This window comes from Nicotiana tabacum, chromosome 22, assembly GCF_000715075.1.
Source record: "Nicotiana tabacum cultivar K326 chromosome 22, ASM71507v2, whole genome shotgun sequence".
Taxonomy (NCBI): domain Eukaryota; kingdom Viridiplantae; phylum Streptophyta; class Magnoliopsida; order Solanales; family Solanaceae; genus Nicotiana; species Nicotiana tabacum.
Genome location: NC_134101.1, coordinates 52,376,279 through 52,448,367, shown reverse-complemented (window position 1 = coordinate 52,448,367; position 72,089 = coordinate 52,376,279). Strand labels below are relative to the sequence as shown.

General features: G+C 38.1%; 2 protein-coding genes across 3 annotated transcripts; one reads left to right on the top strand and one right to left on the bottom strand.

The window, feature by feature from the left end:
* Positions 1-29,472: 29,472 nt before the first annotated feature.
* On the bottom strand, positions 29,473-55,069 carry LOC107773751 (uncharacterized). Its single transcript, XM_016593177.2, has 8 exons — positions 54,606-55,069; positions 54,350-54,445; positions 53,726-53,809; positions 52,306-52,466; positions 33,990-34,107; positions 33,422-33,557; positions 30,649-30,827; positions 29,473-30,020 (listed from the first exon to the last, which is right to left on the bottom strand). Exons 1-8 carry the CDS (start codon positions 54,837-54,839, stop codon positions 29,781-29,783), a joined length of 1,248 nt encoding a protein of 415 aa, XP_016448663.1. The 5' UTR covers positions 54,840-55,069; the 3' UTR covers positions 29,473-29,780.
* A 177-nt stretch (positions 55,070-55,246) lies between these two features.
* Positions 55,247-60,765, top strand: LOC107773752 (malate dehydrogenase-like). 2 transcript variants are annotated; one of them, XM_016593178.2, is made up of 7 exons: positions 55,247-55,501; positions 58,129-58,287; positions 58,422-58,597; positions 58,799-59,076; positions 59,183-59,318; positions 59,410-59,521; positions 60,381-60,765. In XM_016593178.2, the coding sequence occupies exons 1-7, from the start codon at positions 55,459-55,461 to the stop codon at positions 60,473-60,475; spliced, it is 999 nt and encodes a 332-aa protein (XP_016448664.1). In that variant the 5' UTR covers positions 55,247-55,458; the 3' UTR covers positions 60,476-60,765. The 2 variants fall into 2 exon arrangements, with proteins under 2 accessions (XP_016448664.1, XP_016448665.1); XM_016593179.2 differs by having other exon boundaries at positions 55,338-55,509.
* The last annotated feature ends 11,324 nt before the right edge of the window (positions 60,766-72,089 follow it).

Here is a 72,089-nt window from a genome sequence, read left to right as displayed (position 1 = left end):
TTCATGGCACTGTATAGTGACTCTATTATGTTGATATCCGTGTTTTTATCTTGTGATAAAGTAATTGGGTTGTCAATCATGCTAGATATCATGTTTAGGCTTTATGCCGGTACTGTTGGGACCCCTAGTGGTCGTTTCTTGCTATCATCTCACTGATTTCATTGATATTATGTACTCAGTCATGTTCATGCATTTCATATCATATCTCTGTCTCACTTGTTATTTATTGATACATCATATCATTGTTTCGGGCTAGTTATCATGAAATTGTGAGTGAGTGAGACTGAAGAGATTGATGACTGAATGAGGATGAGAGCCTGATTATGAGTGACAGTTATGAAATCAGGTTGTACCCCGCAGCGGGTATACTGATTTTATGATAGCACTTGGACTGTAGGAGCCCCTCAGGAGTCTGTAACACACCCCCAGTGAGCGCGGTAGATATTATTTGAGGAATGGATTTTCCCTAGACATGGATCTTGTCCGAAGTACTTGATACCTAGAGATGGATCTTCTTCACGGGGCTGGATTGGCCTTCCTCAGTACTGGGTGACTTATAGTCAGTGATATATATGTTCCGGGATGGATCTTCCCTGGGCCGTATGGGCCATATACAGTACCGAGTGGTTGAGCATTCGAGAGTGTGAGCACATGAGGCTGACAACATGATGTATCACATACCGCATGTGCATTGATATGTAGAGATAGCAGAGTTATATTCTTTACACTGTTCGGATGTGCTTCACATTATTCTTTTGAGTTGCCTATTTAATTTGAAAGCATGCCTATATTTTTGTTCAGTTATTTCTATTTTATCTGTACCGGCTGAGTTCTTCACTACCTTTCAGTCCAAAATTTGGACTTGTTACTTACTGAGTTGGATGTACTCACATTACTCCCTGCACCTCGTGTGCAGATCCAGGCGTTTTTGATCACGGCGGCGGTTGCTGATTGTGGCTTTAGAGTTCAGAGACTACCAAGGTAGCTGCACGATGTTCACAGGCCTTGACTCTTCTTCTTTATCACTAGTTGTATTTTTTGTTTATTTCTCTAGACACTGTAGCGGACTGTATTCTGATTTAGACGCTCATGTACTCTGTGACACCCTGGTTTTGGGATGGATTGTATCGTATTTTGGATATTTATATTTTCAAAAAGGCTTTCCTAAATTATTAAATTGCTTACGTTTTTATGCTTAAAGATTTTTTCTGGGTTGAGATGTTGAGTTGTGGCTTGCCTAGTTCCACGATAGGCGCCATCACGACGGTTAGATTTTGGGTCGTGACATTCATTGAGGGGCTCAGTCATGGTATTCGATTCATCATAGCTCTGGAGTTTGATACGGTTGTTCCATTCTAACAAATGGTAGATATTGCTCACAAATTAGAGGGAATGTGAGATTATGAGGGATAGGTTAGGAGGCTAAGAGGCCTCGTAGGCCAGGAGGACCTACTGGTCCCTATTTTAGAGGCAGGGTACAGCATGGTCGAGGTTTTGTGGGTCAGCTAGTTTAGTTTGCACTTCAGGCTTCGCACGGTGTTTCAGATTCCCATGGGTCTCATAGTACCCGCACCAGACAACATCCACAGCCACACTAGCAGAGGGGTTGTTTTGAGTGTGGAGATACCAGCCACATGGTGAGAGATTGTCCACACTCCGTACATATGTGTCACATCGGGGTATTCAGGATATGGGTTCCGCTCTAGTTGCTGCTATCCCTGCACTGCCAGCTAGGGGTATAGGTCAGGCGGTTAGAGGGTGCTTAAGAGGGGGAGGCCCGATCCATTGACATGCTTTTTATAGTAGGGCCGAGACCACTGCACCAGATGATGTTGTTACAGGTATGGTTTTGATTTGTTATAGAGGAACATCATTCTTATTTTGATTTGGTTCTGCTTATCAGGGCGAGTCCTCTTATCTTGCTTCACATATGGGTGATTTTCGTGATTTTGTACTCCGCTTATGTGTTTACTCCTGCTGGGGGATTCTATAGTGGTAGCCCGTGTCTATCATTTCATTTTGTTCGTTATTGAGAGCTATGAGACTAGAAGCGACTTTCCGTTAATCATTACGATAGGTAATTTTGATGTGATTTGTGGATGGTTTGGTTACAATTTGTGATTTTGATGCTCTACCTTTATGGGGGCTTCGTTACGTGTTGTGATTTTGTTTTGCGCATTTGAATTAGTGGAAGGTTTCGAATGGTATGAGGTGTATTCTACTTGTGATTCAGAGCTGAGGATAGGATCCTCACATTTTCATGTGGGTTGATATGATTGAACCGGGCTATGTGCCACGATGGAGTTATATTAGAATGAGATCCTTATGATTAGTTCATATGTTTTGATTCTCCCTTGTGGAATTGATTCGTAGTATGGTACTGATAGGGAGTTGTGCCTGTCGGGCTTGTATGATAGTTCTCTCATGTGTTTTTCTTTGCATATTCAGTCATATTCGCGTCGCACTTGTTGGGTTTAGGTTGCGTGGTATGTGTCCAGTTGGCGTTGGGTGTGACTTGTTTATTTAAGTGAATAGTTATGAGGTATTCTTGTTTTTTGTGTTGTTATCAGCGCTGTAAAGGTTTGGGACAAGGTTTTAGTTGTTATGAGGTTATTTACCGGTGCTGGATTTGATTATGGACAGCTGTGGTGGTCAAAGATGTTATTATGGGCATATGTGTGATGTGTTACGTCGTGTGGTTGTACCTTGTGGATGTAGGCATGAGTTGTTGCAGCTGGTTGAGGCTGATACCGTGTGATGATATGGGAATCAGATCTTTGGGAAATGATTGGATAGTGAAACTTTGGTTCTAAGGCTTACTAGTGTGGGTTGGAGGAGTAATTTTCCATTGAGATGGTGTTGTGAGGCCTATATGGATTGGGGTGATGTGAGATCACCCACAAATATATGTATGGTAAGTTCATTCGGTGATTTGATGATTTTGGAACAGTTCTTGGCACGTTCGAGGACGAATATTTGTTTTAGAGGGGAAGGATGTAACGACCCGACCGTTCGTTTTGAGAATTAGCATTACGTTCTGTGGCGTAAGGTCTCAAGAAGCTTCGTATTGTGTATCATGACTTGCGTGTGTGGCCGGGTTCGGTTTTCGGATAATTCAGAATTGATTTGGAAGAATGATTCTTGTTTTAGAAGCTTAAGTGACAAGAGTTGATCGGAGTTTGACTTTGTGTAGATGACTTCAGAATGGTTTTTTGATAGTTCCAATAGCTTCGTATGGTATTTTGGACCTAGGCGTATGTCCGGATTTAGATTTGGAGGTCCGTAGGTTGATTTGATACATTTTGGCGAAAGTTGGAAAATTGAAGGTTTGAAAGATTCAGGAGGTTTGACCGGGAGTTCACTTTGTTGATATCGTGTTCGAATTTCGATTTCGGGAGTGGGTATAGCTCCGTTGAGTCATTTGGGACTTGCATGCAAAATTTGACGTCATTCCAAGTTGATTTGATATGATTCAACGCGAGTTGTAGAAGTTGAAAGTTCATAAGTTCATTAAGTTCGTGTTGAGGTGCAATTTGTAGTTTAAGTTGTTTGATATGATTTTAGGCCTCGAGTAGGTACGCGTTATGTTTTGGGACTTATTGGTATGTTCGGATGGGGTCCTGAGGGGCTCAGGTGAGTTTAGATAGGTTTGGGTTGTGTTGCGCTCGTTTTTTATGTTTCAACGTCGTTTCTTCAAGCATAAATGGTACCACATTAAGAAAATGAGTTCCAATTTCTATTTTTATTGAAGCATTAGATCTGTATCGTAATTACGGAGAAATAGAAAAAATAATCGTCGAATTTGGACATCGTATGAGGAAATTAAGCTCATTTTAGAGTCGGAGAAGAGAGCTGGTGCTGGTGCTTCGCAAATGCGAAGTTGGGTTCGCATCTGCGACCCCGCCGGTGCAAAAAATGGTCCGCAAATGCGGAAATTATAGCTGGCAGACTGCAGGTGCGGAGTTTTGGGCGCATAAGCGAAATTCCCTGTGAATTAAAAAAATCAGATTGTGTTTATTTAGTATTTTGACCATATCTTGTGTTCTATAGCTCAGATTGAGATGATATTCGTGGCGGTTTTCTCGTATTTCATGGGGATTTGAGCAGTTCGGAGGGTGTTTCACACAAGGAGGTTATTGTTGTTATGCCAATTCCCTTAATTATTGCCTCCACTCTAATTGCCTTGATTGTTGTTGTTATTCCAATTGCTTTGATTGTTTACACCACTCCAATTACCTTGATTGTGAGAATTCCAATTTCCTTGATTGTTTTGAGGTCTCCATTGTTATTGGCTTGGGCCTTGGAAGTTGTTTCTTTTCCCTTGTAAGTTGTTTACATATTGGACCTCTTCTTCTTGGTCATTGTAGGAATCCTCTTGCTCAAACCCACTATCTTCTTGCACAAACTTTTTCACTTTTTGTTGCACTTGCGGACCCTTTGTTCTTCATTTGTTCACCATCATGTTTACTCCCTCTATTGCACCGACTTGCCTCGGGTTTTGCACTTGTTGAAGTTGAGTGTCATCAACCCAAAATCTCACAAGTCGTGATGGCGCCTATCTCAATACCTAGGCAAGCCGACAATCTCAACAAACCACCATATCTTTTAAATTTGAAAACCTAATAATTAAATTCAACGAATGAAATCTCACAAATACAAATATAAACATTCCCAAAACCTGGTGTCACTGAGTTCATGAGCATCTAATATGAATATAAAGTTTGATTAATAAAACACTGTCTGAAAGCATAGAACAATACAATAACTGGAAGAAAGAGAGTCAAGGTCAGCGGACTCCAGGCAGCTACCTTGATAGTCTCCACCTGATAGCTCTCTGAGATTTAACGGTCGCCGTGTCCGAAAGCACCTGGATCTGCACACGAGGTGCAGAGTGTAGTATGAGTATAACCAACTCAATAAGTAACAAGACTAACTACTAGGCTGGAAGTAGTGATGAGCTCTGCAGGTACAGTCCAGTACATAAATAATGGTACAGAAATGTAGACATGATTTCAAGTTTAACAGTTAAACTCAGTACAAGCAAAAAGTAGATCTATACTGCATGGTATGAGGAATATGACATCTCAGAGGAAAGACCTCATGTACTACTGTCACAAATCATTCGGTTACTCGGTACTGTTTATGGCCAATCCAGCCCAGGAATATTCCATCCCGTATATATATACACATTGACTGATAGTCAGTCACTCAGTACCGTATAAGGCCAATCCAGCCCTAGGAAATTTATCCCCAAATGCAAATGATACGGACAAGATCCATGTCTAGGGAAATGCATCACAATATAAATAAGTAAGGCCAGTCCATGCCCTGGGAAGTCTATCCCGAATATATAATCATCTACGTTCACTTGGGGTGTGTACAAACTCCAGAGGGGCTCCATCAGCCCAAGCGTGATATAAAGCAGATATGGCATGCTGTAGGTGGGCAGCAACGATCTATATAATGATAAAACCTATAAGGCATGCTGTAGGCGGGCAACCCCGTTCCATCTAATCATGATCTTTAATCGAGTCTCAGCTCAATTTCCTAACATGTGGAGAATGTACGAATAATAACACGATTCTTAAATTTTACAACTTCACAGGATTTATTCAAGTCACAATTTCTATGGTGCATGTCCACACGCTCGTCACCTATCGTGTGCGTCACCTACAAACAATTTATATAATACCATATTTGGGGATTCATACCCTCAGAGCCAAGTTTAGAAGTGTTACTTACCTCGAACAAGACAAATCCAATGCCGAGCAAGCTAAACAATACTCCAAAAATTCCATTCCGTGCGTATCAACTTCTGAACGCCTTCATATCTCCTCAATTCCACGCCAAATGATTCGAAACTAGTCAACCAACGTGCAAATTAATCAAAATATACTCCAATGCTTGCAATTTAACAATTTATAAAAATTCCTAACTCCGCTCGAAAAATCGACAGTGGGGCCCATGTCTTGGAATCCGACAAAACTCACAAAATCCGACAACCCATCCAATTATGAGTTCAACCATACAAATTTCACTCAAATCCGACTCTGAATCGGTATTCAAAACTCAAAAATTCGTTTTATGAAATTATAGAAATTTCCTTCGATTTCTCTTGAAGATTCGATAATCATACACCAAAAATGAAGATTAATTCATGAAATATAATCACAAGGGAATCAAGAACACTTACCCCAAGTTGTGTGGAAAAATTTCTCTCCAAAGTCGCTCAAACCGAGCTCCAAAATCCGAAAATGGATAAAAATGTTCAACCCTCGAATATAAGGCATTCTGCCTAGCGTTTCCGCATTTGCGGACACTAGATCGCATCTGCGACCATCGCTTCTGTGTAACAAGCTCGCATATGTGAGACAGCCTTGGCTAGCAGTGATCGGTTCTTCGATGTCCAGGACCGCTTCTGCGGTCGCGCTTCTACGCAGGTTCCTTCGCATTTGCGGTTCCTTCCGTTTCTGCGATTAGTGTCACCGCTTCTGCGGTCGCGCTTCTACACATTAAATTTCGCATTTGCGGCTCCTGCCCAGCAGTGCCCAGTCCACTTCTGCAAAGGGCTGCTTGCTTCTGCGGGCCGCACCTGCGGTTCCTCATGCGCAGGTGCGAAGACACCAGCAACAGAAATATTCTAGCATTTTCTTAAGTCCGAGTTTGATCCATTAATCATCCGAAACTCACCCGAGACCCTCGGGACCTCAACCAATTTCACCACCAAGTCCTAAAACATCATACGGACTTAGTCAAAACCTCAATTCACATCAAACAACGCTAAAATCACCAATCACACCCCAATTCAAGCCTAATGAAACTAAGAACTTTCAACTTCTACATTCGATACCGAAACCTATCAATTCAATTCCGATTGACCTCAAATTTTGCACACAAGTCATAAATGACATAACGGAGCTATGAAAATTTTTAGAACTGGATTCCGGATACGCTCCTAAGTCCAAAATCACCATACGGAGCTATTGGAATCTTCAAAACTTTATTCCGGGGTCGTTTACCAATAAGTCGACATCCGATCACTATTTTAACTTAAGTTTTCAACCTTGGAACTAAGTCTTCCAATTCATTCCAAAACCTCACCAGACCCGAACCAATCACCCCGACGAGTCACATAACAACTGTAAAGCATAAATGGAGTAGCAAATAGGGAAACAAGGTTGTAATACTCAAAACAACCGGCTGGGTCGTTACATTCTCCTCCACTTAAACATACGTTCATCCTCGAACGTGCCAAGAGTTGTTTCCAAGCCATCACATCATTATTCCATCTTACCACGCACATACCCTGGGGTGATCCCATGCCACCCTATTCCATATAGGCCTGACAATACCATGTAATTGAAGATCATTACTTTAACCTTAGCCCATAAACCTTGGAATTCAATTTCCAACATTCAAAATTTCTTTTCAAGACCCGAATATCACATCTATACACTATATAAGTCTGAACAAACTGTATCAAGCCATAGCCATAACTACAGATATAATCGCATAACATTCTACATAACTCGCATACTCGCAGCACCATTCTCGATCACAGTAACTGCTCAAAACCAACCGGTACTGGTATTAAACCCCATATCAAACAAAAACCCATTCTAAAACCTTCGTACACTGCTGATAATGAAAGAAACACGCGGAATCTCATAACCCCTTATCATATCAACAAGTCAGGGAGCTTTCTCGCCCCAACCAGAATCATAATCACATTCTAAGTCAACTTTCAATATTATCCTCCTAATATACCGTAAAAAGAAATCTGATAGTACCCATTCTAGGTCCAACGACTATATATTATTAAACACAACTATCCCACTGACATGCCACACCAATACAACTCAAGCCATAACTGCGCATTCTTGTACCCAAAATGGCAGTTGTCTTAAAGTAGAGAACCGTATTGCAAGTTCAACAAGCACCACCACAGCTGAAATGCTATAAGCTCATTATATTTAGTAGAACCAAGACACGTGAATTTAATAACAGTAACTAACTCTTCTAGAGCTCACATTAACATCACTCGCACGGATAACTCACGTGCTATAGTATCATTATCTGGACCCACACAGACAACTCACGTGCCAATAATATCAGTATATGGATTCGCACGGACAACTCATATGCCAATAATATAATCCGCCTGGCATGGTCACAGGCCTCCAGTCCAAGCATATCATACCGGAGCAATCAAATAATTACACATGTATATGATAAATGAATTATGATTCTCATGCTACTGGACTGGTACAAATAACATGCCATAGAGTAGGTAGGTGCAAAGTGTGCTATCACTACTCAAATCAGCAAGTTAACCCAGAAATAGTAACTACCAAATTTATTCACGGAATTAGCCTCTTTGTAACCTCAAGTGTAGTCCAGATAGTTCTCGACAAAGGTACGAATACGAGAAACGTTATAACTTTACGCTTAACAGTCAACTCTGGGCATATATTTGCCTAAGCATTCTTCCGAGGATGAATACTTGCCCCGATGCCCGCACATGGCTCAAACCTCCCATATGTATGCACTCATGGCGCGCAACTATCACAAATAATTAATGCAATTAGTGCCTCCACTGAGTTTAAATAAAATACTCACCTCAACCAGGTCGCAACCCTGAAACAATTTGCTTCTAAGAACTCCTAGTCCCCCAAATTCATAGAACACATGAACCACCGTAACTAATCACAACTCGAGCACTCGAATGTCTATCACATCCTTCATGCACGATCATCCCATATGAATACTTCCATAATTCTTCTATGCCGCATAACAATAATTGGAATGTCAGCCGTCTATTACCAAGGTAAGTACCGCAATACCGATGAACATCCGTAAGTCAAAACACAATGCGCCTTTTGAAATACGCACCCTTCTCAGGGATTACCGATCAGTTATAACATTAATCTAAATATCTGAAACTGACCATTCTATCCAGAATTCGTGACCTTCCATTCAAGAATAAACTGCCACCTTGTACGTGTAAATCTTAATCACGCACATTACAACACATCTATCATGTTATCATGTGACAAGCACGAGAATCTCATTATCAACTCTGAGTCACTAGCAAATTATATACCCGGTCAGTTAGAAACCCCCCTCATGCTTTATTCCAGGAGGAAATCACAATACACAATACGTTCCCCACACCGGTAGAAAATATCTAGCTCAAACCATGGTAGAAACCATCAAGAACACTTTAAAATCCATTTGCACATAACCAAGCTATCGAAACTGAATTCCTCTAACTCGACCAAGCCACGCAGGTCACCAAACCTAAGAATATTGCCACCAAAACATCTGTAAAGTCTCACCACATCCTAATTACCCAAAAGAACCGAGCATACTATTACCATACCGGTCTAACCTACTACCCAGTTGTCCTATTTACTTCATGTTTCTTCTGAATTACCCTCAAGTTGACACTTTTCCTTGTTAGAACACTACGATCCTTACCTAAAGTTCACTACAAGACATCCTAACATATAACCATACCGCCTTAAGGCCCATAAGCCACTGTATTCTTCTTAAGCACCACAAAAGTACCATAACCGAAACCCCCACACTGAAAGACCTTATGTGGACTTAAAATTGTTCCTTTTACCTTTCTTGCACTGAAATGTAGAATCAATAGTCATACAGAATTACCGCAAGTCCCGGCATCATTCAGTGTAAATAACTGTTTCTAGCAATATACAAATTTCGAAAAATTTTCAATTGACACATATACATTTTGAATCCATTAGAACCCTTTTGAAAGTCACCCACTATGCTCAAATCTAAATTGCACCGCCCAAGCGGGCCGAAAGACACAAGCCCCATTAGCACAACAACCCCCAAAGAAGTAACCCCGCCTTAACACCACCAATCAAATTCATACGTCGTGCGCACTACATCCTTCAAAATAACAATTTAATCATTTCATGATTTTTTTCTTAAAGTGCAATATAACTCGCATTCAAGAAATTTCCTTACTCAAGTCATCCCCGATCTCAACCTCTGCAAGTCATAACTAATCAACAAGTATGCCTCGGACCAAAACCAATACCGCACATAATCGTGTAATCCAATCGTAGATAACAAACTCCCCCAATTAAATCAAAGCCATATAATAAAACATCTGATAACTCACCATACCCATACTCTACTATTGTCATAATCCCGCAGTCAATTCCACGAAAATTTGTCACAAGCTTAGGTAACACAAACCATAAAATACCTCAAATCATCTACTAAACTCGCCTTCATCCCCGTGACTATCAAGGCAATTTTCTCAACTAATACAAACTCAAATCTCAACACATATACCCCGCTGAGAGAAAAGAAACCCTCCACTCAACATTATAAGGAACACACATACATAGATTACTCCGCAGGAGATAACCCACCTGCTTAGCCTCAAATTGGCATCTTGCTATACCCTTTCGCAACCACAACTACTACGGAATCACTTAATATTTCTGAGTTTGAACTCATCAACACGACATGAAAATCTACTTCGCTCTATAACTAAACAGCATGACAGATCCCTCAACGCACTCACAACTCAAGAACGTACGTCACATCAAAATAGGAATCAAGCACCCAATAGCAAACTCTTGAGTCACAAGTAAATGTTATTTATCTTGTTCAACCCATCTGAACACATCATACTCATCATATAGTCATTCAACCACTCATCGAGCCACAAATTCCACTCATAGGGATACTACCGACTGCATAAGTCCAAACACACAAGTTCTCATAACTAAAACTACAGAGCTTAAGCTGCTCTCTAACCCCAGCCTCAAGTCCTCCAGATTGGCCCATCAACAAAACACAGAATACTCATCTCGAACCTCGTTCATGGAATCACAAGCCGGCGATGCACATACGATACCGATCGCTCACATGCGCATACAAAGGGATTCAAAGAGTTATGTTTCAAGCTGAATCAATGTCGCACGATAGAATACAATAAAGTGAAATTTCCTAAGGGTTCGACAGCCTGTCGAAGATAAGTACAGACGTCTCTGCACAGATCCGCAAGACTCTACTAAACCAGCTCATGACTCATGAGACCTATGTAACCTAGGCTCTGATACAAACTTGTCACGACCAAAAATCTCACCGGTCGTGATGGTGCCTATCTTAATACTAGGCAAGCCGACAATCTCAATAAACCACCATATCTTTTAAATTTGAAAACATAATAATTAAATTCAATGGAAGAAATCTCACAAATACAAATATAAACACTCCCAAAACCCGGTGTCACTGAGTACATGAGCATTTAATATGAATACAAAGTCTGACTGATAAAACACTGTCTGAAAGTATAGAACAATACAATAACTGGAAGAAAGAGAGTCAAGGTCAGCGGACTCCAGGCAACTACCTTGATAGTCTCCAACTGATAGCACTTTGAGATTTAACGGTCGCCGTGTCCGAAAGCACCTGATCTGCACACGAGGTGCAGAGTGTAGTATGAGTACAACCAACTCAATAAGTAACAAGACTAACCACTGGGCTGGAGGTAGTGATGAGCTCCGCAGGTACAGTCCAGTACATAAATAATGGTACAGAAATGTAGACATGCTTTAAAGTTTAACAGTTAAACTCAGTACAAGCAAAAGTAGATCAATACTACATGATATGAGGAATATGACATCTCAGATGATAGACCTCATGTACTACTGGTCACAAATCATTCGGTCACTCGGTACTGTTTATGGCCAATCGAGCCTAGGAATATTCCATCCCGTATATATATACACATCGACTGACAGTCTGTCACTCAGTACCATATAAGACCAATCCCGCCCTGGGTAATTTATCCTCAAATGTAAATGATACGGACAAGATCCATGTCTAGGGAAATTCATCACAATATAAATAAGTAAGGCACGTCCATGCCCTGGGAAGTCCATCCCGAATATGTAATCATCTACGCTCACTGGGGGTGTGTGTACAGACTCCGGAGGGGATCCGTCAGCCCAAGCGTGATATAAAGCCGATATGGCCTGCTGCAGGCGAGCAACCCCGATCCATATAATGATAAAGCCTATAAGGCCTGTTGCAGGCGGGCATCCCTATTCCATATAATAATAATATATATAAAGCCGATATGGCCTGCTGCAGTCAGGCAACCCCAATCTCATAAATATCCTCACAATGGATAAACATGACTCGTATGAAATATATATTTTTAAAATAATTAAATTTAATAGCAACACGACCTGGTGGGTCCTAAAATATCGGCACGTAGCCTAATCATGACTTTAATACGAGTCTCAGCTCAATTTCCTAACACGTGGAGAATATACTAATAATAACATGATTCTTAAATTTTACAACTTCACACGATTTATTCAAGTCACAATTTCTATGGTGCATGTCCACACGCTCGTCACCTATCATGTGCGTCACCTGCAAACAATTTATATAATACCATATTCGGGGATTCATACTCTTAGAGCCAAGTTGGGAAGTGTTACTTACCTCGAACAAGACGAATCCAATGCCGAGTAAGTTAAACAATACTCCGAAAATTCCATTCCATGCGTAGCAACCTCCGAACACCTTTATATCTCCTTAATTGCATGCCAAATGATTCGAAACTATTCAATCAACGTGCAAATTAATCAAAATATACTCCAATGCTTGCAATTTAACAATTTATAAAACTCCTAACTCTGCTCGAAAAATCGATAGTGGGGCCCACGTCTCGGAATCCGACGAAACTTACAAAATCTGATAGCCCATCCAATTAAGAGTTCAACCATACTAATTTCACTCAAATCTGACTCCGAATCGGTATTCAAAACTCGAAAAATCATTTTATGAAATTATAGAAATTTCCTTTGATTTCTCTTGAAGATTCGATAATCACACACCAAAAATGAAGATTAATTCATGAAATATAATCACAAGGGATTCAAGAACACTTTCCCCAAGTTGTGTGGAAACATTCCTCTCAAAAGTCGCCCAAACCGAGCTCCAAAATCGTAAAATGGATAAAAATGTTGAACCCTCGAATGTAAGGCATTCTGTCCAGCGTTTCCGTATTTGCGGACACTAGGTCACATCTGCGTCCATCGCTTCTGTGTAACAAGCTTGCATCTGCGAGATAGCCTTGGCCAGCAGTGATCTCTTCTTTGATGTCTAGGACCGCTTCTGTGGTCGCGCTTCTGCACAGGTTCCTTCGCATCTGCGGTTCCTTTTGCTTCAGCGATCAGTGTCACCGCTTCTGCGGTCGCGCTTCTGCGTGCAAAATTCCTCATCTACGGCTCCTACCCAGCAGTTCGCAGTCCGCTTCTGCGAAGGGCTGCTTGCTTCTGCGGGCCGCATCTGCGGTTCCTCATGCGCAGGTTCAAAGACACCAACAACAGAAAAATTCTAGCATTTCCTTAAGTCCGAATTTTATTCGTTAATCATCCGAAACTCACCCGAGGCCCTCGGGACCTCAACCAAATGCACCAACAAGTCCTAATGAAACCTCAATTCAGATCAAACAATGCTAAAATCACGAATCATACCCCAATTCAAGCCTAATGAAACTAAGAACTTTCAACTTTTACATTTGATGTCGAAACCTATCAATTCAATTCCGATTTACCTCAAATTTTGTACACAAGTCATAAATGACATAACGGAGCTATGAAAATTTTCAGAACTGGATTCCGACTCCGATATCAAAAAGTCAATGCCCCTGTCAAACTTCTAAACTTAGATTTCTATTTTAGCCATTTCAAGCCTAATTTAGCTACGGGCTTCCAAATAATTTTTCGTATATGCTCCTAAGTCCAAAATCACCATACGGAGCTATTGGAATCATGAAAACATTATTTCAAGGTTGTTTACACATAAGTCGACATCTGATCACTATTTTAACTTAAGTTTTAAACCTTGGAACTAAGTATTACAATTCATTCCAAAACCTAACCGGACCCGAACTAATCACCCCGGCGAGTCACATAACAATTGTAAAGCATAAATTGAGCAGTAAATGGGGAAACGGGGTTGTAATACTCAAAATGACTGGAGGGGTCGTTACATTGAGCCTTTGCCAATTGGTTCATAATGGTGGTCAATTTGGCTATGGCTTGCCCATGGTTATGCAATTCTTTGTTAAGGTGAATCACATTGGGATCCCCTTGTGGAATATTAGCCCGGGATTGCTATGCCGATGAAGTATCTGCCATCTCATCCAAGATATCACACGCCTCCGCATAAGGCGTGGTCATGAAGTTTCCACCGGCAAGTTGGTTCACTACACATTGGTTGGTTGTATTGATCCCCCGATAGAAAGTTTATTGAATCATGTTCTCCGTCATGTCGTTGATGGGGCACTCTTTTTCCATTGTTCTATATCGTTCCCATATCTCATGTAGTGATTCATTGGGCTCTTGCTTGAATGCTAGAATTTTATCCCGAAGTGTAGCCATGTGCCCGGGAGAGAAGTACTTAGAAATAAATTTCTCCGCTAATTCATCCCAAGTATGAATGGAATGATTTAGCAAATGTTCCAACCAATCTAAAGCTTTCCCCCGTAGAGAGAAGGGAAAAAGCCTAGCCTAAAGGCATCCTCGGAGACATTAGTTAGTTTACTCCCCCAACAAGTATCTTCGAACCCCTTCAAGTGTTTGTATGTATTTTGACCCGGTCCACAGGTGAAGAGCCCTCGTTGCTCGAGCAAAGTGAGCATCACGTTGGTTATTTGAAAGTGTCCCGCCCTAATACAGGGATGGACTATAGCACTTGCATACCCTTCATTCGGCAACACCCAGTGTGGAGCCGCTCTTGGTGGAGGTGGGGGTGGAACGGGTATATTGTCATGAGGCGCTCGGCCTCGTCTATTTGCTTGAGGTTCATGAGGGACCTCATCCATTTGATCATCCTCAACGTCCACATCCCCCAAAGCTATGTTTCCGAGCTCATTGTTTTCCATGATTGCACCTACAATTTCTCAACACGTTAGTAATATTTCAAAAATACACATAAATATATAGTTAACATCATTTTTTAACTCCCGGCAATGGCGCCAAAAATTGATCTCGTTCAATTTCACACCTCAATTTATGGTTATGAAATGGTTGATTGCAATAGTAGTACCCAACAAGAGTCATGGTCGATTTCCACAGGGTATGTATGGGAGTAGGCGTATATATTATAGTACGTGAGTTTGAACTACTTCAATTTACACTTCCACAAATTGGGATTGATTCTATGTATAATCTAAACTAAGATTGCAAAGTTAAGAAATGAAACTAAGAGAATTGTTTTTTTTCCCCATGTTTTGTAAAACGCCTAGGGCTATGACCATCGCCTAGGTGTTTGCCTAATGGGATATAAACCTTAATGCTTGTTTTATTGATCGGAGTGTATTATAGCTATCAACTCTCAATTACCACTCAATACCTCTCGGTCAGAGAGTGATTTTGCCCAATTTGGCTTTCTAAAGTCCAAATGGGTATTGCACGAAACGGTTGATAAAAGCTCAAGTCGGGTTATTACTATCTCTAGGTTGAACCCTTTAATTGGGATTATCAATCTATTGATTGATCCAATTTCTTGTTATCCAAGTTGTCCTAGACTAAGTCTCTCTTTCTCAAGTAGAGACTAAGTCAAATAGGCATGAACTAATGTTTGCAACCATTAATTCCACAAATTAAAGCATGAACAAGGCTAAATAATAAACATCCAACCATAAACAAACATCAAATTAAACACCCATAAGGTTTACACACTAGGGTTGGGTCACAATCCTAGTAAAAATCTAGCTACTCATGCTTGAAATAGAAGAAATAGAAGAAGAAATGATAAATAGACTCATATTGTGAAATCAAAATGATAAAATCTATGTTAAAATATTCCAAAATATGAAAAACTACTAAAAGAAGTAAAGAGAAACAACTACTTAGATGCTGATGTCAAACATTAACCTAATTTCGTGAAACTCTTCTATTTATATAAAGCTAACAATTTCGAACAAAAATGCACCTAAGGAGGTTCTGCGCCCATACAATTCCATGTGCGGTCCGCAGATTTCTTCAACTTGTCAGGAACTGGAGGTCTGTGGCCGCATAATTCTGATCTGTGGCCGCGAGGCATTCTTTATATGGTCCGTAGATTTGTAACTGCGGTCGCAACTTGGTTCTACGGTCCACACTTTTACTTCTGCGGCCGCAAGGCACTTCTTCGGCGGCCGCACAATTCTTGTGCTGTCCGCACTTCTGAGTTACTTGGAACTTGTGAATTTGAGCTGGTTACCTTTCTTTGATTACCCTCTTGGGAACCTGAAGATATTATTTAAAAATAAAAGAAACAAGGAAGAAAAAAAGAAAAGAAAAACAAAACAAAGAAGACAACAAAAAGAAGAAGGAAAAAAAAAAGAAAGAAGAGAAAAAGAAAACAAAACAAAAATCCAAACAAGTTCATTGAACTACGTTTGACTTGATTCCAAAAAGATACGTAGGCAGCCTCTCTGTGGGGTTCAGTCACACCAAAATAAAAATCAACATTCCCCCAAAAGTTGAAACTGGGACAGATGGTACAATGGTTCGGCGATGGTTTCGCCTGAAAGGTTCCAAAGTTGTAATTCAATCCAAATCTTTTTTACCCAAATCCTTTTCAAGTTCTTCCAATCAATCAACGAGAATGTTCGAAATCGGAGGATACAGTCACCTGGATTTGATGCAACTAAAATGAGAGAGTCTTATTGGTGAAAACCCTCACGGGCACCATAAGGCGAATGCGAGCACAGAAAATGAAAATGAGAAAGTCTTGTTAGTGAAAACCTGCAAAGGGCACTATAAGCGATGGTGATTAGAGAAATGAGAGAGGTCAGCTGGTGAAAACCCGCAAAGGACACTACTGATCAAAAAGAGGACCTTCATAGCCATTGTATTGATAGTCCTCGGTAAGGTTTCTCGATTTCGAGGCAAAAGTCGTGATGAATTTCTGAGAGTCGTACGTTTTACACAGATTAGGCATCCGGTCCAAAAGGCATGTCCAAAAGGCATGTCTTTTCCCTAAAAGGGACACCTCTTATTTAAACTCATTTTCCATTCTATTGTTTGGTTTTCTTCAAATCCCTTTCGGTCTAACTTTGTTCCAAAAACTAAGGCAAAGAAGGGATGTCAAGACTGATTTACAAGGCTCTCGTTTGATACAAGCTAATATGCAAAAAGAGGCACCCAGCCTCGGCAAGGGGCATCAAGTCGACCCCGACTGGCCATGACGGCCGATGCTTCGAAATCAAAAACCCTTGTAAGGAAGAAATCAAATTGAAAGTGCCTACAAGGGTAAAATAAAGTTGAAAAGGTTAAGTGTCATGACCCAAACTAACCCTGTCGTGATGGTGCCTATCGTAGAACTAGGCAAGCCGACTCATTTTCCAAAACAAATCGATATTTTCATTTCAAAGATAATTTCAAGGTTATTTAACATAAAAACCTTCGTAAAGGAGTTCAAATCAAAACAAAAGTGCGGAAAAGAAAAGCCCGACATCGGGGTGTCACTAGTCATGAGCATCTACTATAATTTGTCTGACAATATCGAGACTAACATAGTCTGGAAAATAGCTAAATACAACTAAAGGAAGATAAGAGGGAGAAGAGCAGGGCTGTGATCGCCATGCAGCTACCTTGCTATCCCCGAGAAAATCTACAACCGGAATAGTCAACAACCGATACCGTGTCTAGATACACCTGGATCTGCACACAAAGTGCAGGGAGTAACGTGAGTACGCCAACTCAGTAAGTAACAATAGTAAATAAAGACTAAGAATTAGTGACGAGCAATAATGCAAGTAAAGTTCATACCACAAAAATTCTGTAAAATACAACATGCTTTTAAAAAACCAGGGTTTGAATCAAATCAGCTCTTTTAAATCCAGTTCCAGTAAAATCATTTAAAGACATTTTTCAACAGTTTTCAAACAAAGGCTTAATGCAAAGGTGGTCAAAAATAATAAAATCATAATCAGCCCCTCGGGCAACATCACTCATATCAGCCCCTCGGGCAAACCTCACAATCACTCGTATACAGCCCCTCGGGCAGACCTCACCATCATTCATGCCTCCCAGTCACTGAGCACTCGGCACTCTCACTCAGTAGGTACCTACACTCACTGGGGGTGTGTATAGACTCTAGAGGGACTCCTTCAGCCCAAGCGCTATATAAAGCCAATTATGGCATAAATCAATGAGGTCCTCGTCCTCTATCAAACATGCTGCGGCGTACAGTCCGATCCCATAAATATCCTCACAAATCAGGTCCTCGGCCCCACTAAGTCATAAACCTCTCCAGCCTCTCGGGCTCTGAGAAAACAAAATATTCAGCCCAAACAACATTTACATGATGCATCAAAATAGAGCAATAAAGACTGAGTTATGCTGTAAATATGTATAAACATGACTGAGTATAGATTTTTAATCAAAAATAATGAGAGGATAGCAAGAAAGGACCTCTAAGGATCCAAACAACACTGGCATAAGGCCTAAACATGGCATCCAACCTGACTTACAGAAATTCTTTCTAAAACACATAAGAATCATATAGTTTCAACAAAATATTCAACTTTACAGTTGATACGGGATGGACCAAGTCACAATCCCCAATGGTGCACGCCCACACGCCCATAGGCCCGTCACCTAGCATGTGCGCCACCTCCAAATAGTAAAATGATACAAAATTCCGGGGTTTCATACCCTCAGGACCAGATTTACAATCGTTACTTACCTCTAACCGATCAAATCCCTACTCCGCGATGCTCTTGCCCCTCGATTCGGCCTCTAAATGCTCCGAATCTTTTCGCAATCCGTACAATACCATCAGTTTATGCTAAAGGGATGAATTCCACAAAAGAACTACCAATTTAGACCAAGAACCCGAAATTGGCTCAAATCCGGCCCCCGGGCCCATGTCTCAAAACCCGACAAAAGTTACAAAACTTGAAAGCCCATTCACTCACGAGTTCACACATACAAAATTTATCAAACTCCGACATCATTTGGTCCCTCAAATCCTTAAATTAAACTCTCCAAAATCCCATACCCTAACCCCTCATTTTCACCCTAATTTCCACTAATTAAATGATTAAACAACGGGAAATCACCATAGATAGGAGTATTAGAGCTCAAGCAACTTACCTCAATCAAAACCCTCTGCATCTCTCTTCAAAATCACTCCAAAAGCTCCAAAAGCCGACTTGAAAATGGTGGAAATGAACCAAAATTCGCGAAGTGATCTTTTTATACTTTCTACCTAGGGCTTTCGCACCTACGACCAAATATGTGCACATGCGGTGCCACATCTGTGCAAGAAACTCTGCACCTGCAGAAAATCATTAATTCCTCCAACTTCACACCTGCGCTCCATATCCGCATCTGCGACCAAGAAGGTGCGTAAAATATCTCGCACCTGCGGACGTTGTCTGGCCTCCTCACTTCCGCTTCTGCGGGCACCTATCTGCATCTGCGGACCCGCAGATGCGACCTCCCCTATGCACCTGCGGACCCAGCCTACTTCAACTCTGTCCGCACCTGCGAACTCCCGCGCGCACCTACTACCTAGCAGGTGCGGGAACTTCAGCGCACATGCGCCTTCTGTCCAGCTCCTCCAATCTCGCATCTACGATCTCCCACTCGCTTCTACTGGCTCGCACCTGCGATGAGACATCCGCAGGTGCGATTATGACAGGTGAGTTCAACTTCAGCAATTCCTTCAATTTCCAAACTTGTTCCGTTAATCACCCGGAATCACCCCGAGGCCCTCGGGATCTCAATCAACATACCAACATAACCCAGGACATCATACGAACTTAGTCGAACCTTCGGAATACTCAAAACTACATCAAAACACCAAATTACCCTAAAATTCAAGCCTAAGAACTTCTAAACTTCCAAATTCGACAACCGATACCGAAACCAACCAAACCACGTCCGAATGACCTCAAATTTTACAAACACATCACAAATGACACCACGAACCTACTCCAACTTCCGGAAATCCATTCTGACCCTGATATCAAATTTTTCACTGCCGACCAAAATTGCCAAATTTCCAACTTTAGCCAATTCAAGCCTAATTCTACTACGGACCTCCAAATCACATTCCGGACACACACCTAAGTCCAAAATTACCTAACGGAGCTAACGAAACCATAAAAATTCAAATTCAAGATCGTTTACACATAGGTCAACATCCGATTGACTTTTCCAACTTAAGCTTGTACTTTAGAGACTAAGTGTCTCAATCCACTCTGAAACCATTCCGGACCCGAACCAACTAACCTGCTCTATCATAACATAGCTGAAAAGCATAAAAGGAACCAGAAATAGGGGAAACAGGGCTATAACTCTCGAAACAACCGGTCGGGTCATTACATTAAGTCCCAAGTGGCTAACCGTTTTTGCAAAGTTTGAAAAACCAAAAGTTCCCCAATGCTCTGAAATTGAAGGTTTTGGAAGAAAGTAGTCGAAAGTGAAATGCCACAAAGGCAAAATAAAGTTGAAAAGATTAAGTCCCACGCAATCAACCGTCATGTAAAAGTTTGAAAAGTCAAAGGTTCTCTAGGGCCAAAAATGCAAGTGGTATTCAGGAAACAACTACTGGCAGGTTGAAATCATCATCAAAAGAAGATGGTCCAAGATCAGTGACTGAAACACTTAAGGCCGCAAAACAAACCACCAATTCAAACTAACAATTGTTCTTTGTTTGAAAAAAAAAACAGGAAACAAGTGTAATCGAGAAGCAATCTTGCAAGAAGCAGGTGCAGCCAAAAAGAAACCACGCAGAGACTAAAATATCTCCGCAATAGCAATAACTTCAAAAGGGAAGTCTTCTCCAATTTTGTTCCTCGCATTATCTCTTTAAAAAAAAAAAAGAAGAAGAAGAAAGAAAGTACAAAATCATGGTAGTATAGGGTCTCCAATCCCTAGCTGTGTTTTCCAACATAGGGTCTTCACTCCCTAGTTAACGTTATTTTAGACATAGGGTCTCCACTCCCTAGTTTGTTTTTTCAACATAGGGTCTCCTCTCCCTAGTTGATTTTATTTTAGACATAGGGTCTCCACTCCCTAGTTGAAGTTATTTTAGACATAAGGTCTCCACTCCCTAGTCTCTTTTCCAATATAGGGTCTCTACTCCGTAGTTGATTTTATTTTAGACATAGGGTCTCCACTCCCTAGTCTCTTTTCCAACATAAGGTCTCCACTCCCTAGTTGATGTTTCCAACATAGGATCTCCACTACCTAGTTGATTTTATTTTATACATAGGGTCTCCACTCCCTGGTCTCTTTTCCAACATAGGGTCTTCACTCCCTACTTGATTTTATTTTAGACATAGGGTCTCCACTCCCTAGTCTCCCTAATTGATTTTATTTTTAGACAAAGGGTCTCCACTCCCTAGTACCTTTTCCAATATAAGGTCTCCACTCGCTAGTTGAAGTTATTTTAGACATAGGGTCTCCACTCCCTAGTCTCTTTTCCAACATAGGGTCTTCACTCCCTAGTTGATTTTATTTTAGACATAGGGTCTCCACTCCCTAGTCTCTTTTCCAACATAGGGTCTCCACTCCCTAGCTGAACTCCCTAGTCTCTTTTCTAACATAGGATCTCCACTCCCTAGTTGAAGTTATTTTAGATATAGGGTTTTCACTCCCTAGTCTCTTTTCCAACGTAGGGTCTCCACTCCCTAGTTGAAGTTATTTTAGACCTAGGGTCTTCACTCCCTAGTTGGTGTTATGTTGGACATATGGTCTCCACTCTCTAGTCTCTTTTTTCCAACATAGGGTATCCACTCCCCAGTTGATTTTATCTTAGAAATAGGGTCTCCACTCCCTAGTCTCTTTTCCATCCACTCCCTAGTTGATTTTATTTTACACATAGGGTCTCCACTCCCTAATCTCCTTTTCCAACATAGGGTCTCCACTCCTTAGTTGATTTTATTTTAGACATAGGGTCTCCACTCCCTAGTCTCTTTTCCAACATAGGGTCTCCACTCCCTAGTTGATGTTATTTTAGACATATGGTCTCCACTCCCTAGTCTCCTTTTCCAGCATAGGGTCTCCACTCCCTAGTTGATTTTATTTTAGACATAGGGTCTCCACTCTCTAGTTGATTTTATTTTAGACATAGGGTCTCCACTTCCTAGTCTCTTTTCCAACATCGGGTCTCCACTCCCTGGTTGATTTTATTTTATACATAGGGTCTCCACTCCCTAGTCTCTTTTCCAACATAGGGTCTCCACTCCCTAATTGATTTGATCTTAAATTCAGGGTACACCACTCCTTGATATCCTTGCCTATATAAAGTATACCATTCCCTGGCCACATTTTTCCAACATAAGGTACATCAATCCTTAGTTGAGACATCTTTTTGATAATAAAGGAACACTATAAAATAAAATCATCATGATCTTTTAAGGGTACAACATTCTCGACCTTTCATTTGCTTTCAATAAAGAAGTAGTTTAGAATTTTATTACAATAACTCACAAAATTTTCCTAGTGAAAACTGGGGCAGAAATATTTCGTTCGTTTATTTGTTTTGGTGTCTGAGCAGGTCTTACCTCAAGGCAAAGGGTTTGAGATGACCAAAAGAAGAAGTCTCAATCCAAAATAAAGAAAATAAAAGAAGAGAAGTGAATCCAAATGCAGAAGCGGATGAAAAGTATATGGACTGCTCAAGACGACTGATGTTACGAGCTATACATTTTCCGTTTTGATTAGAAGAAGCCGTAGAAGAATGAACTAGCACCTGCAGCTAAATAGCATCAAGGTTCACATCAGAGTCTGCGTGAATAATCAGTCAAGACTCAAGATCAAGTTTTAGAAGACTTATAAATAGGAATCTTGTAACTGATAGCTGATAAGCTTGTTTAGTTTCTTTGATCTTGATGTAATAACAGGACCACAGACCGGAGCCTTGACGGAACCTCACACAACTCTGCAACTCATCATTCCACCATTTTTTTTGAATTACACGCGACCTGATTCCTCTATAACCCGTGATATGTAGGCTACCCAAAACCAGGACTCGGTTGCACCCTATCTTTTATTCATTTTCCGTCTGAATAACGGTTTGGTCAAAATTTAGTCACATGACTCACCTTGTCTTTGCCTGAAAACTCTTCATGTTTCCAAGCAAAGAGGGGCATGCTGTGAGCATCTAATTTTTTACCGTGCTTGAATTTTCACCTCTCATATCACTAATACCTCACTTTACCCCTTTTTTCCAACTCCCTCACGTCACTTTACACTAGCACTACTTTACCCCTTTTCCCTAAGCCCCCTCACGTCATTTTACACTAGCACCCACTCACTTTACCCCCTTTTCCCAAATTCCCTCACATGACTTTACACTAGCACACACTCACTTTCACTCTCCCTCACGTCTCCCTCATAAATCCTCCCCACTTCCCCACATCAGATATAGAGTGCATACACTGCACAAAAGGGACGAAAAACGGACAGCAAAAGAGGAGCTAAGAATTTACCACTCCCTCTCAAGGATCTTGTTCCCAAAAAAAAAAATAGAGCACAAAACAATGTAGCTCACTCCCATTCTTCCTTGAAAAAAAAGCATGAAACATCCCAACAATTCAACGACAAAAACACTACCCAAAGACCACCTTTCTTCCATTAAAACCACCTCATCTCCCTCCCTAAACCATGGTCCAAAACGTCCTTAAAATAGTCCCAAGTTCTATCCAAAACACACCAAATTTCAGCAATTAAACAGCCCCAAAACGAGCTTCAAATAACCACCAAACTTCACCAGCCTTTAACCCCATAAAAGCTGGCCACTTCCAGCCACAAAGCCCCGAAAACGAGCTGGAAATCCACCCCAACCCAGTCCTCTTCTCAGTCCAAAAATGACTCTGAAACGCCTCAAAACAGCCCCTTAAACTCCATCGAAACTCAGCCCCCAAAGCTTAGCAAAATCCAGCCAAAAAGTAGCAAAAAAACCAGCTGAAAAATAGCTCGAAAACAACTTCAAAACCAGTCCAAGATCAGTTCCGAAACCATCGTTAAAGTGAGGTAATGTTCGAGTTCGTCGGTTCGAGGTTCCGGCGATGTCGCCTTTACAAATCTCCAGCCGTTATTCATGTATTCTGGAAAAGATTCTGACTATGTGCTTGCTTCATTAATACAAAGGTTTATTTTTATATTATCTCGATATTTTCAGTTTTACTTCGTGATTGAAAGGCATGGTTTGAATTCGTTTAAATGATCTGAGTTTGTCGTTTCTGTCCAATATGAGTATTTGATTGTTGATGAGGAACTATTAGTCAAGCAAAGATATAAATTACTAAGTTATATGAAAAGGTCGAGAGGATTAAAAGGCCAATATTTGGTTATTTTTCTTTAATTGTCATTTTATTTTATTATATGTTAAATGGTTTATGTGGATTCCTTGATTGCTATAATTCGTTCTTTTGGTTAAATCAGCAGTTGTTATTAATCGTTTTTGTTGGTCTCCTTCATTAGAGTTAGAAGAAATAATGGGAGAAGAAGATCACAATTTGTTTAAGCAAAATGGGTCGTATTCATATGTAAAGTGTGGTTTGGGTTTGGGTGGATTTTGGGCCAGAAGAATTCTATTAGCCCACCTTTCCATAATTGATTCACTTTATTTCTTCTATGATATTATCCATATCTCATGACTTTACAGTAATCTCAAAGTAGTCTAGGAAAATAACTCTCAAACATCGTAACTTTCTTTAGGCGTGATTAATAATAAATCATCTTGACTATGGGTACGGTTCCAGTGGCATTGTCACGATATGTAAACCCTAATTCGAGTGTCTGTTTCACGCGACTTGACCATAACTTTAAATAATAATAATAATAAACATGTTGCAAATCGCGGGTGCGTTTCACGTAGGCGATTTGCAATGTGTACCAAACGACAAGTGTACGACATCGTAACTTGTTCAAAATAACTCCATAAATACGAAAAGCGGTTAAATATTTAATTAAAAGCGGTCAAAGGTAAAATGCACAATAGGTTTAAAACATGTAATAAATCAGATAATTAGGCCAAGTATTAATTGTTAAGCGACCGTGCTAAAATCACGGAATCCGGGAGTGCCTCACACCTTCTCCCGCGTTAACAGAATTTCTTACCCGGTCTTCTGTGTTCGCGAACCATAAAAATAGAGTCAATTTCTTCGATTTGGGATTTTAAAATAAATCAGTAACTTGGGACACCATCATAATTTTTTCAAGTGGCGACTCTGATTAAATAAATAATCTCATTTCGAATAATGTTAGTTTAATTGAAAAAACTTTCCTATTCCTCGAAAAAAGGAAGTGTGATAGTGATGACCAATTCTCAATTGACACACATCACACACAATGTGCGTGAGAGAGAGTGTGGCGCTTGTTTTCTTCTTTTGATAATTCATTGAATATTAGTAATATATAAATTCTTTTGCTATATAAAAAGAGAGTGACCCTCTTCTTCTTCTTTTTTCTCTAAGTAAATTAATTTCGTTATTTTGGTGGGGGAAAATGGTTCTGGATATATGTTTAAATTTGTGACTATAGGGTCTTATATATAGGTAGTGTGTGGGTTGTTTGGGGTTAAGGGCATCTTTGACTAATGTTGTGACCAGAGGCGGCCCGATGGTAAGGCAACTCAAGCAAAGCCCAAAATTTTCTAATATTAAATAGCTGTATATATTAGTTTGATTACTTTGTCTTTCTTTACAAGTCCATTATCTCATAAAATATTCCATCAAGTAAGATAGCAAAAGGCAATTGCAACCCTTTTTTGTCAAGCTTTTTCAGCATTGCACCAAAAATATTGAAGCAACAAAAGTAATATCAAGTTATCTATAACTGTTTGTTAAACCAGGTTCAATTGTTCCGTACTTTTTTATTACTTTGCATCTAGAATTTGTTATTTTTTGATATCTTTTGTTTGTAAGTATATGTATCATCTTTTTATTTATTTATTATGAATTTTAATATGTCAACAAGAAAATATGAATCCGCGTATTAAAAATGCCAAAAAAATGGAAGAACTGAAACTTTAATACAATCCCAAAAAGGAGCGCTTGATAAATTTTTAGCGAACAATAAAAATTTTAAATAAAAAATTAGGGAAAATTTTGTGGTAGACGAAAAAATCACTAATATAGTTGAGTTAGACAGACAATGGAATCCAAGAAGAAGAAGAAATTGGTGAGTCACAAATTTTTAAAAAAATCAGGAAATCCTAAAAGAATTGAATAATAATCCTAGAAAGTGGAAACATATATAATCCTAATCAAGAAATCGATTATAAATAAATTATTAATAATTTTATATCTCAAAAACTAGAAAAATAAACTTTAAATAAAATTTTACTAAATGAGTTTTTTAATACCGAAAAACTTAGGGCCCCTCGTTGAAGTTTGGCTTTAGGCCCCAAACATCGTTGGGCCGCCCCTGATTGTGACCAATGAATAATTTTTTTTCTTTTTCTAAATCCTCCATATAAAAAACGATTATTTTCAAAGAAGAGAGAATAAACAGGGTAGAATGTAAAAAGTAAACATGGTAAGTGGAAAATCTCAGCGACTCGAAATATATGATATGATAAAGTTTAAAATTCACTGCAAGGTGTCCAATTTATTTCAACAATCAAGGCGCGTTTGTTTTAGTGAACAGAGCCAGGGACTGCGGCTGTATTTATTTGCGGAATGGATGGGGTGATGGTGTCCGTTTTACCCAGTGGGGCCCATTATCTCTTTTATTCAAACTGTATGTAATTAAATTTTTGTTATTTATTTTTAGTTTTTTATTTAAGCTTGAATTAATTTGAAGTGTAAATTAAGTTTTTTAATATAAAGGGATATTCCCGTTCTTGAAACTACTCGGATATGATTTGGATTACATTTTAAAAAAAAATGAATGCATTTTTTTTTTGCAAAAATAGATGCATATATACTCTTACAAGCAGTGAAAACAAGGTCCAAGATAAATTATTACAAGCGATAATTGGTCTAGTCGATACAGTTCCGTTTATAAGTCTTTGTGAAAAATAAATAAAGCATGCAAAGAAAGAAACTCCAAAAAGATTATCTATAGGTAACTTTTAATAAATATAAAATTTATAATCTAATAAGTAAGGTAGGTAATACCTACTAGAACAGATAAAAGATATCTTATAAACTAATTTTTTTTTTTGTACTTCAATGTATGTAAGTTAAAAGTCTTACCATATTGTGTTTGAAAGTTATGAATGCTTGCATGCATTTGTATGCACGGAGCTCTTTAATATCTTGGACGTGGAAATTTGAATATTGCATGTAAGTGGGACATATTTAAGCTATCATCAATCCCACATTTTGATTCACTCTGTTGTTTGTGGTCCCGTACATACTCATATATATATATATATATATATATATATATATATATATATATATATATATATATATATATATATATATTGTGAATTGTTAGATAAAAATATTAAAGAATGGAAATGGACCACCTTTTCATGATATTAACATTAAATTATTATCGGAAGAATAACCCTTGTTGGTCACTTATATAGGCACGATTCTCTTTTTCTCTTTATATTGGTCTCCAAAATACCTGTTATATGAAGAATCCTTACAGATCATAGGTATATTGGAGACCAATGGAGTTGCATTTACTACTTTACAGCTGATTGGGGCAGCCTACAGATGGTGGCAAGCTTATGAGTTGAGCAGGCTAGTTGGCACAGCGCCACTTACATGGCATGAGTTCTCAGATCTCTTCTTAAAGAAGTTTGTCCCACAGACTCGTAGAGAGGAGTCGCGTAAAGATTTTGAACAGCTACGTCAGGGGATATGACTGTGACTCAGTATGAGATGAGATTCGAGGATTTGGCACGTCATGTTATATGGTTGGTTCCAACCGAGAGAGAGGATCAGGAGATTCATTGATGGCCTCAACTATAGTTTATGTTACAGTGTGGCTCGAGTGGCCAGGTGGTTGAGATTGCCAAGTGCTTGGAGTCAGTTCGTAAGCTTGAGAGCGAGGAGCGGGAGGGCAAGAGGCCCCATGTTTCAGGTGGTTTTAATGGTACCTCATCTGGGGTCAGTCCCATCACAGCAGAGATCGTCCTTACAGGCCCGCTTAGATGGCTTGTCCGGTTCATCGTGGTGCATCAGCTAGTCATGGTTCATACAATACTCATCCGGTTCAATCATCTTTTAGTGCACTTCCAGCTCAGAACTCGTACCGTGCTCCATCAATTCAGGGTTCATCAGTACCGGGCTCTTCTAGTGGTTATTCTAGTTCTCGGGGTCTGATGCAGGCCCCACTGTCATTTCTGGCTAGAGGTAGTAAAACTGTGGAGAGTTGGGGCATGTGAGGAAATATTGTCCCCGTCATTACAAAGGTCCAGTGCAGCAGGGAGGCCAGTCTATGACCCCTACATCCGTTGATACGCCACCCGCTCAGCCAGCTCTAGGTGGAGGTCATACGGGTCGAGGTCGCCCCCGAGGAGGAAGTCAGACTGGTGGTGCTCAGGTTCGATGCTATACTTTTCCCGGTAATGCAATATAAAATTGCAAGGCCTTACACATGAAGTGGTCAATCAATTATATATCGGAATCATTTCAACTAGGGATAGGTGTGAGGATATCTGGTTTCCTGATATTATTTGTTTGTTCTTTTTACTTTTAATCCATTTTTGAAATAGATGGCCATTTCATAAATAGTATTTCTTTTTTAGGAAATAATTTGGTAGAACTCTTGTAAGAAAAGGAAGCTCCAAATCACTCATCAAAATACTCCAAAATAAGTACATAAAACAGTTGGTTAATCTTGCATATACATAGTTCCCATTTCTCGAGCATGATCATTTTCAAGGGATAATTGTTTTTCTGTCCTGGACACAGTTTAATCATCAACTTTTGACGCCACTTAACATCTCGCGGGAAGTTTGGCTTGGATTTTTTATGTGATAGTTGATTCTTTTTTCTTCACGGGCAAATGGTCAAATTTGTTCATGAACTATGTGAAATGATTTGTATATATTCTCCATTAAATTACTTGAGATCAATCAAGCCGTAACTATTTAAAAGTGGGTTATATTGATCTTACTGACTAACAATTGATTAGCACGGTTTGCTACCATGTGTTCAAATTTAATGGCAGAAAAAGGGTCCAATTTGTCCTTGTACTATACTAAACGATCTAAATATGCTCTCTGATAATAGTTTGGGTCAATCATGAAATTTTGGTAGATGTGAATTATTAAAACGAAGGCGACAATAGAGTTGCTCTATTAGATGAAATTGAGTAAGATGGTATAAGGACTTATATATCAAATCCTTAACATGAAGTGATGAACAAGAGAATGAGAGGATAATAGAATGGTTGTAAGATATTGACATTTACATTTGATGTCTGCACCAGCTTGAGATCAAGAAAATTTAACTGCCTTTCAAATCAGTGTCAAGTCCTAGTATGATCAATAACGCTGATATCACAATTTGACTAAAAGAATGACACCTTGGCCAAATTATTTAATCTGGTCTTACAACAATTTGGTTACATAGCTTCTCAATGCAAGGTGTTAGTGTTTTTGCTGGAGAGAAGTATGTCATATAGATAAAGAGCATAACAAAGTACACAATAGATTTGCAAAAACAAAAGGCATTTTGCTGTAAATTGACCCTTTTTTCAATACCCCAGCCCTAAAAGGTAAGGGCAACATAGCATTATATATCTAGTTCTGCAATAGGGAAAAGAATTAAGCAATTTTTTGAAAATGGCAGGCTATCTTGAAGCAGGATCTCTGTATCTCTTGAAAATGTCTTCAATATCATCCATTACTTGAGGTGGCAAAGGTCTCTCAGTTGTCAAAAAAGCATCAATATCTTCCTTTAATTGATCCACGGAAGTTGCGCCGATAATTGAACTTGTCATAAATGGCCTGTCTCGCGCAAATCCTAGAGCTAACTCAACTAGAGTTAGACCATGTTTCTTGGCCACTTCTTCATACTTTTTAGTTGCTTCCTGGAAATCAAACATAAAACACACCAAAAATCTAAGTAACTGTTAACTAGCAGCATTGAATAAACTTCTCAAATCGTCTGTCTACAGTCATGGATGGCTTTTGATACTGAAGTTGGTAATGTAATGTACATTGCAACTCTAAAGACAACTAACTTTTTTCTCCTTATTCTTCAACGTTCTTCTACTATATGCTCCTCCAATATACAAAGAAAACACCACCAAGTAAGCCCCTTAACACCAACCCAAACTCCCATAAACGTGGCAACACAAGTTCTCTTTAAGATTCTCATTCCCTCCCAACAAAAAAACACTTGAAACTAAGAATTGATAGTGTGTAAACTAAGAATGCTAGACTGAACGAGAGGAGGGACCGATACTATATAATTGTATTTAATTTCTTTTATTACACATAAATGCACAAAGGAGGGTAGGCTAGTCAAAAGAACAAGGTGCAACAGGGGCTCCCAATAAAGTCAATAGGAAATACTATTTGCTTCATGAGAATAATTTACTGAAAATTCCAAGTTATTCAGATATTCAGCTTTCTTTGAATTCTTTTTCCAACCGATAAAGCTGATCAAACAGTCAATTAACTTTTTCTTTCTTATAAAACTTGAAAAACACGTACCTTGGCAAGGGATTTATTGTATCTTTCCATGTAGCCAGGGAACAGGTTAAGTCTTCCTTTTCTAGCAGCTTCAGAATTATTGTCCAAATACTTCCCCGATAAGGTTCCACCAGCCAGTGGGGAATAAGAAAGTAAGCCAATGTTACAGTTGTTTGGGTGGCATACTTCGACAAGATCAACTACAAAGAACAACCAAAACTCGTTATGCTAATTGGCAAATTAAACATGTTGATGCTTACTGTAAACACAATAATTCTCTTTCTGTATTTGATTGTTTACTAGGTTATTTCATCACTTCTTTTATCAGTATAGGTTATTTTACTCTCTTTTCTTTATCAGTATTAGGTTATTTTATCACTTAAACATAAAGTCCTTTTTATCAGCATAATCCAAGTAGAAGTAGGTCCACAATTGATAACATGCCAATATAATTAAAAAAGAGCTCTTATAAAAAATAGACAATGTCATTTTGGAATGTATAATGTCAAAGTGGTCATTCATAAAAATAAGCTGATATATCTTGAGATAGCCAACAACTTTTAAATGCATTTAAACTACAATGGCAAGCAGAGTTCCCTGTTTCTTAAAGATTAGTAATGCTATTGTTAGGTAGATTGCCTCTACGATGAGTACTGACAGAAGCCAGTAAGGATCTAACAGATTTAACCAGTAAATAATCACATTCCTAGAGACCCTAGCTCACCAATGTTGATGCGAGTATATGATTCGGGTATTTGAATATGTGCAAAAGTGGCTTAAGTCGGACCAGAGAATAAGATATCATGCTAGAGGAGATTTAGATGAGAATCAGTTCGCCAATATTCAGAAAAATCTTTAGAATGCGGTATGTCTATTTCTTTATGAGGTACAGTCAGGTTACTACATGTGATTTTTGCAGCTGCAGCATGGATGATATCAATGTTTTTGTGAATGGGAAAATGTTCAAGATGTCTACTCATACAAGAATATTATAAGGGGAAGCTGTAAAGGGAATAGGGAAAAAATGATTCAAGGTTATTTCATCACTTTTTTTATCAGTATAGGTTATTATTAGTAGGCAACTCATAACTTTTTTATCAGTAAAGATTAATTTACTAGGTTACTTATAACTTTCGGACTAGTATAGGTAATTTTACTTAAGGTCTTTTTTATCAACGTAATCCAAGTACAAGTGGTCCTAAATTGATAACACACCAATGTGAATTAAAAAGAGCTCTCGTCAAAAGATGGAATAAATTATAATGTTAAATGTGATCGATCCTTAGAATAAGCTCATATATTTTGAGATAGTCAACAACTTTTAAAGGTAGATAAACTACCATAACAAGCAGAGTCGCTGTATCTTAAGGATTAGCTGTGCCATTTTTGTTAGGCAGATTGCCTCTGGAATGAGTATTGGCAGAAGCCATTAAGGATCCAATAAATTAATTCAGTAGATAGTCACATTCCTTAGAGACCCGAGCTTCACTAATGTTGATGCAAGGATATCATTTGGGTATATGCATATGTGCAGAAGTGGCTTTAACCAGATTAGAGAATAAGATATCATTGAAGAGATTAGAGTTTGAGATCAGAATCAGTTCAAAAAGATCCAAATGAATCGCTAAAGGCGGTTTTCTATTTCTTTATGCGGTAAAAGCAAATGACTATGTGATTCGTGCAGCAATAGCACTGATGATAGCCGTGTTTCTGCGAATGGGAACTGTTCGAGATGTCTACTCAGACAAGAGTATCACTAGGGGCAGCTGTAAAGGGAATTGGGGAAAACTGGATTAATAGTCTGTTTAAGAGTTAAGCAATAGGATTCGGTAATGTAAATACTAAAAGAAAGAATTACCAACATATCTATTTTTAAGCGAGCCGCTAAAGAATCTTAACACTTAATAAGAAACCAATTAGCAAAGGCTAGAGTGTCCTAGGATTAAGCACCATGTACTCTTTAATTAATCATCATAGGAGTTCTTCTTTTTCATTTAACACTCTCTCAATCATGTAGCCAAAGATTAACTTAAGTAAAGCCTCCTAACAAAATAATTTACCCCATGAAGCATCTTGAATAACAAAAACGGATGTGCAGCAAAGATGTTTGTTTTCAGACAGGAAGGGCTGTGTTACAGTCCCACATTAGTTCAGGATATGAGTTGTAGTCTTGTTATATAGTCTTTGACAATCCTCAGATCATAAGCTAGCTTTTGGGATTGACTTAGGCCCAGGGTCCCTTTTTTCGATGCTAGCAGAGCCAGACCTATCCCTGATCTTGGTTTACTAAAATGTTGAATCCTTATGTCATAATTTCCACGCTGTAGATGCTCAGCCATGAGTGGGGGAGGGAGGGGGTGTTAGAGTCCCAAATTGGTTAAAGATATAGATTGCAACTTCTTTATATGGATTTGGACCATCCACACCCCATGAGCTAGCTGTTGAAAAGCGGACTCGGGATACATTTTCCTAACAGGCTGAATGATAACAAAAGCTCAAAAATTTGATGCCAGGTTGAAGAATTTGATCTTCCAGCCTCAATTATTGACAATTATTGGAGTACCCTAGCATCTTTGTCAAGCATCTTGGAATTCTTCTCATCTAATGAATGTAGGAACTACTTTTATTATTGAACAAAGCAAAACATATCTTTTAACTTCTAAGAGCTCCCAAAGTATGAACAGTATCATTGACAAAAATGCTGGAACAATCAAAATAACTGCGTAAGCTAAATTTCTGTTGAGAAGAGTTGCATCTAAACTACTTTAGTAGGACATGACAAAAGTTAACTTACCCTCAAAGTGACACCTAACCAGCAGACTGTAGCTATTCTGAATGCTGACAATCTTCGGCAATCCTTCAACTTTTGCAGCATGGACGAACTCCATTACTCCATATGAAGTTTCATTGGAAACACCAATATAGCGGACCTGAATAGTTTGTACCCTTAAATGTTATTTTAAGCTAATTGTATTATAAAGTTAAATCTCCATAAAGCAAATTAATTTTGAAATTTTACGAATTATTTTGCAAAGATGTGCAACCAAGCCATGTGTAAAAGATTAGGCTTGTTTGTATTCACTATAAGCATTGCAAAATGTTTAAACTCAAACCATGTGTAAGAGACCTGGCTTGCCGATTCACTGTGATTTTTTTTTCATCCAAAAAGTTCAGTTTCCTGACAAGCATATGTCCTGAAGTTTCTTCACTTGAAGATGGATTTTATATAATCCTTCAGGAATGAATGAAAGATACCCTCAGCATTTAATTAGTAAATGATAACTATAAAGCATCTTACTTCACTCATTACATTGACAGGTCTGCAGTATTGCAATTGTTAAAGAAAAGCAAGACATACATACCTTTCCTTCATCGATGAGTTCTTGAAAGGCTCTAAGCTGCTCGACGAAAGGCACACTTGGCCTCCATTTTGAAGATTCATAAAAGAATTCACCAAACAATGGTACATATCTATCTGGCCTGAAGAAGGTTTTTACATCAAAATTCCGAAATGAGAACCATCCAATTTTTTTATGCCGACTCGCACACAGCCGTCTTTTTTTCGAATATGCAGCGAACAAACAAATAGATGAAACAGATTAAAACACAAGGTAAGCAACAATTATACAATTATATCAGACCTAAACAAGATAAGAATGAGAACCCACGAATTTATTAAGTGCCTTGCAGTATTAAGGTTACCTGATAAAATCTCTCAACATAAGGATGATTTATCAGTTTGTTGAGAAAGACTTGTAAAATTGATGAAACTTAAACAAGTTATTTATGTCAGTCGCTTCACTATACATTATGAACTAGCTAAAATCAGCAGCTAAATGAACTCAAGCTAGCTTTCTATTGTTGGGAATAAATCCTCCACAGAAACTAATATTCACAGTAATAAATGTAGCATCGAGATACGGTAATCAACGACAATAATAAGAGAAACAAGGACACCGAGATTTTTAAGTGGAAAACCCTTCTGAATAAGGGAAAGACCACGACCCGAGAAGAGCAACTGATATCAATATAGCAAGGAATTTTGCACTTTGTAGGCCCGAGTAAAATACTCCAAAAAGTACTAAAACACTCAAAAGAAATAACCTATTTTGTTATTCCCACCTCATTACAAAATTGCTCACACTCTCTATTTTCCTCACAGACTATTTTCTTATATCATATCTGTGATGCCTTTCTTTCTCTCTTTGTTGGTGTGTTTAACAAATGACTCAGGACCTCTCTATTTACAGAGATTCAATACTCCTGCAGATGTCATCAATTGATGCCAAATGAAAGACAGAAACTTCAAACTTTTCAATATGAACAAATCAAAATGTCGGCTGCCAAATCTATAAAAGCTGCGGCCATTAGAATTCTTTGTCAAAAAAAGAAAACATCTTCCTTAAATCATGGACCATGGGATGGATCCATCAAATTTCCCCCTCCAGTCCCATGCACCTAAATGATATCTCTCGTTTCTCATATAGAGCTCATTCCGACAAGTTCTTTGCATAGCTCTAACTTGTCTCTTGGTATTGTCTTGGTCAACATATCTGTAAGATTTTCACTCGTGTGAATCTTTTTGACCTGCAAATATTCGTTCCCCACCTGCTCGCGGATCCTATGATATCTCGCATTGATATGCTTTTTTCTTGCATGGTACATGGAGTTCTTGCTCTAGCCTATTGCACTTTGATGGGTCCATGAGTTAAGGAAGATGTTTTTCTTCCTTTGACAAAGACTTCTAATGTCCGCAACTTTTATAGATTTGGCAGCCGACGTTTTGATTTGTTCACATTGAAAAGTTTGAAGTTTCTATCTTTCATTTGGCATCACTGATGACATCTGCAGGAGTATTGAATCTCTATAAATAGAGAGCTCTTGAGTCATTTGTTAAACACACCAACAAAGAGAGAGAAAGAGTGAGGCATCACAGATATGGTATAAGAAAATAGTCTGTGAGAAAAATAGAGAGTGTGAGCGATATTGTAGTGAGGTAGGAATAACAAAAGAGGGTAATCTTTTTTGAGTGTTGTAGTGCTTTTTGGAGTATTTTATTCGAACCTACAAAGTGTAAAATTTCTTGCTATAGTGACAACAGTTGCTCCTTTCATGCCGTGGTTTTTCCCTTATTTAGAAGAGTTTTCCACGTAAAAATCTCGGTGTCCTTGTTTCTCTTATTATTGTCGTAGATTACCGTATCTCGGTGCTACGTTATTATTTCGTAGTTATTACTGTGAATATTAGTTTGTGGGGGGGTTTATTCCCAACACACAATAGACAACATACTCCTTCTAATGCTAGTCAAGCTCTTGAAGAAACCGTTTAAGCCATATCATCTCCTTGCGAGCTTCAGTAGTTGCAATATACTCCGCTTCAGTTGTAGAGAGTACGACACACTTCTGCAACCTCGATTGCCATGATATAGCTCTCCCTGAAAATGTAAATAAATATCTAGTAGTGGATTTTCTATTATCAATGTCACCTGCCATATCAACGTCTGTATAACCCTTCAAGATTGGATCAGATCCTCCAAAACACAAACATTCTCCTATGGTACCTTTCACGTACCTGAGTATCCACTTGACTGTTTCCCAATGTTCTTTTCCAGGATTTTCGAGAAATCTGCTAACAACATCAACTGCATGTTCTTTTCTGGTGCATACCATTGCATACATCAGGCTTCCGACTGCTGAAGAATAAGGAACTCTAGCTACGCTCTCTTTTTCCTCATTCGTTGTAGGACACATCTTCTTGCTCAACTTCAGATGACTAGCAATAGGTGTGCTGACTGGCTTAGCACTCTTCATGTTGAAGCGTTCCAGTACATGTTCAATGTACTTCTCCTGAGATAGCCACAACTTTCTGCTTGTTCGCTCTCGAACTATCTTCATTCTCATAATTTGTTATGCTGGCCCAAGTCTTTCATATCAAATGACTTGGATAAATCTCCTTCAACTGTGTAATCAGTTCCTTGTCTTCTCCTACAATTAACATGCCATTCACATACAACAACAAAATAATAAAGTCATTGTGAGAAAATCTTTTGAAGTATACACATGGATCAAAATGGGTCTTCATGTAAGTTTGACTTTTCATGAATGGGTCAAACTTTTTGTATCGCTGCCTTGGTATCTGTTTCAACCCATAAAGACTCTTTTTCAACTTGCACGCCATGTGTTTCTTCTCCTTTACTTCAAACTTTCTAGCTGCTCCATATAGATTTCTTTTTTCAAATATCCATGTAGAAATATAGTTTTCACGTCTAACTGCTCCACTTCAAGATCTAGGCTAGCTGCCAACCTTAAGATTGTTCGAATAAAAGTCATTTTGATAACATTTGAGAAAATTTCGTCAAAATCAATACCTTTCTTCTGTTCGAAACCTTTTTGTTAATTTACAGCATGTATATAGTATAGTATTGTCCCACATTGGTAGAGGAGTAGTATGTCCTTGTATAGTATAGCTATAAATAAGGACCTCTTGTGTAGTATTATTAATTCATTCAATATATCAATAACATATTTTCTCCCTTCTCACATGGTATCAGAGCAATTGTGAGAGACTTATCGCTGTGCATAAATTCCAGCGATTCCGGGAAAGAGAAATCAGTATTTTTTAAGGTTTTTTTCTATCTGCTTCATTTCTGTCAGTGTTGAGTAAAATCCAATACTACCACAAGAGTCGTCACTGTCCGGCGACCAAACCCCAGTGAACAACTCCGGCAGAAGCAGCCTCACGCGCCTCCACGCGCCACCAGAAGCTCACGCGCCGGCACGTACGACCACTTCCGGCCATTTTTTGAAAATCTTCCTTCAGAACAGTTGGGTCGCCTGGTAATTCCGATCCTACCCCTACTGTTTTCATTTCCTTCCGACAACTTTGAGTTTTTTCCGGTAGCTACAGTACTATTCCGACAGCTACAGTAGATTCCGGCAGCTACAGTATTTCAGTATTCTGTTTCTGTGTTTCCGTACACTGTTTCAGTGGATTACAGTTGATTCTTTCTCCTATTTGGTAATAATTTGCAACAATGTCTTTGGGATTTGATGCTTTTGGGTCTAGAAACATGAGTTCTGGAAACTCTAGTGCTATTATTACCTCGGAACCTTTAATGGGAGGTTCAAACTACTTAGCTTGGGCTTCATCTGTCGAGTTATGGTGTAGAGGTCAAGGTGTTCAAGATCATCTAATCAAACAGTCTAGCGATGGAGATGAAAAGGCAATAACACTTTGGGCAAAAATCGATGCTCAGTTATGTAGCATCTTGTGGCGATCTATTGATTCCAAGTTGATGCCCTTGTTTCGTCCATTCCAGACATGTTATTTGGTTTGGGCAAAGGCACGCACCTTATACACTAATGACATATCTCGCTTCTATGATGTGATATCACGGATGACAAACTTAAAGAAGCAGGAATTGGATATGTCTACTTACTTGGGTCAAGTACAGGCAGTCATGGAGGAATTTGAGAAGTTGATGCCAGTTTCGGCTAGTATGGAAAAACAACAAGAGCAGCGACAGAAGATGTTTCTCGTCTTACCTTCGCTGGACTTCCTAATGATCTTGATTCAGTACGCGACCAGATTTTGGCTAGTCCGTCTGTCCCGACAGTTGATGAATTATTCTCTCGATTACTCCGCCTTGCTGCAGCACCAAGTCCACCAGTGAGCTCATCACAGATACTTGATTCCTCTGTTCTTGCATCCCAGACAATGGATGTTCGGGCATCTCAGACTATGGAGCATAGACGAGGAGGAGGTCGTTTTGGAAGATCTAGACCCAAGTGTTCTTATTGTCACAAACTTGGATACACTCGTGAAATGTGTTATTCCTTACATGGTCGTCCACCCAAAAATGCTTACATTGCTCAGACCGAGACTCCAGGTAACCAAGGATTTTCTTTATCTAAAGAAGAATATAATGAGCTCCTTCAGTATCGAGCAAGTAAGCAGACATCTCCACAAGTAGCCTCAGTTGCTCAGACTTATACTTCTGTTTCTGGTAATTCTTTTGCTTGTGTTTCCCAGTCTAGCACTCTTGGCCCATGGGTCATGGACTCCGGCGCTTCTGATCACATCTCTGGTAATATATCACTTTTGTCAAATATTGTATATTCACAGTCTCTTCCCACTGTTACTTTAGCCAATGGATGTCAAACTAAGGCAAAAGGAGTTGGACAAGCTAATCCCTTGTCTTCTATCACCCTAGATTCCGTTCTTTATGTCCCTGGCTGTCCTTTTAGTCTTGCATCTGTTAGTCGTTTGACTCGTGCCCTCCATTGTGGTATATACTTTATTGACGATTCTTTTATTATGCAGGACCGCAGTACGGGACAGACAATTGGTACAGGACGTGAATCAGAAGGCCTTTACTACCTTAACTCACTCAGTCCTTCCACAACATGTCTAGTTACAGATCCTCCAGATCTAATCCACAGACGTTTAGGACATCCGAGTTTATCCAAACTTCAGAAGATGGTGCCTAGTTTATCTAGTTTGTCTACATTAGATTGTGAGTCGTGTCAACTTGGGAAACATACCCGAGCCTCCTTTTCGCGTAGTGTTGAGAGTCATGTAGAGTCTGTCTTCTCCTTAGTTCATTTTGATATATGAGGTCCTAGTAGAGTCAGTTCATCCTTGGAATTTCGTTACTTTGTCAGTTTCATTGATGATTATTCAAGATGTACTTGGCTTTTCTTAATGAAAGATCGTTCTGAGTTATTTTCTATATTCCAGAGTTTCTGTGCTGAAATCAAAAACTAATTTGGTGTTTCTATTCGCATTTTTCGCATTGATAATGCCTTAGAATATTTATCTTCTCAATTTCAGCAATTTATGACTTCTCAGGGAATTATTCATCAGACATCTTGTCCTTATACCCCTCAGCAAAATGGGGTTGCTGAGAGAAAGAATAGGCACCTTATTGAGACTGCTCGCACACTTCTAATTGAATCTCGTGTTCCGTTGCGTTTTTGGGGCGATGCAGTTCTCACAGCTTGTTATTTGATTAATCGGATGCCTTCATCTCCCATCAAGAATCAGATTCCGCATTCAGTATTGTTTCCCCAGTCACCCTTATACTCTCTTCCACCTCGTGTTTTTGGGAGCACGTGTTTTGTTCATAACTTAGCCCCTGGGAAAGATAAGTTAGCTCCCCGTGCTCTCAAGTGTGTCTTCCTTGGTTATTCTCGTGTTCAGAAGGGATATCGTTGTTATTCTCCAGATCTTCGTAGGTACCTTATGTCAGCTGACGTCACATTTTTTGAGTCTAAACCTTTCTTTACCTCTGCTGACCACCATGATATATCTAAGGTCTTACCTATACCGACCTTTGAGGAGTTTACTATAGCTCCTCCTCCACCTTCGACCACAGAGTTTTCATCCATACCAACCGTTGAGGAGTCTAGTGTTGTTCCCCCTAGTTCCCCGGCCACAGGAACACCACTCTTGACTTATCATCGTCGTTTGCGTCCTCCATCAGGCCCAACTGGTTCTCGTCCTGCACCTGACCCTGCTCCTGCTGCGGACCCTGCTCCTAGTACACCGATTGCACTTCGGAAAGGTATAAGGACCACACTTAACCCTAATCCTCATTATGTCGGTTTGAGCTATCATCGTCTGTCATCTCCCCATTTTGCTTTTATATCTTTTTTGTCCTCAGTTTCTATCCCTAAGTCTACAGGTGAAGCGTTGTCTCATCCAGGATGGCGCCAGGCTATGAGTGACGAGATGTCTGCTTTACATACAAGTGGTACTTGGGAGCTTGTTCCTCTTCCCTCAGGTAAATCTACTGTTGGTTGTCGTTGGGTTTATGCAGTCAAAGTTGGTCCCGATTGACAGATTGATCGACATAAGGCCCGTCTTGTTGCCAAAGGATATACTCAGATATTTGGGCTCGATTACAGTGATACCTTCTCTCCCGTGGCTAAAGTGGCTTCAGTCCGCCTTTTTCTATCCATGGCTGCGGTTCGTCATTGGCCCCTCTATCAGCTGGACATTAAAAATGCCTTTCTTCACGGTGATCTTGAGGATGAGGTTTATATGGAGCAACCACCTGGTTTTATTGCTCAAGGGGAGTCTCGTGGCCTTGTATGTCGCTTGCGTCGGTCACTTTATGGTCTAAAGCAGTCTCCTCGAGCCTGGTTTGGTAAGTTCAGCACGGTTATCCAGGAGTTTGGCATGACTCGTAGTGAAGCTGATCACTCTGTGTTTTATCGGCACTCTGCTTCAAGTCTCTGTATTTATCTGGTAGTCTATGTTGATGATATTGTTATTACTGGCAATAATCAGGATGGTATTACCAACCTGAAACAGCATCTCTTCCAGCATTTCCAAACTAAGGATCTAGGCAGATTGAAGTACTTTCTGGGTATTGAGGTTGCCCAGTCTAGCTCAGGTATTGTTATTTCTCAAAGAAAATATGCTTTAGACATTCTTGAGGAGACGGGGATGATATGTTGCAGACCTGTTGACACTCCGATGGATCCGAATTCTAAACTTATGCCAGGACAGGGGGAGCCGCTTAGCGATCCTGCAAGCTATAGGCGGCTGGTTGGAAAATTAAATTATCTCACAGTGACTAGACCCGACATTTCCTATCCTGTGAGTGTGGTAAGTCAGTTTATGAATTCTCCCTGTGATAGTCATTGGGATGCAGTTGTCCGCATTATTCGATATATAAAATCGGCTCCACGCAAAGGGTTACTCTTTGAGGATCGAGGTCATGAGCAGATCATTGGATACTCAGATGCTGATTGGGCAGGATCACCTTCTGATAGACGTTCTACGTCTGGATATTGTGTTTTAGTAGGAGGAAATTTGATGTCCTGGAAGAGCAAGAAACAGAATGTAGTTGCTCGGTCTAGTGCAGAAGCAGAATATCGAGCAATGACTATGGCAACATGTGAGCTAGTCTGGACCAAACAGTTGCTCAAGGAGTTGAAATTTGCTGAAATCAGTCGGATGGAACTTGTATGCGATAATCAAGCTGCCCTTCATATTGCATCAAATCCAGTGTTCCATGAGAGAACTAAACACATTGAGATTGATTGTCACTTCGTCAGAGAAAAGATACTTTCAGGAGAGATTGCTACAAAGTTTGTGAGGTCAAATGATCAACTTGCAGATATATTCACCAAGTCTCTCACTGGTCCTCGTATTAGTTATATATGTAACAAGCTCGGTACATATGATTTGTATGCACCGGCTTAAGGGGGAGTGTTAATTTACAGCATGTATATAGTGTAGTATTGTCCCATATTGGTAGAGGAGTAGTATGTCCTTGTATAGTATAGCTATAAATAAGGACCTCTTGTGTAGTATTATTAATTCATTCAATATATCAATAACATATTTTCTCCCGTGCCTTCTCACACTTTTATCACAAATCGAGCTTTGTATCTTACCAACTTGCCATTTCCATCTTTTATGAGTTTAAAGACTCATTTGCATTTGAGTGGTCTTTTATCCTTTGGAAGTTCAACCAGCTTGTACGTACCATTTTCCTGTAGAGATTCCATCTCTTCTTGCATGGCTTTCATCCACTGGTTCTTTTCAGGATAGGACAACACTTCCTTAAGACTTTCTCGCTCTCTTTCATCATTGATTAGGACATACCCTGTGGAAGGGTACCTGTATGACTCTACCCTTGGCCTTTCTGATCTCCTTAGAGGTTAAGGTTGTTCTTCTCCCTGAGTGGGGTACTCCACTTGCTCGGCGTCATCCTCAAGTTGTCCCCCGCTCAATAACCTCATCAAATTGCTCCCCCTTCTTGGCAACCTCGCCGGTTTTACTTTTTGGACTTGTGGGATTATTAGAAGTAGAAGGAATGGTAACACGGTTAGGGATTATACCATTTTTGGCCTTCTCTGACTGATCATCTACAACTCCAACTTCACTTTCTCGGAAGATTACATCTCTACTTCTGATGACCTTCTTCTTCACATGATCCCATAATCTATACTCGAACTCTTCATCTCCATATCCAATAAATATGTATGGAACATATTTATCATCCAACTTTGTTCTCTGCTCCTTTGATACATGTGCAAAAGCTCTACAACCGAATACCTTCATATGTGAGAAGGACACCTCCTTGTTGGTCCAAACTCTCTTTGGGATGTCAAACTCCAATGGAACTGATGGACTCCTATTGATCAGGTAGCAGGTTGTCTGAACTGCTTCACCCCAGAATGAGTTAGCCAGTTTAGCTATTCTGAGCATGCTTCTCACCTTCTCCGCAATGGTGCGGTTCATTCTCTCAGCTACACTATTGTGTTGTGAGGTCCAGGAATTGTTTTTTCATGTCTGATCCCATGGCTCGAACAGTACTCTTCAAATTCCCCTGAAGTGTACTCACCTTCATTGTCAGTTCGGAGACGCTTTAGCTTTCGACCCGTCTCCCTTTTCACTAGAGCAATAAACTTCTGGAAAACTTGAAACACCTAATTTTTGATTTTCAAGATATAAACCCACAATTTTCGTGAAGTATCATCAATAAAAGTAACAAAATATTTGTTACCGTCCATAGATTATATTTCCATTGGATCACAAATATTAAAATGTTCCAAATCAAGTATATTCAATTTTCTTTCAGACGATGTCTGAAATGAGACTCTATGTTGTTTACCAAATAAACAGAAGTGACAAGGTTTTATCGTTGTACCTTTGACAAAAGACATGAGTGATTTCCTGGCAAGAATCTGCAATCCCTTCTCGCTCATATGACCTATTCTTTTGTGCCACAAATCTGCATAAATCTCATCTCGTGCCGTGTTCAATTCACCTCAGCATATTTCTGCATTTTTCCTATACAAGGTGCCACGAGCAACTCCCTTTGCAATCACCAATAATCCCTTGGTGAGTCTCCACTTTTGATTTGCAAAATAATTCTCGTATCCATCTCGGTCCAAAGCTATTCCCGAGATTAAGTTCATCCGCAAATCAGGCACATGTCGCACGTCCTTTAGAACCAATGTGCATCCGACATTTGTCTTGATACAAATGTCACCAATTCCCGCAATCTTTGAGTAACTCGTGTTACCCATTCCCACAGTGCCGAAATCACCTGCTACATATCTGTAAAAGAATTCTTTTACCAGAGTGGCATGGTAAAATGATGTTGTGCCAACTACCCATTCCGACTCTGGACCTGTCAAGTGTATGCATTCCTCTTCCTCATTTATAAATAGAACAATATTATCATTGTTCTGCATCATGGCAGTTGTGCTGTCGTCATTCTTCTGGCTACTGCTTTTACCTTTGCCCTTTCTTAGATTTGGGCAATCTCTATTGAAGTGACCCGGTTGATCGCAATTGTCGCAATTTCTAGCTTTTGATTTGGATCGGTTCTTGGACTTCCCACGATATCCGAATCTACCATATTTGTTTGAACTCATTTGATAACTCCTGCCTCTACCTTCTGTAATGAGAGCTTGTCCTTGATTTCAGGCTTTTTTCTCATCTTCTCATTGAGTAGAAGAGCCGATGTGTCGTACTCCAACTCATTAGTGGTTTTACCGTACAGGATTGTTGTTGCCAAATTATCGTACGAAGATGGCAATGAGTTCAAGAGCAAGATGGCTTTATCCTCTTCCTCGATCTTTACTCCGAGGTTGGCAAGCTGCGTGATTAGTCCATTAAACATATTTAAACGTGACAAAAAATTTGTACCTTCACCCATATGTAGGGTGTATAATTGCTTCTTCGGATACAATTTATTTATCAACATTTTGGACATGTATAAGCCTTCCAACCTTGTCCAAATGCCACATGCAGTGTCTTCATCAATGATGTTATTTACCACATCATCTGATAAGTGCAACCTGATTGCACTGGCAACCTTTTCATCCAACTCAGCCCAATCCTCAGCTTTCATGGCATCATGTTTCTTGGCATCACTATCTAATATCTTGTGTAATCCTTGTTGGATGAGAAGATCTCTCATCCTTCTTTGCCATATTGAGAAACCGCTATCTTCGTTGAATTTTACTGCTTCGTATTTTACTCCGGACATTTTATTTTTTCATCGAGTATAGTACTACCGACCGTGAAGAGTATTTCTCAGAACGAGCAGAACCTGTGTTATGTTACCAATTGTTGGGAATAAACCTCCCACAGAAACTAATATTCACAGTAATAACAACGAAATAATAATGTAGCACCGAGATACGATAATCAACGACAATAATAAGAGAAACTAGGACACCGAGATTTTTACGTGGAAAACTCTTCTAAAGAAACGGAAAAACCATGGCCCGAGAGGAGCAACTGATATCAGTACATCAAGAAATTTTACACTTTGTAGGCCTGAGTAAAATACTCCAGAAAGCACTTCAACACTCAAAACAAATTACCCTCTTTTGATATTCCCATATCATTACAATATCGCTCACACTTTATTTTCCTCACAGACTATTTTCTTATACTCTGTTTGTGATGTCTCGCTCTTTCTTTCTCTCTTTGTTGGTGTGTTTAACAAATGACTCAGGAGCTTTCTATTTATAGAGATTCAATACTCTTGCAGATGTCATCAGTGACGCGAAATGAAAGATAGAAACTTCAACTTTTCAATGTGAACAAATCAAATGTCAGCTACCAAATCTATAAAAGTTGCGGACATTAGAAGTCTTTGTCAAAGGAAGAAAAACATCTTCCTTAAATCATGGACCATGAGATGGATCCATCATCTATAACATCCGACTTTTTAGTTTTGCTAGGAACCTATACTTGTCCTCTATTCTGAATCAGAGAACCAACTAGTTAATCAACCATCTTATCAGTAATGTAACACATATGATAGATAAAAATTAGGCCAAATACATAGAGAGCCCCTTAAAGTTAGCTCCAAATTCCATTTTGACACCTCAACTTAAACTATTTTCTATTAAACACTTAATCCCAACATAAACTGTGCTTATTAGGCCATCATCTAACCACCAGTAAACAAAAGTAACAGCGTAAAGTCAAGCGCGATGACGTGGCAAAAAAAACAAATCAAATAACAACACCTGTATTTAACCCAAATAATATATTAACAATAAACCCAATAAAAAATATATACTTTTTTCCTTCTCCACCTTGCCTCTCCCATCGTCTTCTTCTCTAAATAAACCCCTCCCAATCATCACTCTGCCCCTTTCTCTGTCAAATCTCTCTCACCAGTAAACTCTCTCTTTTAATTATTTTCATCTATTATTTGTCTAAGAGAACGACAGTAGCTGAAGTTCCACATCGGTGCCGTTGACCCCTCTGGCTCCTCCGGCAAAAGCCCATCACTGTCATTTGTTTTAAATCCATGATCATACTCCATTAATGGAGTCTTACTGGCTACTTTTCCGGTGGAACCTCCCAAGAACTTTTTTTGTCCTAAAATAAGACATCAACCCTTGAAGAAATTTATCCTCTATTTCAATTCTTTATCCTCTGTTATTTTTATTTTTCCTTTTCAATTTCATCTGGGTATTATTATGTTGGTGTTTTGATTTCTTCTTTAATGAGAAATTTATAAATTACCAGCTTGAAATTGCGAATTTGGGTGTATCTGGTCTGGAATTATTTGAAGAAGCTGTAGAGTTTTGAAAATATGATGTGAAGTTTTGTTTCTAATGGTGGAGAGGTGGTGGAGTTCGAAGTGATTTTCACAGTGATAGTTCGGTCGGAGATGGAGGTGCTTATGCTGTGAAAGTACATGTGGAGGAATTGGCCAAAACGGTGGAGGTGGGAATGAGGTGGTGATGAAGACAGTGGCTATGGAGGTGGCGTGGTGGGGTGATATCTGCAGAGAAGCCAGATAAAGGAGATGGAAGAAAAATTATAGCCTAATCTTCAATTGACTCTCAATATTTTGTATCCACGCTCTCAAAAAGAAGTGTGATATACTCACTTTGCCACCTCAGCATTTTTGTCTAATAGGCACAGTTTATGTTAAGATTCAGTGTTTAATAGGAAACAGACTAAGTTAAGGTGTTAAAATGGAATTTGGAACCAACTTTAAGGGGCCGTCTATATGGATCCATAGAATTAGTCAACCGCATTGAAACAGGCAGGGTTGCTGGTAAAACCTCTCATTAAAGGATCTATTTTCTTGGTTTGTCTAGAAAATAGAAATACAACAACTGCGCTTTAGTCCCAAACAAGTTGGGGTCGGCAATATAATCCTCATTCCTTTCATTTAGCTCAACTCATATCATCAGAAAATACTGAAATTTAAACTAGTCAATTATGTCCATCACTTTAGCACACATCACAAAGTAGCTAATGATCAGCAGTGCAATGAGTTCAGGTAGCTTTCTGTCAGATAGTTAAGCGTAAATATTATTTAGCATAAATGGTGAACGTGATAAAGTCGCATGTCCGGTAAATATAGTTGGGTTCACTCATGAATAGTTGCCTATAAAATAGTTCAGGTTTACACATTAGCTTTCACACATTATCTCAATCTCTTTTCATTGTTTCTCTTATTTCAAACACGGTATGGGAGTTTCAGCGAGTTTTTGTGAACTGATTATTTTAAAATACTTCATTCCCTAGGATCCTTCTGCATGTCTAAAACTATAGCAGTTTCTTCAGCCTGTTCTCGTATTCTTTGGTTACTGCCCTTGATAGCATCCTAGGAAGCTCAACTCTATTCAAGGACAAGGATGAAGCTTTGGAATCTCAAAGATGGCCTTTAACAATATGTCAAGCTAAAGAGTTGCAAAATAAGACCATTAGACTTCAAATGCAAATAAAGAAGCTTTTAATTGTGGAGGACGAGCTCAAGACCAAAGGAGATAAATTATACAAGTTTTACAATTATTTGGGTGCCCCAAATTGAAGTCCAAGAGGAGGAAGATTGAGTCCCGAACTCGACCCTTGAAATCTAGCAAAAGGGCACCCAGAAGAGCCCAAAATGAGCTTAAAAGAGGTCCAAATGGGAGTGTTTGAAATGGAGCCCAATTGGAGTCCAAACTAATGGCCCAAACTAATAGTTTTAAGGCCCAAATCTGTCCCAAAGGGATTTGGCCGCCCCTACCTAATTTTGTGACTTTTCATATTTCTTAGCAACCACCCTACCTAATTTTGATGACTTTGTTACCCCTTAGCAGCTCCCTACCTAATTGTAATGACTTTTTATGCCTTAGTACTCCTATAAATAAGGAGTTCTTCTCATTCATTGAGACTTCATTATTGATTAAGTATATCATACTTTGAGAGTTCTTTTGAACCTTTGTTACTTGTGCTTTGAGATTTATCTTTCAACCTTTACTAGTTCATAGTTCAAGGTAGTAAGATTACTTCTCTATTGTGATATCTTTGATTTCTTTGTGGTATTCTTAGAAGGCGATTAATACTAGTTATTAATTGTTGTCTCAAGTTACTCGTAAAGCGGTCAAGATCCGAATCTATTGTTTTGATTTGTTTTTAAGTAAAGGCGTTTGATTTCTTCAATAAATCAAGACGTTGTTGCTTTGATCTTGTCAAGACTATAGAACTTGCGTTCTTGGAAGTTCTTGGAATTCTTTCGTTGAATTTTCCCATATCCTTTATTTTCTGCCCTTTAGTTCTAGTTGTTCAATTCTTTATTGTTATTGCTTCCGCATTTATTTTTCAAATTCTTACTCTAGTTTGGATTCCCGACCTCGTCGTTATCAAGTGGTATCAGAGCGGTTCTATCAAGGTTTCGTTCTTGATAATTCTGGGGATTTCTTGAATACTAAGAGCAAAAAAAAAACAAGTTAAAAAAAAAAACAAGTTAAAAAAAAACGAAAAAATCAATTTTTTTAAAAAAAATTACTTGCTCTCCAGGAACTTTCTTTTGTATCTAATTTGTTTCCAAAAACTATCAAAGAAAACAAGAAGAGGGGATCCCAGATTTCAAAGATAAGACAAAAATTTAATTTTTCTTACTCTTTCTAATCTAAATATATAATCATTTCCTTTTTGTTCGTGTCTTGTTTCAACCGAGCCTAATAGTTCTAGGATTTGGTTCTTCTTTCATTTGTTCCCCAAAAATCTATATTTTACTACTAAGAACTTCATATGAGTTGGGTTTAACCATAAATCTACAAAGTATTTTGTTCAAAGGTTATTTCGAGAAGAAAAAAAGGCAAGAGAGGTGAGAGCATTATAGGGAAAAAGCCAAATTTGAGAGATACATATTTCCCTTAATCTATGTCAAGATGTCTCAAACAGGTAGTTACAGTGGAAGGAGGAAAGCTATGACTCAACAACTTGAAAAGTCGAACTTACAGTATACCGAATGGAAGTAAGACAATGGTAAAGTTATTTTTCAAACAAGAGCTAAAGTGATGTCTGCAATTTATGCCCTTAGAATTGACAAAGCATTTGGCTATAACTTAATTAGCACTTATATGGTTGAGAAATTGAACTTGCCTTGTGTTGAACATATTGAACCCTACATGTTGAAAGGGATAAAAGTAGATAAAAGAGTGTTCTTGCCATTCTCTATTGGAAGGTATGAGGATGTGATTTGGTGTGATGTTATTCCGATGAATAGTTTTCATATCTTGTTGGGATGACCATGGTATGTCTTTAGAAGTGCTTCATATAGTATTGAAAAAAATAGATACTCTTTTGAGATTAATGGGAAGAAACTCATTCTTGGGCCTTTGACTCCCTCACAAATTTGTGAAGATGAAAAGATTGTTAAAGAGAATATGAAAAAATATGAGAGAGAAAAGAATGAGAGGAGTAAGGGAGTGCATGTTGACATTCCAAGAGAGGAAAAAGGAGATGTTGTCTTGAGTGAAAAGAGTGGGATGTCAAGTGAGGTAAAGAGTGATATTGAAAGAAAAGAAAAGAGAGAAGGTAATGAGATGAACAAAGTTTGTGAGGTAGAGAGAGAAAAGCAAGAGGGATTGAGTGAAAGCAAAGAAAAACTCTTTAGTGAGAGAAAAGAGGCTAAGGGTGAAGAAAACGTTAGTCTTGTGATAAAAGCCAAAGAGAGTGTAAGCAAGAAAAAAGTTTCTTTACTTCCTAACCCATTAACTCTTTCTTGTTTTAGTTCTTGTGATTTTGTGCAACCACGTGTTGAAATACCTTTTGAAAGGGGTGGTGAGGCGCAGAAGATGGTAGCAAAAGATCCAATTGGATTCCAACATGAATTTGGCGATATCTATTCTTGTTGGATGGTGGAAGATAAAAGCTTGGTTAAATTCTTTGTTATTGAACCTTTTGACTATTTTCATTCTTATTTACAGTATTATGACATGGAGTTTCCTAAAAGCATTGCTAAGTTGGAGCCATTGCATAAAAGGATACAAGGTGATGATGTTCCATTGGTAAATAAGTCCAAGTATGGTATGTATAATTGGTTTATTTGCATTCTTGGCCTTTCTAGAACACCTAAGGTATTTTTGGAGGTAATAAATTATACTCTTATTTCTTATATTGGCGACTTTATAATTTTTGTGGATGATAATATTTTGATGCACATCAAGTCATTAACTGTAAGATCTAAATTAAAGTGCAAGAGTAATTTGCTTTCTTTTGAAATTGTTTATGACATAAATGATTATGTATTCCAACTTGGTGGAAAGAGACATGAAATTTCTGAGAAGAGGCTTGTGAATGAGTTAAATATTTCTTCTTCTCTTATTCAAGTGGCTAATGAGTTTTCATATGATAAATTGCTAGAATGTGATTTTTGTTGTGTGATGGGGAGTCATTCTTCAAGTTATGTTCAATGTGAGCTTGTAAAAGTATTTATTACTAGTAAAGATGATATGCATGATTGTTGTAACACTTGTGATCAAATACTCTTTCATGTAGAGGAATCCATGAGATTTTTAATTGTAGATAGTTGGCTATATCATGAAAGTATCTTCTTTGATACATGTGGTAGAGATACTTATATTAAATGGATGTGTGGTCAATCTTTTAGAATTTCTTTGTCATGTATACCTATGGACTACCTTACCGACTAGATCGAATTGCAAGTTCCATTGCATGGCGCATCTACGAGAGGTTTTTATTGTATTGATCTAGGTAAGCATAAATTTTGTTGGGATGATGATATCCATATGCTTTATTTATACATATTAGGATTAATTGGGTTAAATGGACACATGGTCACTATCTTATTTTATTCCTACTAGTTTTTTAGATTAGTGGATGCCATTTACAAGGGCGTGTTTTCTTTTTCTTGCAAGGTCGAAATTCGAGGACGAATTTTCTTCAAGAAGAGGGGAATGATAGCATCCTAGGAAGCTCAACTCTATTCAAGGACAAGGATGAAGCTTTGGAATCTCAAAGATGGCCTTTAACAATATGTCAAGCTAAAGAGTTGCAAAATAAGACCATTAGACTTCAAGTGCAAATAAAGAAGCTTTTAATTGTGGAGGACGAGCTCAAGACCAAAGGAGATAAATTATACAAGTTTTACAATTATTTGGTGGCCCAAATTGAAGTCCAAGAGGAGGAAGATTGAGTCCCGAACTCGGCCCTTGAAATCTAGCAAAAGGGCACCCAGAAGAGCCCAAAATGAGCTTAAAAGAGGTCCAAATGGGAGTGTTTGAAATGGAGCCCAATTGGAGTCCAAACTAATGGCCCAAACTAGTAGTTTTAAGGCCCAAATCTGTCCCAAAGGGATTTGGCCGTCCCTACCTAATTTTATGACTTTTCATATTTCTTAGCAACCACCCTACCTAATTTTGATGACTTTGTTACCCCTTAGCAGCCCCCTACCTAATTGTAATGACTTTTTATGCCTTAATACTCCTATAAATAAGGAGTTCTTCTCATTCATTGAGACTTCATTATTGATTAAGTATATCATACTTTGAGAGTTCTTTTGAACCTTTGTTACTTGTGCTTTGAGATTTATCTTTCAACCTTTACTAGTTCATAGTTCAAGGTAGTAAGATTACTTCTCTATTGTGATATCTTTGATTTCTTTGTGGTATTCTTAGAAGGCGATTAATACAAGTTATTAATTGTTGTCTCAAGTTACTCGTAAAGCGGTCAAGATCCGAATCTATTGTTTTGATTTGTTTTTAAGTAAAGGCGTTTGATTTCTTCAATAAATCAAGACGTTGTTGCTTTGATCTTGTCAAGACTATAGAACTTGCGTTCTTGGAAGTTCTTGGAATTCTTTCGTTGAATTTTTCCATATCCTTTATTTTCTGCCCTTTAGTTCGAGTTGTTCAATTCTTTATTGTTATTGCTTCCGCATTTATTTTTCAAATTCTTACTCTAGTTTGGATTCCCGACCTCGTCGTTATCAGCCCTAGAGTGCTATTGATCTGGCTCTGCTGGATTGCTTTGCACCTACACTTGCTCCAACATGTGGTGCAGTTAAAGTATTAGCTTAGCTGTCAACTATCCTCCTCCTCCCCCCTCCCAACATGGGAAAACTAAAAACAGAAAAAAGAAAATATAATAGAAGAAGGGTACAGAAAAAGAAAAAGAAAAAATAGAAGGTTACGTTGCTATGATCCCTAAAGCTCAAAGCATAAGTAATATCTGGTCTTCTAGAATCTGAGAACGATGAGAAATCTCACATGGGCAATCAAAGTTCATGTAATAGTGTTTTCACCACCCAGATAATCTGGAACAACCCCACTGATGCAAATAGTGTCATCTAGAAACCGGAGAAGTTTTATAATCTAAGGTATACTACTTACCAAAATACACTTCTAGAATCCTTCAACGATATCATTGATAAGTACTCACCAATGTATTTGGAGTAAATCAATGTAATCAGTATTGAGACGTTTCAAGCTTTTTTCCACACTTTCTCGAATATTAGCAGCATCTACTCGCAAAACATTTGTGTTTTCACGTATGTAACTTGATCTTTCTGAATAACCACAAACTTTTGTAGCCAAAATCACCTGAACAGAAAATACAGCAGTGCATTAGTAGTCTTGAGTTAAAAGGACACCAATATATTATAGCTATAATGGCTCAAAAAAGGCAGGAAAGGTTCCTCTACTTAAAGAACGGTTTTGGTAGTTATTTTACTAAGAATTGTAACATTTGGTATCATGGTCATGCTAATAATTTTAGTTTTTATTGTCCAAGAGAGTTGGAGGAAATTCTAAGTTGACTGCACAAGTGCTCCACCATACCATTCGTAGACTATTGGGAGGACATTGGAAGGTAAAAGATCCAGCATGAACATTACAAACATTTTTGTGGGCATGAAGTTCTTAAAAGCCAAGTCCTTTCTAAGTTGAGACTCGTGCTTGGGCTTAGGTTATTAATTAATAGGGCTGGACTGTGATTTGCTTTTCTTTCTTGCTTGTGTAATGATTTGCCTAATACAAGCATACATGCATAACTCAGCAGCAATCAATTAAACGAGGAGAACTACACAAGCTATACGTATTCAAACTGACTCGAGCGGCAAAAGGCCAAACTTGAATCAGTCCACATGGCAACAATGATTAAGGGTTTATCTTCAGAAGCCTTCCTATCCTAGTGGCCTTCAAAAAATTTCTAGCGTAAAAAGAAAGAAACCGGCAACATGCTCTACATAAATTGAGCAATGACTAAGTGAACCTTTAGTCACCACTCAAAAGAAAATCATCAACATCCTATAAAATAATGAAAAGTAATGAAATACCATAACGTGCACATAATGTTGGACATTGCAAAATCAAGGAAGTAAATTAAAAGTTCTTAAAGATGGTATGAATTACTCTCGGAATGTTAAAGACAATTACAGAACAAAGTGGACATATTTCTTTGAGAAAGGAAGGATATCTAGAAAATGATGAAAGAAGACATGCCTTATACTGTGATGAATCAGGCAATGCAAGACTCAGTACCTCGCTTTAGTTATTTTAGCAGCTTAGCCTTTTGTGATCTCATTGGTTTACAACCTCAAATAATCAGAATCAGTACCCATGGATGCACTTTTCACCAATATTATTTAGTAAGTGAATCAACAGTAAAGTCTTTTTGAGGAATTTGTTGAAAGAGATCAAAGGCAGTTAGAGTTCAGAACAAAAGATCTGAAACAGCAGAAGGATTAGAATACGAGGTAAAAAGAAGAATGTAATAAGGTTCCTACTCGAAACAAGATAAGAATACGATTATAATATGCACCTTTGAAGTAAAGGGTTCCCTTCCACAATAGTATTATTACCTTATCACGGGGTTGAGACTTCATCCAGCTGCTAATATAGAGATCCGTCGTCCCTTGTGTCTCCTTCCTCATAGGGACTGGATACTTTTGAAGACAAAAAACAAGGTTAGAAATAAATATAACAACCAAAGAAATGCAACAAGAAATGAGAGAGGAAGGAAAAGAAAAAAATTACACTACTCAAGAATCTTTTTGCGTAAAATTAAGAGATATGATCTCATTGGTGAATCAATTTCCAAAGAAATAAAGTTTACTTCAAATTAAATCGGCAACAATGCAGAACTTGAGCTTCTAGAAATAATCTATCAAGATAGTGAAAACCAAGAATGGAAACTGTATCATAAATAAAAGCAGTTTTTACAAATTAAAACAAGTAAAAAGCAAAAGTTTTATGCTAAAAGTGAATCTGATCAAGGGAATCTGATCACCAAAGAAAAGCCAGCTCCAACTAAGTCAGAATGCTTCCAAATGATAACCGTCGACGAAGCATCCATTTATTTAAAATGAAGAATTAAAAGATCAAAGGGAGCAAAAGAAAAACCAATAATGCGTGCAACTGAAACTGTAACTAAAGGGAGGCAAAAATAGAACTAACAACGCTTAAGTTTGTGCAATGGAGCTTACAGCTTCAGCAGTATCAATGATATTAATTCCTTGGTCAAATGCATAACTAAGTATTTCATGAGCCTCCTTCTCTGTATTCTGTTCTCCAAATGTCATCTGCATTATTTCATTCAATTTACTTCATAAATATGCAAATGAGTAGAACAAAGGAAAAAAGAGAGGCTAAAATGACCTTTCTTTTTATAAGGGGTTCAGAAAAAGAAATTGAAAACTTGTAAAATTCTCCAATTAACTGATAAAAGAAGTACTAGTTTACAGTGCCAATAGTAATTTCGCTGATATGAAGATCAGAGTCACCGAGTTTTCTGTACTGCATAGCATTCTTCTGAGCAAGTTTTGCAGTAACAATTGTTGCGCTACAAGTCTTCTTCCTTGGTGAAGACAACGGGAATGCTCTCAATTGGCGCGTGAAAGTGCGGCAGGGGAAAATGCGAGTGGTGGTGTTAGAGATAAACGCCGGCATTACAGAGGAAGTGCTGCACAAAGCCATGGGTTCTTACTCTGTGTTTTAGCCTTATCAAAAATTCAGACACTATTTGAAACTCTGTCGGTTTTGTGAAAGATGAAGTTTCTACCTTTAGTCCTTTTAGAAGGGAATAAAAAGGAACGGACCTGGATTTTGTAATTGGGCTATTTTTGGTTAGCAAAATTGGATAAATTTTAATTCCTCCTATTCACTGTAGTTGGGAAATTGTTACTTTTTGCTATTTTGATTTTTGTTGTTGACTTGCTAAAAAGGAACGGACCTGGATTTTGTCGCTAAATTACACAAATAATTTAGTCTTTTTAGAATCTCAGAAATTTGCAAAGATGTAAGCCTATAAACGTGGATCATTCACGTGCAAGAATATCTTAAGTTCATTAGATGCGGCCGTACGTCACCGTTTTGCTCAATTAAAGAAAAAAAGAAGGCAGGCTCTACGCACGGCGTACTTTAGCTGCCACCCCTCACAAAATCTCACAATTCAAGACTATCCTTTTAAATATACCTGAAACGACGCCGTACGTTTGACTGCTCGTTCATCTGCCATTTCAGTCCACTGTCAACTCTCGATATCGTTTACTCGTTCGTCTCTCTTCAATCTCTCGAAAAATTCAAATTTCCTACAATGGCGAAAGATCCAGTTCGTGTTCTTGTTACCGGTGCTGCAGGTACTCTTGTATGTTGTGTATACTTCAAAAAGCTTTTATTTATTTATTTATTATTTAGATCTGCTACTCCATTTTTACATTTGCTTTATTTTCACTACTAGTTAAATTGATATTTTACTTGTCATAATTGGATCATTGATCTACTTCTGTTTTGGATTTTAGCCTGAATTTGTTTACTGCAGTTTATAATCTACTTAATGTTAGTCGATCATGCATCTGGCTTCTTAATAAAAATGAAATAAAGTCTGGAGTATGTTAAATAAAAAAGTAGGTTAATAAAAAGAATGACAGGGCGTCTTAAAGACATAATTGATTATATAAGAGTGTTCTTTTTTAACAACTTAAACTTCTATACGAGGAGATTGATGCAATTCAATAGAAGTATAGTTGGTTCATACTTGCTTGCTCACTCTCGATTTGGTGATTCGTTGTTGAAGAGAACAATCGTACAAAGTTATATACAAATCACTCAGGGGCGGCTCAAGGATATGCGGGGCCTAAGGCCAAAGTTTAATATGGGGCCTAAATTTTTAAAAGATAGTTATAACATATATTTTATTTGAAATATATTCTTCTAACTTTTTGAAATACAAAGTTGTTAATAATCTTTTTTATAATCGATTTTCTCTAATTATCTTTATTCAATTGATAACATAGCCAGCTCATTTAATTTTTCTTGAAATATTGTTGATATTAGATAATATTTTATAGAGCAATAGAAGTATAGAATTATTGGAAGATTAAAAGTATTGTTGAACAGTGGAGCTAATGAAATCTTGTAAAAAGAAAGTGAGTAATGAAATATTGGAGAAAGAAGGTGAGTAAGAATATTAAAGAGAAAGACAGAAAGTAAATAAGGGTTTCTGAAATATAAAGAAATTGGAGAAAAAAAAGATTGATTTGGACATATTAAGAAAGGGAGAATGAATTTTTGTATACATTATCTAATGAAGGAGTAAAAGTGAAACGTTGCGAAAACTATTCATCTATCCATTTTTAAATATGTCAAATTATTACTTTATTTACATATCTAAAGAGCTCTATTTTCTTTTATATTAAAAACTCTAATTTTGTATTAAAAAGTACTAAAATATTATTTTTTAAATACCTATAAACCTATTCTTTTTAAAAAATGGGGCCCCCAAATTTGGGGGCCTAAGGCACACCCCTCATCACGTTAGAGCCGGCACGGTTAATCACTACCCCCTTTTCGTATTCAGTTTTAGTGTAAGATGATGGCTCACTGTGCTTTGTTTTACGTCCTAATTGCTACTAGGTAATTTTGTTCCTTTGCTTTTGTTGGCTGTTATATAGATCTTTATAGTCTGATATGTATCAAAGCAAATATTTTTTATAGTGCCTTAATGAACCATCATTGAGTGATCTACTGCATTTCCGTGTGCCTTATAGAGCACTTTTGAAATATGGTCTACTATAAAATGGGTGAAAACATTTACATTCCCCAAGTTTGCTTTTAAAATCAAACTCATCCTCCAACTTTGAACAATTATTATTCTACTCCTCATATCAAAGGTGACTTCTTAAAATGCGTATTTTACCCTCTATAATTTTTATCTCTTACTTATATTCTTTAACATAATGATAAATTTTCATTTTAATTTATGCTATCGACTTACCTATAGAAAAATTAAAAAAAAATCGAAACCAAAAAAAGGTGAGAAGTAATAGTGAAGCATATAAGTTAATGATGTTCAATAGTGAAATAAATGAGAAAAATAAAAAATTACAATAAATAATTTACTCATATCAATAATTTTCTTAATAGCAATCAAAACTCAATCTATTTACAAAATTGAGAATCAAAAAGAGTAATTTTTTTATAAATTATACAATGCAGGTAATAAAAAAATAATGGGCGAAAAATAGAGGTAAATTATATAATAAATTTGCAAAAATTATCGATTTACACTTTACATGAGTTTAAATTATAATTTAGAAAAAAATCTAGTAATAACAATCAAAACTCAAAAGTTTATTTACACATAAACTCAAAAATTTATATACACCAAAGATAATAATAAATAGTGAAACTTAAAATCACACGCACACACCAACATACATTATATGCATTTTAATATACATAATATTAAAATAATAATAATAATATTAAAAAACTAGCAATATTTTTTGTAATAAATTCATAATATAATTATTTTATTTATAATGCTAGTGAACTTAGATTAAATTATATAAATAAGATATAGTATTTTTAACTTATGAATAAATACCTATATTAAAATATATCTAAATAATATAAAAAAGGTATTACATATATGGGGAGTTGAAATTGTGAAGGGTAAACTAGACATTGCGTAGGATGAAAGGATGAAAATGACAATTGTTCAAAGTTGGAGGATGAGTTTGATTTTTAGAGTAAACTTGGGGGATGTAAATGATTTTCACCCACTATAAAATATGTGCTATAGTTTTGTCTGGGTTCATACAAGTTTCCAATGTGTTAGCGAGGCAATTTCTGATGATGTCTTTTGATCGATGTACGGCTGTTCTTACCTCGAACTTAGATGTTTTTTAGCTGCACCATGTCATTTATTGGAATTTTGCAATGGTTTAAATATTACTAAATTGACGTTGTCATTGTTTTCCAGGACAAATTGGTTATGCCCTTGTTCCCATGATTGCCAGGGGAGTGATGTTGGGTCCCGACCAGCCTGTGATTCTCCACATGCTGGATATTCCACCTGCTGCAGAGGCATTGAGTGGAGTGAAGATGGAATTAGTGGATGCCGCATTTCCTCTTCTTAAGGGTTGGTACCTTTGCTCATTTAGTTTCAATGCTTCAATAATGTCACTATGAAGTGTTTCATTTTCTGACCAGCCATTTGTAAGTTGTTGAAAACAAGCATGGGTTTAAATGATGAGTTTGCTGTGTCTCTGTCAGGTGTTGTTGCAACAACTGATGCTGTTGAAGCATGCAGTGGTGTCAACGTTGCCATCATGGTTGGTGGTTTCCCACGAAAAGAGGGAATGGAAAGAAAAGATGTGATGTCAAAGAACGTTTCTATTTACAAGTCCCAGGCTTCTGCTCTCGAGAAGCATGCAGCTTCTAACTGCAAGGTGAGGTGACTGTTTAGGGAATGAATACAGATTGCACCCTACTCAACGTGTCATATGTATTTTTGTTCAACTTTTAGTTTACTTTTAGTGTTTTTATTTTGCATCCTGAACATGCATGGACCATGTTCAGCATTTTGATGCCCATGATATGCAATCATTTTATTTAATGAATTCTAAGATGTTGCCTTTTGTTTATTTTAGGTGTTGGTTGTTGCTAACCCTGCCAATACAAATGCTTTGATCTTGAAAGAGTTTGCTCCATCTATTCCTGAGAAGAATATTACCTGTCTCACAAGGCTGGACCACAACAGGGCCCTTGGTCAAATCTCAGAGAGATTGAGTGTTCAAGTAAGTGACGTTAAAAATGTCATCATTTGGGGCAACCACTCATCAACACAATATCCCGATGTCAACCATGCAACTGTTAGAATACCAGCTGGAGAAAAGTCCGTTCGTGAACTTGTTGCTGATGATGCTTGGTATTCTAAATCTCTGACTGGTTTCTATCATCAAGCAAATGCACTTGGCTTGTTTTTTTTCTTTTTTTTTTCTGTAAAAACTTAGAAGTTATCTGTTCTTTTTTAGGTTGAATGCGGAGTTCATAACTACTGTGCAGCAGAGGGGTGCTGCCATTATCAAGGCTAGGAAGCTTTCTAGTGCCCTCTCTGCTGCTAGTTCTGCTTGTGATCACATACGTGATTGGGTCCTTGGAACTCCAGAGGTAGATCTTCTAACCAGTCACTTATGGTAGATGAATGAAATTCAATTGATTGCAAATTGAAGTAATGTGTATCTCACTCTGAACATTGCAGGGATCATGGGTTTCTATGGGTGTATACTCTGATGGATCATACAATGTACCAGCTGGGCTTATCTATTCATTCCCAGTTACTTGCAAAAATGGAGAATGGTCAATTGTTCAAGGTTAGTAACAGATCTAGTTTCATTCAGACACTGCCATTGGTTTCTCGCTAATTATTTTTATTCACATTTTACATCTGAGCACATGCAAGGTTGTTTACGCCATAATAAGGTTTTCAAAATGAGTATCCCTACCACAGCAACTGTCAAAAGTAAATTGTTAACTTGTGTTATTGGGGAACTAGGATTCAGAATTGGGTACGCCATAATAAGGTTTTCAAAATGAGTATCCCTACCACTGCAATTCGTCAAAAGTAAATTGGTAACTTGTGTTATTGGGGCACTAGGTTTCAAAATTGGGATGAATCCTGCTGCAGTAGTGGGAAAAGCGGGCTTATTTATGTGATTCAAATTGATTGTAAGTTACCATATGTAGCACTTACAAGTGCACTTTGGAGAGGCATCATTTGGGAAAATATTTTGGTATCTGATGATCAGTCATACCCTGAGTATGGGGTGGGTTTCCTTTAACTATGATAAGATAAAGCCACCTTATGCTGACAAAACAGAGAGCCGTTTGGAGATGCACTTAATGTTTTTTCTGAAATTTCTCATTATCCCCTATTAAAGGTTCTACACTACTAAGTCTTATAGATGATCTAAGAATCAATTTAATCTGATAATTGACTTCACTTGTTCTTTTGAATGAAGAGCTTAATTGTTCCTTTTCACTTGATTGTCCATTTCTTTACTTATGTCTGTGATATGCTATAGTTCCATTTAAGGTTGTTTCTCCTCATGGGGTTCTAAGGAATCTTTTAGTTGTTCCGTGTAATAAGGTTACAATCTTGCAGTGGTACTGATATGCATGCATCTGTTGGATGTCCAAGAGGTCTAAGTATCTTCTGTGCTTTTCATCCAGGTCTCTCAATTGATGAGTTCTCAAGAAAGAAGTTGGACTTGACGGCTGAGGAACTCACTGAGGAAAAAGCTTTGGCATACTCTTGTCTTTCCTAAACTTTTTACATTCCGAAAGTAGGTCATATGCCTAGTGGTGGTAGAAGTGGCTTATAGTGCCTAGTGGTTTTGAATAATGCCATTGTTGATCCTTGAGGGAAGTAATGATGGAGATACTTCAGTTGCTTCTAATGCACTTTATTATATGCTGATACTCGAAATTAAACTGTTCTCCCCCAAGAGCAATACCATTTTGTCGGACATATTTTTGGACCTCTTGGTCATTAATGACTTCTCTTCTTATTGGACATATTTTTGGACCTTGGTCATTAATGAGTTCTGTTCATAAACACCCTCAATAATCTCAGCTCTCAATAAAGGTCTGCGTACACCTAACCTTCTCAAACCGCTCTTGTGGGATTATACTGGGTATGTTGTTGACTTGTTGTGCACCTTTGTATTGCCGTTTTATTTTGTTGCATATAACTTCTCTTGTGCCCAAGACTATTGCTGCTTAACAAAGAAAATTAAGATTAGGTTTTGGAAAATCTTATGAGAGTAAAGATTAAGGTCTCTCGAGACCTGATTAATATTGACTGTCATGCAAGATTGCTCGCTCTTTTAGCATAAGGCAGCTCTACAAGTGGAACTAACCACTCATACAATTGAGTGCATTTGTAGGATATCAGCATCAACGCATCTGACTAGTGTGAGACACCCATTCTCCATCATAAACATAGCACTAGAGCTGGTTATTAGGAAAATCAGTTTTTCAGAATATGAAATATTTGAGCCAACGTATCATTTTAGTCACTTGAGAAAACTGAAAACTTATATTCTTTGATTACAGAAATTACATCTTATATCTTGAAGCCCTATAAACGAGGTGCAACAACCCCTACCCTAAAAACGAGGTGCAGTTAAAAGCCATAACCTTTTTATATACTACTATCACTTGTGTCAAGCTCATAACTTGCTCGCTTGACCGAAGGATTTGAGTGGACCAACCAGAGTTGTCTATTCAATATTGGACAAGACATATAGTACCATTCCAGGTCCAATAATAGGCCTAATTGGCCAAATATGTGGTAAGAGCAGTTCATCTAATGATAATTATCTAAGAATTTTGGTTTGAGATTTCATGTTTGGCATGGATATCAACTAATACCAATATATATAAGGGAAAATGACACTATATAGGCGCTCTCAAAATAATAGCCAACAAATATATATTTTATATATACTAGTATCTATGAACGTGTGTTGCACGTTAATAATGACACGTGATAGGTTAAACATTTATTTATATAAAGGAACAATAAATTTTAATTAATGAGAGAAGTTTTATGTATAATAATACAACATTCATCTAAATGTAGAAAAATATTATTACATTAGCATAATACATGAATTTGAAATAAGAACATCATCAAAGCTTACACAAATGATCAATTTTGTCATGTTAGTTAGATAATTATGCATTATGGTTTAAAAGTATTTAATGTGATGGTATCTTAACAAACACTTCTTTGTGGACAATATTTGTGTGTGTGTGTGTTTCCTCCTAATGCTTTGGTTGCTCTGTCTTAACCGGAACTTTTGTTGTCGATCTTGATATCCCTTTTGAAAGTGCAACATACAATTGTTCGTGCAAGAAAATATATTGCAGTAAATATATCCAATATTTAGGATATTTGTCCTTGTACTTTATTTATTATATTTGCGAAACGTAAACATACTACAAATTATTTTCACACAAATTTAAAAGGATATTCCTTAGTTTCGGAAGACGAAAGTTGACTTCAGGGATAAGAATATATTTAGAAGCACATTGACCAGTATCATAATTTTTGCATATATAACGTTATTGTCAAAACTTCTATATATCGTCAGTGTGCTATTACATAATCTATTCGGCGTATCTAAGTTTTTCAGTAGCATGACGGACATATTTTCTTCAAAATCAACCTATATATAATGGAAGATCAATTTTAACTTAGTCTATTATATATACAGTGACACTAACATACGTAACAAATAATAAACTTGACAACAAACATATATGGTAGAATGCCATTTGGTATTAAAGTATTTAAGTATTCTTCTTGGTAGTAATTATTGTTATCATTTTTCGCTGAGTCAAAAACTGAAAAATATTTTATTTTTTACTATAAAATTTTGCAATCCACCTTTTATTTAGTTGATAACATATTTATTTCTGCTAGCTAAGATATCTTTTTAATTCTATCATGGGATTTGTACAAATTGTATTTTAATCTAATGATAGAAATATTTCTCTTATTAAATACACTACTATTACCATTGGGGTTGATAACCAAGTGTTCAGGAAGAACCAAATTATCTTTTATTGGATGCTCTTCTTCGTTTCCGATACGAAGCAAGAAGACACTGAATACTGGATCTGTTCTTACTTTATATTTCTGTTAGTTGAATCTTTTTCATTTGAAGCCAAAAGTATAACTTTGGCAAGCTAGCTTTTACAGTCTATGCTTTTGTCGATTTTGAAACTACTGGTAGTACTTGACATAAATCATCTCCCAAACCATTAATTTTCCACCAAACAGTTCATTAATATCCAATATATCTGTAGAACTCCGGACAATTGTTTCGATCGTTTGACACTTAGCCATAAGTGCTTCATCCCTTATTATCAATTTTGCTTTTCTTATAAATTTAGCACTATTGCTCTGCTTTGATATATTTGTGATGGTTAATTAAGTTGTTTGATGGAGTATATCAAATCTAAATTGGGTCGCCTCACAATAAAATCGTTGTTGGTATACCATTTGCGATTATTGCTAACAAGGTCATGCCTCTTGATATGATATTTGCAAGTAATGCATGACATAAAAATATTATTTTGATTCCGCCAGAGGCATCTACAAAGAATAATTTTCGTTAGACCAGAGTCGAATCTTTATAATATAGTCTTGAAGGCATGTTCTTGTTTATGATTTAGCTTTGATTGTGCTTCCTCAGACACTTATATAGCATTTTGATTCTTATTAATATACTAACCTTTTTACTTTGTATTCTAACGCTCTTTTTATGGAATAAATTTATGTATTCTAAGATTTTTTTAAAACTTGAATAAGAATTTTACTCTTATGATGAATTTTAAAAATAATTGAATTGGATTTTCTTACTAAATAATTATTTAAAATATTTAATTATTTAATTTTAACATAAAAAATAATTTATTCTGTGTTGATTCAGATTTTAATATTAGTTCATCTCTTGTTTTGAATATTTAATTTTAATTATAATTTTATCCACCACAAATTTTATTTTCAAAGAGTAAAAGATTGATATGACATTTCACTTTTAAATCTTTACGTTTGTAGAATCATTAGTGGTATTGACTTACCAACCATTTTTTTCTCTTTCTCACACATTTATATTCTTAAATATTTTTTTAGTTGTTGTTTAATAATTGGGTATTTTTTAATATTACACAAAAAATTAATAAAAATATTATTTGAGTTAAAAATTAGTTCAAATATAATATAAAAATATATTATCGTGGGGGTATTTTTTTTTTCTCAATTACAACTCTTTATGTAATTCATTTAATATTACTATTATTTTTCTTCGTATTGGATATTATGGAGTGGTAATGTATTCCCAATACGGATGATTCTTATGAAATTGATTTTATTAAATCTTCCTACATATTTTTAATAAGAAAATAGACAAAATTTTATTTATTTTAAGATCTTAAATATTAAAAATTAGCATAGAAGGTAGTGTAGTCCAAAAATAGGTTATTACAGTGATGTCCTTTCCCTGTGAGTTCTTCCGTTTAATATTTTTGGGTTATTTTGGTCTATTAATATTATATTTGTGTTTTTACAATAATATATGTTCTTCTTTTTCTAAATGAACTTGGACAATATAATACATTCTCAAATTAAATTAGTAATAGAAATTTTTAAGAAATATATCCTAAAAGTAATAGGATTACATGACTAAAAATATGTCTCTACCCGAAAGGTAATTATATTGAAAGAAACATAACGTGTTCCTAAATGTATTAGGTATACATGCTAACATGTAGTATTATATGTCTATGCCCAAAAGTAATTATACTAATAGGATTCATAAAGGTAATTATATAAGATTCCTAACGTGTAGTATTATGTCCTAAAACTAATAGGATTATAAGGTTAATATCTAAAATTCCGGTTGTGTCCTTTTATTATGAGTTATTATGCATAATATTATATGGTTATTTTTGTAAACCAACATTGTATTTGTATATAAGATACAATATATATAATCCAATGAAATATGTCACGACCCAAAATCCACTAAAGGTCGTGATGGCGCCTAACACCGCCGTCAGGCAAGCCAACGGTGATTGATCAACTTAATTACTCATTTTTAGTATTTTGAAATCATAATTTTCATTAATTAAATAGTATGAAATAAAATTTACAGGGTAAGATGATAATAATTACGTGCACTACCATACTAAACATCTAGAAGAAGCCCCCAAGACCCGGTGTCACAAGTGCATGAGTATCAACTGAGAAATATAATAGAATACAACATCTGTCTGGAATACAAATTAGACAGAAAAATATAAATAACTCTGCGGATCGTAACATGAAATGCAGCTCACGGTAAAGTCCCCGCAATGGACGCGCCTTTGCGCCCAAAAGACCATCAGACATATATGTACCTACACAATAAGTGCAGCAAGTACAGCATGAGTACGTAAATTAACGTGTACCCAGTAAGTATCTAGCCTAACTCCGGAGAAGTAGTGACGAGGGGTCGACATCGACACTTACTAGTAGTCCAATAAATCATGTACAGTAAAAAGTAAACATATGTGAGGCAGAGTATGTAAACTAAATAAACAAGTATAAATACGTGGTACAATCCTCCTGTCGACAATAAACTCAAGCTCTCAATTAGCAGTTACCTCCTCAACCGGAGCATATATATGTATATATATAATGGACCTCACCAGATAGGTCGCCACAATCCAAACTAGGAAAACTCGTAGATACACTGGTTTCTTTTCAAATATTACGCACGATTCCGTACGAGTATTTTATAGAAATGTCGAGGCGTACGACCCGATCCGATCATATTGTGTGCACTGCCGAGGGTCGAACAATATGAATCATAGATGTATCTATTATACTACCGAGGCGAACGACCCGCTCCCATGAGAGTGTGGTACAAAATCCTGCTGAGGCGAATGGCATGATCCCATTAGAATAAGAAGCTTTAACGGGTCCTTGAACTCACGAGTAAACGTATGAGTTATAAATTTAAGGGAAACTTTTCGATGAAAACGCATAGCGCGGGAGAAATTCGTAAGAGGAGTACAATTATTCTGCGGCTAATCATGAAGCCCATCAAATCTCTACCATAGCAAGCCTATCACTGTACGCAAGTCTAGTCTCAAGACGTAACGTAAAATAAAGGAATTTAATAGGCAATGGACAACTCAAATAGTATAGTTATAGCATGGCATAAACCTAAGTCTACCCAAACATAATCAGGAATTCTAGCACACGCACGGACACTCGTCACCTCATACGTACGTAGCTCCCACAACATGTAGCACATAAGAATATAACAACTACGGGGTAATTTCCCCCTCACAAGGTTAGACAAGAGACTTAACTCGCTCCAAAGTTTCATAACCGGCTCCAAAGCCTCTCTAGCACCTCAAACTAATGCCCGACGATCCAAAACTAGTCAAATAATATGCAAATCCTTTAATATATACTCTATTACCCATAATTAATTAATTTATAACAATTCTCCACTCCGCTCGAAAAGTCGATAAAGTCAACCCTCGGGCCCACGTGTCCGGATTTTGAAAATATTTGAAGATAGTCATTACCCATAACACCACGAACTCAAATATATAATTTACTCCTAATTCCATTTCCAAAACCGAAGTAAAAATCCAACATTACCAAATTTCTAGATTTCTTCAAAAATCCCATAATTAGTACAATTTTTCATGTTTAAACCCACATGTAGATCATGTATTTAACTTACAACAATAGGAATCACTTACCTCATGAAGGATGACAAAAATGGCACTCCAAAATCGCCCCCAAGGCCGGCTCGAATGAGAGAAAAGAGGTGAAATGAGCCAAAACCCGATTTGGCTAACTTATACATTCTGCCCAGGCGACCTTCGCATCTGCAAAGCCAATGGCCGCTTCTGTGACACCAAATTCGCTTCTGCGCAAAATGCTGGAGGCCACCCCTTCGCACCTGCGGACAAGGTCCCGCTCTTGTGACGTCGCAGGTGCGAAACTCCCCCTCGCTCCTGCGCTCCACTCTGCTTCTGCGCTCCAGGAAGCCGCATCTGCGCCATCGCAGATGCGGAAAAAGGTCTCGCACCCGCGGCCACTGCCCAATTCGCCTAGAACCACTTCTGCGACCCTCTTGGCCGCTTCTGCGGCTCCGCACCTGCGGCCAAAACCTCGCAGGTGCGGTTACACTAGATGTGCTACTACTAGAAATTTGCATAAGGCCCAATTCTCACTCCGATTTCAATCCGAATCAAACCCGAGGCCCCCGGGACCTTGACCAAATATACCAACGCGTCCCAAAACACATTACAAACTTAGTCGAGGCCTCAAATCAAGCCAAACAGCATCGAAACTATGAATTAAACAATCGAAATCCTTCTTTAAACTTTCAAACTTTTAATCTTCGACGAACGCATCCGAACCATATCAAAACATTCCGAAATGATGCCAAACTTTGCGTGGAAGTCACAAATCACTATACGAACCTATTCCAAGGCTCGGAACTCCAAACGGACATCGATAACATCAAAATCCACTTCAAACCAAACTTATGAAATTCTAGAACTTCCAAAATGCCAACTTCCCATAATATGTGCCGAAATGCTCCCGGACCATCCGATACTCAACTCGAACACACGCCCAAGTACGAAATCATCATACAAACCTATTGGAACCTTCAAATCCCGATTCCAAGGCCGTTTGGTCCAAAGTCACCCTTAATCAGTTTTTCCAACTTAAAGCTTCCGAATTTAGAATTTTTTTTCCAAATCAATTCTGAACTTCCCGAGATTCAATTCCGACCACACGCACAAGTCATAAAACATAAAGTGAAGCTACTCAAGGCCTCAAACCACCGGACGACGTGCTAGATCTCAAAACGACCGGTCGGGTCATTACATTCTCCCCCACTTAAACATACGTTCGTCCTCGAACGTGCTAAGAATTACTCCGGAGTTGTCCAAACTCACTGTTCAACACCTTGTGCACCTACCCGTGCCACCACAATCCAGTTGAGCATATTATCTTGAGCCAGACTGAAGGTCCTCACTTTATTTAGTCAATAAGCCTTAAAACCAAATTCCAATTTTCGAGTTTCTTTACAAGACCCGATTCTAACATATGAACACCATATCAATCTCCACATGCTGAATCCACACATGATCATGCACCCATGTTGACATCACACAATGCACCTCATAACTCATTTGCCCAAGGCAACCACCTCCAAGCACAACAACTGTAATTTCACTAACCCAGCGCCCGAAGCATACCTCATAACACATATAAGCCCGGTTTCAATCCTCATAATACTACCACGACAGAAGAGATGAGTAGAAACTCATAACCACCTGCCGAATCAATGAATCATGGAGTCTCTTCTCCTGACAGGAACCATTACCTCATTCTGAACTGAATAACGATATTTGCTCTTTAATATGCTTTATAGATCTGATTGCACTGATTTCAGGCCTAATAATCTCGTCTCACCCAATACAAGCTGCCCAGGCAATAAGCCACCTCAAACGCTGCCCAAGATTTCATACGATGCCATCGATGCGCCAACAAGCTACAACTTGAATATGATATATAAGGAAAAAATGAACTCTGGAAAGGAACTTCCCAGCACGCGCAACGAATAAAATGGTCGAACAGACTCTATGAACCCTTCTCAGAGAATGGGAAAAAAATACACAGAACTAAGTATATGTAACCGTACTCAACATCTTACTGTTGCGGCGTGCAACCCGATCCACACATGGTGCCGTTGCAGCGTGCAACCCGATCCAAACATGATACCATTGCGGCGTGCAACCCGATCCAAACAACATACATGTGGCGGCGTGCCACCCGATCCACACATAACAATAAATAAGGGAATATCCATCAAGCCAAAATGCTTATACCTACGAGATGTTAAATATCGACCACAAGCACGCCAAGTGAAAAAATACAACCCTGAGGAGACGGATAGCGCCTACGCTTCAAGACCTAAGCACAACTAAGGTGCGATAAATGACTTGCATCTCGAGAGCCATCCTGCTCATATAATACCACAAGCTACATGGGACCTCAACATATGTGCAGATAATCAAGTCGTCTCGCAACCCACATGGCACACTAGAGTATTACATGGAACAACTAACGACGAGAATAACATACAATGTCCGAAGACTCCTCTATAAGCAACGCTATGCTGAATGACCACATCCGGCCTGATGTAGAGCACACATTCACATTAGACACATCAACGGACCTCAAGTTGATTCTGATCATACCATACTGGGCTAATAACCTTTCAAGGATCCACGATAACCTTTTCCATGACATACAAGAACAACCTCCAAATCTGGAACAAACTCACACAGTCCACAACCCAAGGAATAGAATGCCTCTCAAGCATAAACTCTCACATTTGCGACATTACCAAAATCTCCATACTTGGTTTTAATATTTCATAGTCAAATGACTAACATGCCACACTTATACAATTTCCTCGTGGGGCACGCTCCCGCGACCTTCCGCACCAGGTGGAAAAATCTGCGCCTCCATACCACCAATCGTACTAATTCTATAAGGCAAATCACAATCCGCAAATTAATACACAATGCCTCTTCCACAGAACACCATTCTCATGTTACACTAAAGAAAATGCCAGTTTACTCTAAACTTCTAGATCCTTCCCCCCGCTCCTCTGAGCTCGGGACATTCTCATCAAACTGAACTGTAACCTTGATCCTCAACCTCCAATTTCCATAACTGCAGAAAATACAAACCTCAAGTTGTGGTCTAAATCGCCATAACTCTTCAGGGATCCATTTACACATAACAAGGCCATTTGAATCAAATACCTCCCAAATCAATCAAGTTATGGCGGTTGTCAAGACCGCGCGTACAACCACAAACCACATGTATAACTTCACACGCCGAAGGAACTGATCATTGCCTCAATCATGCTGATTCAAACCATTACCAACTGACCCCACTTCCTTTAATTTTCTCTTGACTAGCCTTAGAAATAATAATAGATCCATTCAAAACATAACGAACTCAATCCGTGCTCATCCTGAGTGACCTAAATCACAAGACCACCTCATCTCAATACACATAAACCATCTCATACCTTCCTCTAGCGCACAATAGCATCTCCAATTGGCACACCCATTATGCAAGACCTTCCGCGAATCCGAAGCTATCTCCCCCTTTCCTCAAATATTGTACTGCAGACCCGATGGTAACATAGAACACTCTAAGCCCATTTCATAATCCACTGCAAAACTCGATCCTTAACCACACCATGGACCTGAAGTCCTTAGGCACTGCACTCTAATTCTTGAACCCACTCGGACCGTTGTTGAGAGTCACTCACTCTGACCTGGTCCCGAATATAGCCAAACTTCAACGCTCTGGTAGCACATGAACACCCTATCAAAGAAGCAATTGGCTGAATTTGTTTCCTTGTACATTACATCCACAAGAAGCATAAACTCTGAATCTTCCCAAAACCTGCACTTCAATCGATAAGACGAAGTATAACATAGATTCATCAAGTTCCTTGCTCCAATTGCTCTTGATATTTTCTTTTCTTAGTCATAAATAGTCCACCAATGCACCGATAACCAGAAACCGCACAAGCAGACAACCACGCGATCCAATCGTAGACGGTGGGCTCCCCCACTTAGCTTTAAGATACCACCATATAATGTAGAACCCAAAAGGATTCGTCTTTCTCAATTACCATGATCTCGTACCGTTAACCCGCCAAATTTCTCAAAATCTTTTGTTAAGATTTTCCTAAAACATTCCGAATTATCAGCCACCATCGTATATTCGACCTTCTACCGACTAGTAAGTAGAACTCTTCGTCAAAGCTTCACCAAACTCACGCATCTCTTGACCTGCTCACAGGAGATAGCCCACCTGTGGAATTTCATGCCGACATCTTCCAACGACGTTGCACCGGGTACAACTACCACGGGTTCAGTAAATCCTCCTGAGCCCATACTCGTCCACCAGTTGTATAAGTATGTTCCTTCCCCATTGACATCAACTGAAAGTTCGACAATACCTTCCAAACTCAAAGTCATATTGCATCTGAAACGATAATTAAGTTTTCACACCCCTCTTCATTTCAAGCAGACTCCTTTCTGCCATATTCAATCTTCCTCCGTACAGTCACCACAATTCCAAATATAATTCGTGGACCTAGTCACTTCCTACCATGACTCCCAAATCATTCTAAACCTCCTCAAGGAAAGTGGCTTTCCTGCCACAGAATCCATATGCTACTCTGCCACTCCCACTTCGGTTAAACCACCTCCTTTAAGATATTCCTCGACCTCTGCTCTTTATACTTTGACCCGCTAGTAATTCAACCACCACAAGACACCTCCTACTTGTTCTTCCTCATTCTTTGTTACCCAAATATTGCATCAAATCAAAATCCATCTTTGTAGCACCTGAACTAATAAATTGCTTCCAACTCTAAGCCTCCTTGAAAATCATCTTTCCCGAGTGTAACAACCCGGCCGGTCGTTTTGAGTGTATTAGCCCTGATCCCCTATTTACTATTTTCTCCGTATCTGTTTCTGCTTATGTGACTTGCCGGGAGGTCTTGTTTTTGATTTCGGAGTGTTTTGGGACACTTAATCCCTAAAATGGAAGCTTAAGTCTTAGGATTTTGACCGTAGTCGGAAGTGTGTGAAGACAACTCTGGAATGGAGTTCTGTCAGTTCCGTTAGCTTCGTTGGGTGATTTTGGACTTATGAGCATTTTCGGACTTTGAATTTGAGGTCTGTAGCTAATTTAGGCTTGAAATGGCAAAAGTTAAATTTTGTGAAGTTTAATCGGGGGTTGACTTTTTGGTATTGAGGTCGGATTCCAATTCCAAAAGTTAGAATAGGTCCGTAATATTGAATATGACTTGTGTGCAAAATTTGAGGCCAATCGGACGTGGTTTGGTAGGTTTCAGCGTCGTTTGTGAAATTTGAAAGTTTAGAAGTTCTTTAGGCTTGACTCCAGGTGTAATTGGTGTTTTGATATTGTTTTGAGTGATTCGAAGGCTCGGCTAAGTTCGTATGATATTTTGGCATGTTTTGGTACGTTTTGTTGAGGTCCCAGGAGCCTCGGGTGAGTTTCGGGTGGTTAATGGATCATTTTTGGACTTGGCTTGATAGCTGAGGTTCTGGTTTCAGCAGGTTCTAGTTTCCTTATATGCGATCGCAGGGATTCATTCGTGATTGCGTAAGCTTATTTGGGGAAGAGGTGAGTTTGTTCTGTGCGATCACAGAGTTAGGAACGCGATCGCGTATGTGTGCGAAGATGTGTTTCGCGAACGCGTGGTTGAGGTCGCGTTCACGTAGAAG

Bases quoted from the DNA above. Each gene is read 5' to 3' on its own strand.
- LOC107773751 (XM_016593177.2), bottom strand. From the start codon at position 54,839: ATGGCTTTGTGCAGCACTTCCTCTGTAATGCCGGCGTTTATCTCTAAC. The intron at 54,446-54,605 runs GTAAACTAGTAC...GAAATAATGCAG, and splicing joins GCGAAATTACTATTGGCACT to ATGACATTTGGAGAACAGAA. The intron at 30,828-33,421 runs GTAAGTTAACTT...TGTTCTTTGTAG, and splicing joins GGTTAGGTGTCACTTTGAGG to TTGATCTTGTCGAAGTATGC.
- LOC107773752 (XM_016593178.2), top strand. From the start codon at position 55,459: ATGGCGAAAGATCCAGTTCGTGTTCTTGTTACCGGTGCTGCAG. The intron at 59,319-59,409 runs GTAGATCTTCTA...TGAACATTGCAG, and splicing joins GGGTCCTTGGAACTCCAGAG to GGATCATGGGTTTCTATGGG. The intron at 59,522-60,380 runs GTTAGTAACAGA...CTTTTCATCCAG, and splicing joins AGAATGGTCAATTGTTCAAG to GTCTCTCAATTGATGAGTTC.